Source organism: Schistocerca piceifrons, chromosome 6, assembly GCF_021461385.2.
Source record: "Schistocerca piceifrons isolate TAMUIC-IGC-003096 chromosome 6, iqSchPice1.1, whole genome shotgun sequence".
Classification (NCBI taxonomy): domain Eukaryota; kingdom Metazoa; phylum Arthropoda; class Insecta; order Orthoptera; family Acrididae; genus Schistocerca; species Schistocerca piceifrons.
In genome coordinates, this window is record NC_060143.1 from 205,159,505 (window position 1) to 205,231,593 (window position 72,089).

A 72,089-nucleotide genomic window follows, 5' to 3' on the forward strand; every position below is an offset into this window, starting at 1 on the left:
CCAACGAGGAAATTACACTCTGGAGGACGCCGAGAGGACGGGATCGTCAGTTACGGAGGAAAACATTGATGCCGTGAGGGAAACGCTAGACGGAGACGGGTGAGAGCGATAAGCACATAGAGGTTACCTATGCACCAGCAATTCGTTCGATTATCCATGATCTTTTGCAAGTAAAGAAACTTTGTCGTCTCTGGGTGCTGCATAGACTGACGAAGAACAGATGACACGACATGTAACTTGGTTCCGGGAGATGTTAAAGAAGTTTTTTAGGGGACAATCTCAGTATGTGGAAAACATCGTGACATGGACATGGCTGTACTATTATGATGTGCCGACTAAGACTCAAAACAAAGTTTGTACTTTTGAAGATGAAGACCCAACCGTAGCTGTCAAAAATTCCTTATCAGTAAAAAAGAAAATGATAGCTTTTTTTCAAATCGAGTGGAATTATGGAGCGTATTGTTTTGGACAAACAGAAGCCAGTCACAGGTAAGTGGTACACTGAGCAGTGCCTGCCCAAAGTCACTCAGTCTTTGAAGAACCTGCGACCGAAGTCTAGAACGGACGCTTGGTTCATCCATCACAACAACGCTCCAGCTCACGGCGCCAAAGCATGCACCGAATATTTGCGGGGTACAGGTCTGAAACTTTTTGAGCACCCTTCTTACACTCCAGACCTTGTTCCTTGTGACTTTGCACTGTTCCCGCATGGGAAAATGACGCTGAAAGGAGTACAGTTTTCAAGAGGTGAGGATCTCCTGAAGGCTCCCTACAGAAATTTGGGAGTACTGGTTTAGGATTTGTTTCGCAGGATGGAGAGATGTATTCAATGTGGCGTAAATTACTTCGAAAAAAATAAATAAATAAAGCTGTATTGCAAAACAAAGAGCGGAAATATGGCGGGTTCACCATCAAGTGGTCGGTCGAAAGTTGATCGACGAGCAAGGTGCAGTCTCTGCTACTCTCATCCATATAGCGAGTGTGGTCTCTCAGCTGGTAGACCGTACACGACACTGCGCACGTGTTTAAAGAAGCATCTGGACAGAATTCATGCTGTTGATAAGTTGTCATCTAGAGAATGGGAAATACGTGGCTTTCTATCGGTACTTCAAGCAATCGGTAATGCCAAGTGGGGAATGTCTATGATTGATTTTGGTCTGACGAGGATACATTCAGCATAGTTCAAGCATTTGGGGTTTTATCGATTACTACTTCAACCCCTTTAAAATTTTCATTTGATGGTTCTGCCCCATGTTCATTTTTAAATCAGAGGATAAATTAGGATAAAAGAATGCAAAGGCGACGTATTCAGGAGGCAGATAGCGTAAAAGATTTTTCAGTTTGTGCAAAGCCACATGGGACAAATCGTAATCGACAACTTGACATTAGCGTAGACAGAATGCTGAAATCTATATGTCTGTACAAGAGGCAGAGAACCACGCTTCGAAATACACACTACCTTAAAGTTACAAATATCACAAATTGTATTCTCTTCTCATGTTGAGAATTAAAATTCATCACGGAACACAAACATTTTCAAGCAATAATGGCTTTTGCTGTCCAGCTGGTAGCGAAAAGATACTTGGGAATCATTGCTGTTTGATGTCCTCTTTTTTACTTAGCGACGCAAGTTTTGCGATAGCGCTATCAGTTTATGTTGCTAGAGCTTCCGCGAAATCAAATAACTCTGATTTACCTCTAATGGAATTTGACGTCACCAATTCGACAAGTCTGAGTGAGAAAAACTGATAATGAAGACCTGAACGATGGCGAGTGAAAAAGACCGAAATACGAGCACAGTGTACAATAAGTTATGGGTTTTTCTTTTTTTTTAATTTCAAAAGTACTTATCTAAATAATTTATATTACAAGTTCATAAATAATTGATTTACCAAGTTGCTGAATTTACTATTCGCTTCGTCCTCGACTCTACCCACCTGCCTTTACGAGTGGAGATGCTCTTACCTCCAGTAGCTAGTAATCGATTCCACAAATGAACCCTGGCTGTCCGTTCTGCCGTTAGGTGATCAAAAACTGTTAATCTCCTGTAATACTATTAACATTTAACGCATTAGCATGTGCTATGTCAAAATGTCATCAAGTTCTAGACCAAAACCTTCTTTCTTTTCGTTTATCATTATTCGACGACGTTTTTATAGTTGCCTCCAATGTTGATGTGGAATTCCAAATTTCTTGCTTCAAGTCAGGTGGGAGCTTAAATTCCTTTGCACCAGAGTACATACTTCGCTCTCCTCTTAGACTGGGGGCAAAAACGTATATGAAAGTTTTTTCGTATTTTGTATTGTGACTGTGTGGATCAAATTTCAGCGGAAACGGATTTTTATTGTCAGCAACAAGAACCACTGTGCCTATTTTCTACCGTACACAATGTTCTGAAGCTCCTCGCTTTATCTGAAAAAGCTCCTTACTTCGGGTGCGCGGCCCAAGAATATAATACCGTAACACAACAGTGTGGAAACATGCAAAATAGACAACACTCTTGTACTTAGGCCAACAAAATGATATTTATGTGGACAAAATATGGCAAACTGAGCATCACGATTAGTTTTTCTCTGTGTTTTAACTTCTTTCCAGTTGGACGCCATGGAATTTTGCAGTGTTTAATTTAGTATATGATTGTTTCTGTCTTCTATAGTACATTTGGTTTGTCTGTAATCACATAATATGAGCCGTTATGAGATTGTCTTATTTTTATGTCATCAGCTAACTTTAGTTTTTTCACCACCCTTTAATTAAAAGCTGCTGTTAGTAAACGTTGAAATTATCAATGGTTGTTAAAGGTCTTAAGTAACACATATTTTAATACGTAATATGTGGTTTATGTAAGTACAAAGAAAAAAAAACTGTAAACACATACAAAGGAAAAAAGAAAAAAAACGACGTGCGACGAAGAGGTTATGCGAACTGGTCACAAACTGATATTCATACAGGTATAGCAAACGGGGGCCATGTCGATATCTGGGCACAGCCTTTGAGAATTTCATTCCGTGGACTAAGTTAGACAGCAACTAAGTCTCGCAACAGGCGTTTGAACAATATACGCAGATGTCAGTCAACCTTTGAGTGAGGACGTGTACTCGGGCTCAAATTAAGCTGGATGGAGTGATCGGCAAATCGCTCGGCATTTAAAGAGGAACGATGCCACTATTCGACGATATTGGCAGGAATGGGTGAACCACGATCGAGCATAACGAAAAGAAGGAAGCAACCTGACGGTCGGCCGTCATACATCCCGACAACCAGGAAGGAGTGATGGTCATAGAAGTGCCACTTTGTCATCAGAGGCACCCTTACAGCGTCGATATTATCCGACCCATTTTGTTTCCCTTCATGGCGACCCAACCTGGGCTTACATTTCAGCATGATAACGCCCGCTCGCACACGGCGGGAATTTCTAATGCTTGTCTTCATGCTTGCCAGCAAGGTCGCCGGACCTCTACCGAATTGGGAACGTTTGGAGCATTAGGGGCAGGGATCTCAAACGAGCTCCTGGGGATCTAACGCGCCAATTGGGTTGAATCTGGCACAATATTCCTTGGGTGGACATTCAACAGCTCTAAGAATCAATGCCAAGCCGAATAAACGCTTTCACAAGAGCGAGCGGTGGACTAGTGCGCTACTGATTCGCTCAATTCGTGGCGCTCTTTTCCTTTAATGAATCATACATTTTTTCCGAAACTGTAGTCATATCCTTGCCGACAGCCTACATCCTTTTCGTGAATCAAATGTCACATTCGTCAAGAACAAATGGCTGCATGAAAAGAAGGAACTTGCAGATACTTCTGTTTGCGCCTTAAAAATATACATTCGTCGCAAGAATCCACTTGAAGCTGCATTGGGAACTTCACTGTACCGTCTGCGACTCTGTCTTTCCCACACTTGTCAGACTCCACGTAGCAGATCTCGAACCACTATCACAACATCGAACAGAGCCTTCTAATGACTTCTACTGCCTGTTAACCACGCAAAAGGCAAGTTAAAACTAGTGGCAAAAATTGAACAGACAGAACTGCAGAAATTCTCTCCTACTCGTTCTGCGGAGGCTGACACGTTCTCCGAAGATCGAAATAAAAGTCTTGGGCAACCAATAGCCAAGGTTTCGTAAATCTTTGGCTGAATTTGGTAATCCACACACTACAATTTCTTTGTCTTATCGTAACGATACAAAACGGCAACTAAGAAAATACGCAGTTTTAATGTTTCCTAAATTGCGTGCGCGGGAGGAAAATGGGCAGCAAACAGAAATTGAATAAGGTCAAGAAATAAACCAAGTTCCCCGTAATAGGAGTCTAGCGTCTGACCACCATGCCCGTCGACGAAAAGACACGAAACTCTAATCGTCTGTGAAATAGTGCAACAAATTCGCAAATAAACTTCAAGCTTTTTAGACTATTTCCAGAACAATTATAGGACTGCAGCAACGGCGGCAACGAACATACGGTGTGTAACATTAATAATAATTAGGTAAAAAGTGGCATGTATATTGATTGACCGTTAGTCGCGGAACCGCCCTCTCATGAACCTACAACCGTCCTGTTTCCCTCACATTTGGCACGACGTGATTATTCAAATAACACATCATTGAAACACTCTTTAAAACTTGTCGACAAATACCTATTCATTAAGCGGTTCTATGAAATGTACAGTAACACTAATGTACAAGTTCGTAAGCACCTGAAGGGCATACATAAATTTCAATAAACAAAATTGAACTTCCATTTGCTTGATAGGGGGGGGGGGGGGGGGGAAATCGACTAATATTCAGATGGCCATTGGCCAAATATTCATGTCAGCGAGTCGAACTGCAATACAGTCTAACACGAGACTTTTAACTAGTCACGGAACAGTTGGAAGGAATCTCGCCTACCTCAGTCACTAGTGAGGACGAATTAGCTTACGTTGACCTCACAATGGAACGAACTATTGCACATAACACGAAACCAGATTTCTATAGGCAACCTGTTCCAACTTTGGCACATGGTGATAATAAATGGTATGGCAAGCAATGAACATACTGATGCCGCAGTACTGACCTTTTCATTATGTCACAAGTTCCAATACCTTCTACGTCAAACAACTCGTATGGTTAAGATGATCTAAATCAAAGATCTCGGTGCGTTAATGACGTTCATGAGCTTCAACGAATGCAGCAAAACATATCGGAAGAGGAAACTGGTGGCTTACATTTCATGCCACAGTGACGCCGATTCCCACACGCCCTTGCTACGCACTCACAGAAGCCACCCACATGTTACTGAACAAATTTTTCCAAAGTGTATGTTCCCGACATGTTACACATTTTCTTTGCTTCGTTAACACTAATTGATTATCTTATGTTAAGAATAATTAGAAAAGCAAAGAATTCTCGTAGTCCACAAAACATTCTACCCTGAAGTCAAAAGCGTTACCGAGAAAACCATAATACACAGAACCGACATTACAGTTACACACTTAACAAAATACGTCGTATACATTAGCGACATTTTACAGCTGTGGTACAGATAGTCTAGATCTGCGCAAAATAAATGCTTTAGTATTCCGAACGTTCAAGAAACATTTTTTTTTTAAAAAAAAGGGCAGTTATGAATTAGTTCCTCGTATTTTATAAATTAATTACATGATTGTAAGAATTAAATAAACATAATTACCGTGCACCAACGCAGTCGAAGTCCCCTGTTGCCGGTTTTGGAGGGAAAATGTCCAAAAATCCTTTTCAAATTTCCCACAAACGACGCGAAATGCCGGCAAAACAATGTAAACGGCTGTCACAACACTAGCATGCATACAATAGTGCGTAAGCTTCTCGACACACGCGCGGTAGTTTATGCCCGAAGAACACAGAACTACTGTTCAGTACCTCTCCTTTTTTTTCGCCGGTACCAAACTGTAAGCGACTACGACGCTTATGCTTCGTGAAGCCGTTCTCTCGCGTTCCCTCCTCTCCAGAGCTGGTCACGTGGTTACATTAACCACTCAGACAGCAGATCGTAGCACCCTGGAAGGGAACATTGGCTTTTTCATTTTCAACTGTGGCAGGGCAGCCAACTCAACAGGAAAGTCCTATTTAACTTGATATGTCCGTTATAATCATTATACAGATTAGTGTTAGTCATCTAGTTTACTTACTAGCGTAAAAATTAATAGTAATTATCGCCATTTACATGAAGGATCCCAGGTTTTAATTCAAAACAGATGTAGTTACATATTTCTCTTCTGGACATTATTTTTGTTTTGCTCAGAAATCGAGTTTTCAGAGAGTTCGCAGCAGATTTTCCGGTATGCTAATCGCCTGCAAAGAAGAAATTACGATGAATTCCTTAAATTTTACGTCGAAATCGACTTAGACAGAACATCAAACAACTGGGAAGAACGGAAGCCTGTTCAATAACGCGCCCGGTAAATTTGAAAGCATTATGGGAATATTTAGCATACGTATGTCCTTTTTCATGAGTACAGACTTAACGATGTCACTCAAGAATAAACTGATGAGATGGTTACCGTACAGTTGTCCTTGCTACAATAAATTTAGATTTTGCCCTTGTCAGAATACAATTAGTTTCGAATTGGATAGAAACATATTAAGATATAATCACAGAACAGAAAGCGTGGAGAGAGAGAGAGAGAAACAGTAAATCGAAACGTTTCATAGGGCAAACTTTTTTTTAAGTTCTTGTCTCATGTACGACATTTACAAGTCGGAACCCAGGATTTAATGGGCTAAAGCGTGGTAGTTAGCAACTCTTGAGCTGGAGAGAACAGAGCCTTCATCACGCAGGCATGTGGATTATACCACTAAAAGTAAGTAAGAGGTCAAGAAGAGCAAAACTGAGTGGACGACTTGCGCATTAAAATAAAATGACCCACTCAAATTGTGTGATATCAGTACGCAATGCAATAAAAATGTAACGCTCCTTTTGGAAATGTGTTAAGAACGCTGGACGTTTCCTTCATAGAACCTTACCTCGTAAAAAAATAATAGAAAAAAAGTGAGTACTCAATTTCATGTAATTTATAATATGAAGTGACAATCCAAGAGAAAAAGCAGAGAAATTAATGTAGCAGCGTTGACCTCATGAGGGCCAAAAGGTGATCTGGGATGAAATCAACTATAGAAAAAATAATTTAGAATGTGAATATGGGTCAACAGCTTGATGCGTTGATAAAACAAGCATCTGTCTTCCCTATTCAGAAGTTTAGACAGTTAATAAAACCATATTTTTATTTAACAAGAAAAATGTTTCTCACGTTATTAAAATTGTATGTCTTCTAATTACTGTCCCAGTATATTGATAACTCCTTTGTTCATATAGTAAACAGCAGTGTGAAAACAATACGCATTCTGGTGTGGTTTACTGTTCCAAGAGTGTACATCCCTAGATGAGTCAACCAATATATTGCATCCTGCTACATATGTCTCACGAAAAGACAATGAGTTTGAGTCACATGAAGGTTTACCAGCAACCATTTTTCCTGCAAACCATTCGTGACTGGAGCAGGAAAATTGGAAACTGACAGTGGTACACAAAGTGCCCTCAGCCACATACTGCAAAGTGTCTTGTGAAGTATAGATGTAGATGTATATAAAAATTTTTCAGTCACAATACTTGTTTGTTACTCAGCTCATACTGTTCTGCGGCCCCTCCATCTGGTTATGGCAACATCACTCCTAACCAAGCCAATTTCTCCCTGTTGAACTGGTGTTGTCTTGATCCAATCCCACACAGTTTCCTCATGTCAGATACTTCTTCAAGACTCTTGTTGAATCTGTTTTTCTTGGGCTCGCTGCCCTTCCCTGACATTTAATGAGGTGATTCTTCTTCCCATAACAATAATCTGTGTAGTGCCAATTTTATAAATAAGAGACTGGCTGTGACTAAGGTGTCACAATCAGTCAATGTAGAGAGTTGATATTGTCATACTTATACTTGGAGAGTCTCCAGGAGGAGAAATACAGTGGCAGGTTGCACACAGTTGGTAGCTAGCCCTTGTATACCATAAACAGTGGGGTAGTGATTGCTGATCAGTGTCAGTGACCAGAGAGGAGCAAACAGAGGGCTCTGTAAACACCACCAACAAATGCTAAAAGGGAGCAGAGTCCCATACTAAGAAATTATAATAAATGTCCATATTAGTCCCTTTGTTATGAATGTAGTTTTGCAGTTGTTCATATCTTGTCTTGCGTAGCACATCCATGTATATCACGTTCAATGGATAAACTGAGCATCTTGTTGTAAACGTAGGCTTCTGCGGCCGTTGTCACAGTCAATAAAATTCTTCTGGGTTTGAGGCCGCATTGTAATCTATAAAATTCCGATGTTTTGGCGACTGTTGCAAGACGCCTTCCTCAAGGTGTATTGCTAACTGTCGCCAAAACATTGGAATTTTATATATGACAATGCGGCCTGAAACCCAGAGGAATTTTATTGACTGAGCATCTTGTTATTTCCTCAAACATACAAAAATTATTTTTGTTGTGTGAGAATTATCTTATTAAAGCATAATCTTGAAATTGAATATTAATGAATCTGATTTTTCTACAGTGCTGGCACTAACAGTGACTCTGACACAGATAAATTTGTTGCAGTCTGTACAGTTAAATTCTAAACATAAACCTACAAGAAAGTAATTAAGCAGAATTGGTCTAAAACAGGAACTGGTTCAATAAGGAACTTCATACCCTTACATAGTGCCTTAAACAAGATTTACTAACCTCAACAAGTAATATATAAAGAACGATCAAAAGCTTTCTGTTCAAAGGCTGTACAGTCCAGAATTGGTATGCCAATCCAGCAAAATCACTGATGCACCAGACTGAAGAAAGCCATTTGGTAAAACACCATGTCCATCTGTGTGAAGAAGTTGGTAATTGCCTGTTACACATCCTTGTCTGACAGGAATCATCGACCCTTTAAGGCCTTTTTCAAGGGTCCGAAGGTACGATAATCACGTGGTAGAGATCAAGACTATAGGGCGGTTACTTGGATGTCTCCTGCTTTAGTTGACAAAACTATTGCGTTACAACATTTTTGATATGGGGACATGCGTTATCATGATGCAGCAGCACCTCTTGTCACATGATTCCCCAATGGTGGTTTTCAACAAGCATGCTGCCCGATACACATTCTTCATTCTCTGATATATGTTACCGGTGTTTGTCCTTTGGCAGCCAAGAAAAAAATAACAGACCGTTGGTACTGTTTGGACACATTTGATAATAATGTTGCCATAGTTCAAGTTTCCGCATTTACTGCAGTGACATTGGAAAGACACGAATGCAACACTAATCCGTTGCGTACAGGTCGGTGCTTATGTACCCACATCAAAGACACAGTGCCTCGCAAAAAAGTTGCAACAATGCCCTCAACACAAACTTTTTGATAGTTCTTTATACAAGCAGGGTTATTGAAGAAATGCAATGTAAGACTGGATACTTGTGCTCAACCAACCAGCAGTACTCAACTAATCACCAGCAAAGTCTTGTATATGATGTGTGAAAAAATGCTCACTGAATTTGTCTATTAAAGAACATGTAACAAGTTTATTATCTAAGGTGCACATTCAATCCATGTACAAATCAGCTCGTAAGTGTCCTGTCAGAAGTTTAGATGGAAATTGAATCACAAAATTCAGTTTGCAGAGGGAGGAGTAGGAGAGCGGCATAATTAATTTCAGTGTTACAGCTGACTTAGTAATGAATGAATATTACAGTCACACAAAGAAGTAATAAAAAGTGAATAAGATAATACTTAAACAACTACAAATGAACTGCACACACAGGATTTTTTTTCTGAGAAGGTGGTTTTCTTTGTATCTTACATAATAAGTGAAAGGAACATTTATTTAGGTAAGCAAACATAATATGTATTACTCTTTCTATGGAATTATGAACGTAATTTGTTTAGTTATCTTTCAGTAAGTTAAAGCAATGGGTTATAGTTGTTTAAACAGAACATTATTTTTTCTATCTTGTAGATGATGTATTTAAACAAATAGTTTATAAATCAAATTCCAATCAATTTTAGTTGGGGAGCTACAAGCAATCAAAGTTGTAGGGATCAGTGCAACATGCTCTACATAATCAGCTGTGTTCACATTGGTGTTCTGGTGTTGAATGTTCACTGTAGGGAGGTGATCTAAAGAGCACCAATTTTCCTAAATGCACTATTCAGCAAAACTTCTAAATGACCTGCAGACAAGATGTTAAGCTGCTAGCATCATGGAGTGAAAATCTTATTAGACTGGTGGTTCGTGGTTTCACTTTGGAATAGGAACTACTACATTCTTCTTTAAGTCAGAAGGTATTGTGCCTGCCTTGTATATCTTACACAACAGGTGGTTCGTGGTTTCACTTTGGAATAGGAACTACTACATTCTTCTTTAAGTCAGAAGGTATTGTGCCTGCCTTGTATATCTTACACAACAGGTGGAACAGTTTTGTCACAGTTGGCTCTCCCAAATATGTAAATAATTATGAGGGAATATTGTCTTCTACAGGAGACTCATTTCAACTACACATTCAGAGATCTGTCAAATTCTTCTCACTGTATCATATATCTCCTCTCATCTTCATTTACTTATTGTTTTCAAATTTTTCTCCCTTATAGAGACCCTCTATATATTCCTTCCATCTTTCTGCCTTCCCTTCTTTGCTTAGCACAGGTTTGCCGTACATGCTCTTAATATTCATACAGGTGCTTGCCTTTTTTCCAAATATCTCTTTAATTATCCTAAATACTTTCCCTTAGCCAGCACATTTCTACAGCGTTGCATTTCCGCTTTGGCAGTTTGATCTTCCTGTCAGTCTCATTTTTTTTGTCATCCAGATCCCCCCCACCATGGACCTTGCCGTTCGTGGGGAGGCTTGCGCGCCTCAGCGATACAGATAGCCGTACCATAGGTGCAACCACAACGGAGGGGTATCTGTTGAGAGGCCAGACAAACGTGTGGTTCCTGAAAAGGGGCAGCAGCCTTTTCAGTAGTTGCAGGGGCAACAGTCTGGATGATTGACTGATCTGGCCTTGTAACCCTAACCAAAACAGCCTTGCTGTGCTGGTACTGTGAATGGTTGAAAGCAAGGGGAAACTACAGCCGTAATTTTTCCTGAGGGCATGCAGCTTTACTGTATGGTTAATGATGATGGCGTCCTCTTGGGTAAAATATTCCGGAGGTAAAATAGTCCCCCATTCGGATCTCCGGGCGGGGACTACTCAAAAGGATGTCGTTATCAGGAGAAAGAAAACCGGTGTTCTATGGATCGGAGCGTGGAATGTCAGATCCCTTTATCGGGCAGGTAGGTTAGAAAATTTAAAAAGGGAAATGGATAGGTTAAAGTTAGATATAGTGGGAATTAATGAAGTTCAGTGGCAGGAGGAACAAGACTTTTGGTCCGGCGAATACAGGGTTGTAAATACAAAGTCAAATAGGGGTAATGCAGGAGTAGGTTTAATAATGAATAAAAAAATAGGAATGCGGGTAAGCTACTACAAACAGCATAGTGAACGCATTATTGTGGCCAAGATAGACACGAAGCCCACGCCTACTACAGTAGTACAAGTTTATATGCCAACTAGCTCTGCAGATGACGAAGAAATTGAAGAAATGTATGATGAAATAAAACAAATTATTCAGATAGTGAAGGGAGATGAAAATTTAATAGTCATGGGTGACTGGAATTCGGTAGTAGGAAAAGGGAGAGAAGGAAACATAGTAGGTGAATATGGATTGGGGGGAAGAAATGAAAGAGGAAGCCGCCTGGTAGAATTTTGTGCAGAGCATAACTTAATCATAGCTAACACTTGGTTCAAGAATCATGAAAGAAGGTTGTATACATGGAAGAACCCTGGAGATACTAAAAGGTATCAGATAGATTATATAATGGTAAGACAGAGATTTAGGAACCAGGTTTTACATTGTAAGACATTTCCAGGGCCAGATGTGGAATCTGACCACAATCTATTGGTTATGAACTGTAGATTAAAACTGAAGAAACTACAAAAAGGTGGGAATTTAAGGAGATGGGACCTGGATAAACTGACTAAACCAGAGGTTGTACAGAGCTTCAGGGAGGGCATAAGGGAACAAATGGCAGGAATGGGGGAAAGAAATACAGTAGAAGAAGAATGGGTAGCTTTGAGGGATGAAGTAGTGAAGGCAGCAGAGGATCATGTAGGTAAAATGATGTGGGCTAGTAGAAATCCTTGGGTAACACAAGAAATATTGAATTTAATTGATGAAAGGAGAAAATATAAAAATGCACTATATGAAGCAGGCAAAAAGGAATACAAACGTCTCAAAAATGAGATCGACAGGAAGTGCAAAATGGCTAAGCAGGGATGGTTAGAGGATAAATGCAAGGATGTAGAGGCTTATCTCACTAGTGGTAAGATAGATACTGCCTACAGGAAAATTAAAGAGACCTTTGGAGAAAAGAGAACTACTTGTATGAATATCAAGAGCTCAGATGGAAACTCAGTTCTATGCAAAGAAGGGAAAGCAGAAATGTGGAAGGAGTATATAGAGGGTCTATACAAGGGCGATGTACTTGAGGACAATATTATGGAAATGGAAGAGGATGTAGATGAAGATGAAATGGGAGATATGATACTGCGTGAAGAGTTCGACAGAGCACTGAAAGACTCGAGTCGAAACAAGACCCCGGGAGTAGACAACATTCCATTAGAACTACTGATGACCTTGGGAGAGCCAGTCCTGACAAAACTCTACCATCTGGTGAGCAAGATGTATGAGACTGGCGAAATACCCTCAGACTTCAAGAAGAATATAATAACCCCAATCCCAAAGAAAGCAGGTGTTGACAGATGTGAAAATTACCGAACTATCAGTTTAATAAGTCACGGCTGCAAAATACTAATGCGAATTCTTTACAGACGAATGGAAAAACTAGTAGAATCCGACCTTGGGGAAGATCAGTTTGGACTCCGTAGAAATATTGGAACACGTGAGGCAATACTGACCCTACGGCTTATCTAAGAAGCTAGATTAAGGAAAAGCAAACTTACATTTCTAGCATTTGTAGACTTAGAGAAAGCTTTTGACAATGTTGAATGGAATACTCTCTTTCAAATTCTGAAGGTGGCAGGGGTAAAATATAGGGAGCGAAAGGCTATTTACAATTTGTATAGAAACCAAATGGCAGTTATAAGAGTTGTGGGGCATGAAAGGGACGCAGTGGTTGGGATGGGAGTGAGACAGGATTGTAGCCTCTCCCCGATGTTATTCAATCTGTATATTGAGCAAGCAGTGAAGGAAACAAAAGAAAAATTTGGAGTAGGTATTAAAGTTCATGGAGAAGAAATAAAAACTTTGAGGTTGCCGATAACATTGTAAATCTGTCACAGACAGCAATGGACTTGGAAGAGCAGCTGAACGGAATGGATAGTGTCTTGAAGGGAGGATATAAGATGAACATCAACAAAAGCAAAACGAGGATAATGGAATGTAGTCGAATTAAGTCGGGTGATGTTGGGGGTATTAGATTAGGAAATGAGACACTTAAAGTAGTGAAGGAGTTTTGCTATTTGGGGAGCAAAATAACTGATGATGGTCGAAGTAGAGAGGATATAAAATGTAGACTGGCAATGGCAAGGAAAGCGTTTCTGAAGAAGAGAAATTTGTTAACATCGAGTATTGATTTATGAGTTAGGAAGTCGTTTCTGAAAGTATTTGTATGGAGTGTGGCCATGTATGGTAGTGAAACATGGATGATAAATAGTTTGGACAAGAAGAGAATAGAAGCTTTCGAAATGTGGTGCTACAGAAGAAATCTGAAGATTAGATGGGTAGATCACGTAACTAATGAGGAGGTGTTGAATAGGATTGGGGAGAAGAGAAGTTTGTGGCACAACTTGACTAGAAGAAGGGATCGGTTGGTAGGACATGTTCTGAGGCATCAAGGGATCACCAATTTAGTATTGGAGGGCAGCGTGGTTAGTATTGGAGGGCAGCGTGGAGGGAAAAAATCGTAGAGGGAGACCAAGAGATGAATACACCAAGCAGATTCAGAAGGATGTAGGTTGCAGTAGGTACTGGGAGATAAAGAAGCTTGCACAGGATAGAGTAGCATGGAGAGCAGCATCAGACCAGTCTCAGGACTCAAGACCACAACAACAACAACATCCCCATTTGCCTGCTTCACTGCTGCATTTTTATATTTTCTTCTTTCCTCTATTAGATCTAATATCTCATGCATTATTCAAGAATTTCTGCTGGGCCTTGTCCTTTTGCCAACCATCTTCTGTTGTGTTCCTTACTCCTGTTTTGTTAATTATTTTCTAATCCTCCCTTTGAAATTGTCTAGAACCTCTGGTTGTTTCATTTTAACTATGCCCCATCTCCTTAATTTCCTGATTTTCTGCAATTTCTTCAGCTTTAATCTGCAGTTCATAAACAATAAATTGTGGTCAGAATCCACACCAGCACTCGGAAATGGTTTGTAGTTTAAAATCTAGTTTTGAAATCTCAGTTTTAAATTATGAAATCTATTTGAAACCTTCCAGTGTCCCCAGGTGTTTTCAATGTATTCAGTCTTCTTCCATGATATTCAAACAAAGTATTAGCAATGATTAAATAGTGCTCAGTGTAAAATTCTATCTAGTGGCTTCCCCTTGCATTCATCCATGTTCTCTTACTATTTTGCCACCTCATTCCTTTCCTGCTATTGAATTCCAGTCCTATCATAGCTAAATTTCCTTCTCCTTTAACAACATGAGTCATTTCTTTTATCACATCCTATGTTATTTCAATATCTTTATCGTCTGCAAAGCTAGTATTACTGTCGTGTTGTTACCTTTGTATCTATATTGCCAACTATAATGTGCTCACTGTAGCTTCCCTGCATTACCATTTTCTTACTCATTATTATGCCTACTCCTGCATTAACCATTTTTGAGTTTGTGCTGGTATTGCTGTACAGGGGTAAAATACAGGATGTGAAAGGTTATATATATATAAATAAATTCTACAGAAACCAGACACCACTTATAAGAGCCAAAGGACATGAAGGGGAGGCAGTGGTTGAGAAGGGAGTGAGACAGGGTTGTAACCCATCCCCCACATTACTCAGTCTGTACATTGATCAAGCTTTGAAGGAAACAAAGGAGAAATTTTGTAAGGGAATTAAAGTTCAGGGAGAACAAATACACGCATCAAAAAAAGTTTTGCATCATCCCAGTTCCAAGAACTCCTGAAGATAGACATTGACTGTGGATATTGTATCACAGACACAGTCTCTTTGACTGTTCAGAAATGTCACTAAACCCGCCCAAAGATGTAAACAACCACACATGAGCAGCACCTATTAGATGGAGAGGATCTGACAGCTAATCAATTCCAGTCATTCCACCAGGAAGGAGATACACGGCTCATGTTGTCTGTACATCAATGATGCCTAGACTGTTAATACCACAGTTTGATCATGTCTGCATTGTTACTTTGTGCCAGGAAGGGCTCTCAACAAGAGAAGTGTTCAGGCGCCTCATAGTGAACCAAAGTGATGTTGTTCGGACAAAGACGAGATATAGAGAGACAGGAACTGTCAATGACATGCCTCGCTCAGGCCACCCAAGGGCTACTACTGCAGTGGATGATGCTACCTACGGATTATGATTCAGAGGAACCCTGACAGCAACACCACCATGCTGAATAACGCTTTTCGTACAGCCACAGGACGTCGTGTTATGACTCAAACTGTGCAATAGGCTGCATGATGTGCAACTTCACTCCCGACATCCATGGCAAGATCCATCTTTGCAACCATGGCACCATGCAGTGCGGTACAGATGAGTGTCGCATGTGCCTTCAAACAGACAATCATCAGAGATGTGACGAGGCAACCCGGTCAGGCAGAATGCCTTACACACACTGTCCAGCAAGTGCGGCAAGGTGAAGGTTACCTGCTGTTTTGCGGGTGGCATTATATGGGGCCAATGTATGCCACTGGTGGTCATGGAAGGCACTGTAATGGCTGTACGATACGAGAATGCCATCCTCCGACCGAAAGTACGACCATATCGGCAGCATATTGGCGAGGCATTCGTCTTCATGGATGACAATTCAGGTCCCCATCATGCACATCTTGTGAATGACTTCCTTCAGGATAATGACATCGCCCAACTAGAGTGGCCAGCACGTTCTCCAGACATGAACCCCATCAAACATGCCTGGGATAGATTGAAAAGGGCTGCTTATGGAAGATGTGACCCACCAACCACTCTGAGGGATCTACGCCAAATCGCCATTTATGAGTGGGACAATCTGGACCAACAGTGCATTGATGAACTTGTGGATAATATGCCACGATGAATACAGTCATGCGTCAATCCAAGAGGACGTGCTAGTGGGTATTAGCGGTACTGGTTTGTACAGCAATCTGGACCACCACCTCTGAAGGTCTTGCTGTATGGTGGTACAACATGCAAATGTGTGGTTTTCATGAGCAATAAAAAGGGCAGAAATGATGTTTATGTCGATCTCTATTCCAATTTTCTGTACAGGTTCTGGAGCTCTTGGAACCGAGGTGATGCAAAACTTTTTTTGATGTGTGTAGAAACTTTGAGGTTTGCTGATGACACTGTAATTTGTCGGAGATGGCAAAGGACTTGGAAGAACAATTGGACAGAATGGACAATGCGATAAAAGGAGGATATATGGTGAACATCAACAAAAACAAAACTAAAGATAACAGAACATAGTCAAATTAAATCAACTGAAGCTGAGGGGATTAGATTAGGAAATGAATCAATAAAGGTAGTACATGAGTTTTGCTATTTGGGCTGTAAAATAACTGTTGGTGACCAAAGTAGGAAGACATATGAGAGGCATTCAATAAGTAATGGAACATACTTTTTTTCTTCACCAGTTTTGGTTTAAAAAAATGCTAAATTTGTTGTGGGAGATTATGGAATATTCCTGCTTCAGTCTCAATAGTTTCAAGAAGTTCGGATTGGTTGCGGTGCTTTACGTAGCCTTTGAAATGGCGTGTAACTGAGGTGCGTTCCAAGCAGAGAGCTGTCATTGAGTTTCTTTTGGCAGAGAACCAGAGCATCACAGGTATTCATAGGCACTTGCAGAATGTTTGCGGAGACCAGGCAGTGAACAAAAGCATGGTGAGTCAGTAGGCAGGCATCTGTCATCATTGCAGCAAGATCATGCAAACCTGTCCGATCTCCTGTGTGCTGGCTGTCCGCACATAGCTGTGGCTCTTGCAATGTTGGAATGTGTGGATGCTCTCATTCGAGGTAATCGATGGGTCACAATCAAACACTTTGCTGCTCAACTGGATGTCACTGTTGGCAGTGCTGATACGGTCATCCACCAGCAGAGTGGTACCATATGGGCATACAGGCACTCTCAATAAGGTGGTGTAAGGTGATCGCATTGAACAGAGATTATGTCCACAAATAGGATTTAATGGGATATGTTTGGAGAATAATATGGTGTACTGGAATCATGAAAAAAACTATTTTCAGAAAAAATGTGTTGCATTCCTTATTGAACAGCAATCATAAAATGTAGACTGATAATGGCAAGAAAAGGGTATGTGAAGAAGAGAAATTTGTTAACATCAAATATTAATTTAAGAATCAGGAAGTATTTTCTGAAGGTACTTGTCTGCAGTGTTGCCTTGGCCAGATTAGTCAATCATCCACACAGATGCCCCTGCAACTGCTGATAGGGCTGCTGCCACTTTTTAGAAACCATGTCTGGCCTTGTAACAGATATCCCTCTGTTGTGTTTGAACCTATGGTACAGCTAATCTGTCCTGTAGTGGCACGCAAGCCACACCAGCTCAGCAAGGTCCATGGTTTGTTGGGGGCAATGGAAATTAAAGTGCATAAAAAATAAAAATGCTTCTACTAAGTTTTGCTTGAGGGGGAGGGGGTCATAACCCTCTTCCCCCTCCCCTGCCACCACCCTTGAATCTGCAACTGATTATATTTGGAAAATGTATAGGTGAAGACGTGTTCACAAGGATTTGATATCAAGCATCTCTTCCTGCACATGTGTTTCTTATCTATCACGAAACATAGGCAAGGCCACACACTGAGATATCTGTGTGAGCTTTCAGAAATGTCAACCTGGTCTATACTATTTTCCTTTTTCTGGTTACTAACTATCATGATTTATTGACCACAAGTTATCTGTTAGCCATATATTGTTGTTGTTGTTGTTGTTGTTGTTGTTGTTGTGGTCTTCAGTCTGGAGACTGGTTCGATGCAGCTCTCCATGCTACTCTATCCTGTGCAAGCTGCTTCATCTCCGAGTAACTACTCCAACCTACATCCTTCTGAATCTGCTTAGTGTATTGATCACTTGATCTCCCTCTACGATTTTTACCCTCCTTGCTTCCCTCCAATGCTAGTTTGGTGATCCCTTGATGCCTGAGAACATGTCCTACAAATGAATCCATTCTTCTAGTCAAGTTGTGCACACAAATTCCTCTTCTCCCCAATTGTATTCAGTACCTCCTCATTAGTTACATGGTCTACCCATTTAATCTTCAGCATTCTTCTGTAGTAGCACATTTCGAAAGATTCTATTCTCTTCTTGTCTAAACTATTTATCATCCATTTTTCACTTCCATACATGGCTACACTGCATACAAATACTTTCAGAAAAGACTTTCTGACATTTAAATCTATCCTTGATGTTAACAAATTTCTCTTCTTCAAAAATGCTTTCCTTGCCTTAGCCAGTCTACATTTCATTTCCTCCCTACCTCAACCATCATCATTTATTTTGCTCCCCAAATAGCAAAACACATCTACTACTTTAAGTGCCGCATTTCCTAACCTGATTCCCTCAGCGTCACCTGATTTAATTCGACTACATTCCATTATCCACATTTTGCTTTGTTGATGTTCATCTTATACCCTCCTGTCAAGACACTGTCCATTCCATTCAACTGTTGTTCCAGGTCCTTTGCTGTCTCTGACAGAATTGCAATGTCATCAGCAAATCTCAAAGTTTTTATTTCTTCTCGATGAATTTTAATTCCTACTCCAAATTTTTCTTTTGTTTCCTTTACTGCTTGCTTAATATACAGATTGAATAGCATCAGAGATAGGCTACAATTCTGTCTCACCCCCTTCTCAATCACTGCTTCCCTTTTGTGCCCCTCAACTCCTATAACTGCCATCTGGTTTCTGTATAAGTTGTAAATAGAATTTTGCTCCCCTGTATTTTACCCCTGCCACCCTTCAGAATTTGAAAGAGAGCATTCCAGCCAACATTGTCTAAAGCTTTCTCTAAGTCTACAAATGCCAGATATGTAGGTTTGCCTTTCCTTAATCTGTCTTCTAAGATACATCATAAGAACAGTATTGCCTCACTCATTCCAACATTTCTATGGAATCCAGACTGATTTTCCCTGAGGTTGGCTTCTACCAGTATTTGTCTGTAAGGAATTCGTGTTAGTATTTTGCAGCCATGACTTATTAAACTGATAGTTCAGTAATTTTCACACCTGTCAATATCTTCTTTCTTTGAGATTAGAATTATTATATTATTCTCAAATTCTGAAGGTATTTTGCCTGTCTCATACATCTTGCTCACCAGATGGTACAGTTTTGCCATGGCTGGGTCTCCCAAGGCTATCAGTAGTTCCAATGGAATGTTGTCTACTACCGGGGCCTTTTTTTGACTTAGGTCTTTCAGTGTTCTGTCAGATTAATCACACAGTATAGTATCTCTCCCATTTCATCTTCATGATAAAGAGATTGAAGAAAAGTATGATGTGATAAAAGAAATTATTCAGATAGTTAAGGGAGACGAAAATTTAATAGTCGTGGGGGAGTGGAATTCGATAGTAGGAAAAGGGAGAGAAGGAAAAGGTAGTAGGTGAATATGTACCAGGGGTATGTCATCTATGTCCTCTTCCATTTCTATTGCCCTCAAGTACATCTCCCTTGTAATAGACCTTCTGTATACTCCTTCCACCTTTCTGCTTTCCCTACTTTGCTTAGGACTGGTTTTCCATCTGAGCTCCTGATATTCATACAGGTGGTCCTCTTTTCTCCAAATGTCTCTTTAATTTTCCTGTAGGCAGTATCTATCTTACTCCAGTGATATATGCTTCTACATCCTTACATTAGTCCTCTAGGCATCCCTGCTTAGCCATTTTGCATTCCCTGTCGATCTCATTTTTGAGACATTTGTATTACTTTTTGACTGCTTCATTTACTGCATTTTTAATTTTCTCATTTCATCAATTAAATTCAATATCTCTTCTGCCACCCAAGGATTTCCAGTAGCACTCATCTTTTTACCTACTTGATCCTCTGCTGCTTTCACTATTTCATCTCGCAAAGCTACCCATTCTTCTTCTACTGTATTTCTTTCCTGTTCTTGTCAATCATTCCCTAATGCTCTCTCTGTAACTCTCTACAACCTCTGGTTCTTTCAGTTTATCCAGGTCCCATCTCCTGAAATTTTTACTTTTCTGCAGTTTCTTCAGTTTTAATCTACAGTTCATAACCAATAAATTGTGGTCAGAATCCACACCTGCACCTGGAAATCTCTTACAATTTAAAACCTGGCTCCTAAATCTCTGTCTCACCATTATATAATCTATCTGGAACCTTCCAGTGTCTCCAGGCCTGTTCCACATATACAACCTTCTTTCTCGATTATTAAACCAAATGTTAGATATGATTAACTTACGCTCTGTGCACAATTCTACCAGGCGGCTTTGTCTTTCATTCCTTACTTCTGGTCCATATTCACCTACTACTTTTTCCTTCTCTCCCTTTTCCTACTATTGAATTCCAGTCCAGTCCCCCATGACTATTAAATTTTCATATCCCTTAACTATCTGAATAATTTCTTTTATGGTGTCATACATTTCTTCAATCACCTTATCATCTGTGGATTTAGTTGGTGTATAAACTTGTACTACCATGGTAGGCATGGGCTTCCTGTCTATCTTAGCTGCAATAATACACTCATTATGTTGTTCGTAGCAGCTTATCTGCACTCCTATTTTTTATTCATTATTAGACCTACTCCTGCATTAACCTTATTTGATTTTGTATTTATAACCCTGTATTCACCTGACCAGAAGTCTTGTTCCTTCTGCCACTGAACTTCACTAATTCCCACTATAACTTCAACCTATCCATTTCCCTTTTAAAATTTTCTAACCTACCTGCCCGATTAAGAGACCTGACATTCCACGCTCCGAACCATAGAACACCAGTTTTCTTTCTCCTGATAATAATGTCCTCCTGACCTTGAGATTCGAATGGGAGACTATTTTACCCCTGGAATATTTTATTTGAGAGGACACCATCATCATTTAACCATAAAGTAAAGCTGTATTCCCTTGGGAAAAATTACGGCTATAGTTTCTCCTTGCTTCCAGCTGTTTACAGTACCAGCACAGCAGGTCCATTTTGGGTAATGTTACAAGGCCAGATCATTCAGTCATCCAGACTGTTGCCCCTGGAACTACTGAAAAGGCTGCTGCCTCTTTCCAGGAACCACACGTCTGTCTGGCCTCTCAATGGATACCCCTCCGTTTGGTTGCACCTACAGTAATATATAACAAATTTGGAGCCAGATGCTAGCCAGTGCTTACCTTCAGAACGTGAGACGTTATTACTGCTGATAGACACATGTAAAAACATGCACACCATCCAAGCTTTTAGAAGTATTAACTCCACTTTTGGGGAGGTGAGTGCAAGGTCTAACTAATTGTAAGTGCAATACCAGAGAGTTACGCAAACCCTTCTTACTTTATATGAACAACTATATTCATTCAACATCTTTCAGCTTCTCACTGCAGAATGGAACATCACCTGGTACTAAAGAACATGAACTGGCAGACACTGGAAGAAAAAAGCATTCATACCATGAAAGCATACTTGTTGTTGTTGTTGTGGTCTTCAGTCCTGAGACTGGTTTGATGCAGCTCTCCATGCTACTATATCCTGTGCAAGCTTCTTCATCTCCCGGTACCTACTGCAACCTGCATCCTTCTGAATCTGCTTAGTGTATTCATCTCTTGGTCTCCCTCTACAATTTTTACCCTCCAAGCTGCCCTCCAATACTAAATTGGCGATCCCTTGATGTCTCAGAACATGTCCTACCAACCGATCCCTTCTTCTAGTCAAGTTGTGCCACAAACTTCCCTTATCTCCAATCCTATTCAATACTTCCTCATTAGTTATGTGATCTACCCATCTAATCTTCAGCATTCTTCTGTAGCACCACATTTCGAAAGCTTCTACTCTCTTCTTGTCCAAACTATTTATCATCCATGTTTCACTTCCATACATGGCTACACTCCACACAAATACTTTCAGAAACGACTTCCTAACACTTAAATCTATACTCGATGTTAACAAATTTCTCTTCTTCAGAAACACTTTCCTTGCCATTGCCGGTCTACATTTTATATCCTCTCTACTTCGACCATCATCAGTTATTTTGCTCCCCAAATAGCAAAACTCCTTCACTACTTTAAGTGTCTCATTTCCTAATCTAATTCCCTCAGCATCACCCGACTTAAGTCGACTACATTCCATTATCCTCATTTTGCTTTTGTTGATGTTCATCTTATATCCTCCTTTCAAGACACTGTCCATTCCGTTCAACTGCTCTTCCAAGTCCTTTGCTGTCTCTGAGAGAATTACAATGTCATCGGTGAACCTCAAAGTTTTTATTTATTCTCCATGGATTTTAATACCTACTCCGAATTTTTCTTTTGTTTCCTTTACTGCTTGCTCAATATACAGATTGAATAACATCGGGGAGAGGCTACAACCCTGTCTCACTCCCTTCCCAACCACTGCTTCCCTTTCATGTACCTCGCTCCCTGTATTTTACCCCTGCCACCTTCAGAATTTGAAAGAGAGTATTCCAGTCAACATTGTCAAAAGCTTTCTCTAAGTCTACAAATGCTAGAAACAGAGGTTTGCCTTTCCTTAATCTAGCTTCTAAGATAAGTCGAAGGGTCAGTATTGCATCACGTGTTCCGATATTTCAACGGAATCCAAATTGATCTTCCCCAAGGTCGGCTTCTACTAGTTTTTCCATTCGTCTGTAAAGAATTCACGTTAGTATTTTAGTATTTTGCAGCTGTGACTTATTAAACTGATAGTTCGGTAATTTTCACATCTGTCAACACCTGCTTTCTTTGGGATTGGAATTATTATATTCTTCTTGAAGTCTGAGGGTATTTCGCCTGTCTCAGATGTCTTGCTCACCAGATGGTAGAGTTTTGTCAGTAGTTCTAATGGAATGTTGGCTACTCCCAGGGCCTTGTTTCAACTTAGGTCTTTCAGTGCTCTGTCAAACTCTTCACGCAGTATCATATCTCCCATTTCATCTACATCCTCTTCCATTTCCATAATACTGTCCTCAAGTACATCACCCTTGTATAGACCCTCTACATACTCCTTCCACCTTTCTGCTTTCCCTTCTTTGCTTAGAACTGGGTTTCCATTATTTGAGCTCTTGATATTCATACATGTGGTTCTCTTTTCTCCAAAGGTCTCTTTAATTTTCCTGTTGGCAGTATCTATCTTACCCCTAGTGATATGTGCCTCTACATCCTTACATTTGTCCTCTAGCCATCCCTGCTTAGCCATTTTGCACTTCCTGTCGATCTCAGTTTTGAGATGTTTGTATTCCTTTTTGCCTGCTTCATTTACTGCATTTTTATATTTTCTCGTTTCATCAATTAAATTCAATATTTCTTGTGTTACCCAAGGATTTCTACTAGCCCTCATCTTTTTGCCTACTTGATCCTCTGCTGCCTTCACTACTTCATCCCTCAAAGCTACCCATTCTTCTTCTATTGTACTTATTTCCCCCATTCCTGTCAATTGTTCCCTTATGCTCTCCCTGAAACTCTGTATAACCTCTGGTTTAGTCAGTTTATCCAGGTCCCATCTCCTTAAATTCCCACATTTTTGTAGTTTCTTCAGTTTTAATCTACAGTTCATAACCAATAGATTGTGGTCAGAGTCCACATCTGGCCCTGGAAATGTCTTACAATTTATAACCTGGTTCCTAAATCTCTGTCTTACCATTATATAACCTGTCTGAAACCTGTCAGTATCTCCAGGCTTCTTCCATGTATACAACCTTCTTTTATGATTCTTGAACCAAGTGTTAGCTATGATTAAGTTGTGCTCTGTGCAAAATTCTACCAGGCGGCTTCCTCTTTCATTTCTTACCCCCAATCCATATTCACCTACTATGTTTCCTTCTCTCCCTTTTCCTACTACCGAATTCCAGTCACCCATGACTATTAAATTTTCATCTCCCTTCACTATCTGAATAATTTGTTTTATTTCATCATACATTTCTTCAATTTCTTCATCATCTGCAGAGCTAGTTGGCATATAAACTTGTACTACTGTGGTAGGCATGGGCTTCGTGTCTATCTTGGCCACAATAATGCATTCACCATGCTGTTTGTAGTAGCTTACCCGCATTCCTATTTTGCTATTCATTATTAAACCTACTCCTGCATTACTCCCTATTTGATTTTGTATTTATAACCATGTAGTCACATGACCAGAAGTCTTGTTTCTCCTGCCACCAAACTTCACTATTTCCCACTATATCTAACTTTAACCTATCCATTTCCCTTTTTAAATTTTCCTTACAAAGTTTCAAAAACCATCTTTAAGTGAGAAATCTAGTAATATACTAAGACCTCTAATGTAGCATACCAGTAGGGATAGCCAAGATAAGATTATACAACTTACAGCTTCCCTTGCTCCACCATAAATAGAATGGAAAGAAGACATAATAAGCAGAACAATGGAAAGTACCCTCTGCATGCACTTCACAGTGGTTTGCGGAGTATAGATGTAGATGTAAATCTAGCACATTTGTCATTATTCTATGGTGCACACAATGTAAATTTGAACTGCAAGTTGTTTTTTACCTAAATGAAATTTTAAGCACTATGTTAACTTAGCAAATTTCTGTGCCAAGAAATAAGAAATGCTAATAATAATATGAGACGAATTAAGTCATATGAAATTGGATGCATACATTGATCAAGTGTGATTTAGAGTAAAAGACATTTCTCATAAGAATGGAGGACTACATTGTGATCTGTGATTCTTCATACATCAACTAACAACTGCATCTGTATGTCTTGAAAAGTAATTCCCTAACAACTGAAACATATCAGTTTAACACTTATTGACATTTAGAAAAGAGCAGCTTTAATTCACTCCTAATTTGCTTATGATGCAATAAGACATACAAAAATGCATCACACATTAATTTTGCAATAATAGCTTTTTTAAAAGTAACCACATTCCTGTTAATGTAATATGTTAAATTCAGTTTTGGTTCGTGCAAACAGTTTTATAGCAGTGATTCTTCAGTTTCTCCCAGCGTATTTGTTGCTCAAACAGTCCACGGGTATACTGTCGGTTCATAGTGTCCAACGCGCACAATATTTCGGCGATCAGACATGTCGCCATCATCAGGTGCGCTGACGAACTGAGCTCCTGAGGGCGGGCGGCCGATTTAAATCCCCTCCCCCTGCGGGCCGCTCTCTTCACTGACGCGCCCGCGCGCCAGCGGTTGCAAAGACGTGGGCATCGGAATCTGTCGTAGCGACGATGTGCTTGCTACGTCTGCCCTGGTTGCCAGTTCGTACTTCTTGCTGAGAGTCTTCTTAATTACATTCAATGCCGGGTCCCAAGCCTTGCTGAGGTTGTAGCCGCAATCTCGGTTGATAAGATCTTCCCTGGTGCGAATTTCAATAGCCTCCCTTATAACGCTGTCCCAATATTTAGAGGTCTGAGCCAGGATCTTGGTACGCTCATAATCCATCTCGTGTTTCTTTGACAAATAGTGCTCTGCTACCGCCGACTTATTTGGATATTTCAGTTGAGTGTGCCTTTGATGTTCTCAGCAACGATTTTCGATGGTGCGTACTGTTTGTCCGATATAAGTCTTCCCACACTCACAGGGAATTTGGTATATGCTGGCCTTCCTCAGACCCAGGTCATCTTTCACACTTCCCCGTAATGCCTGTGTTTTATTGGGCGGGCAAAAGATGGTTTTAACTCGGTGTTTCTTCTTCCGTGACTTCATCCGTCTCCACAGGTTGTGCTGTAGTGTTGGGATGGAGAGCGCATCTAATCTGCCATTCTGAGTACCCATTTTTTTGGAACACGGTTTTGAGGTGCTCCAATTCCTGGGGCAGATTCTCTGCGTCAGAGATGCTGCACGTCCTGTGTACTAGTGTTTTTAGTACTCCATTCCTCTGAGAAGGGTGGTGGCAGCTGTCTGCATGCAGGCACATGTCAGTGTGCTTTTTCTTCATGTACACACCGTGGCTCAGGGTGCCATCAGCTCTTCTCTTGACCATGACGTCCAGGAATGGTAATCTTCCTTCTGCTTCGATCTCCATAGTGAATTTGATGTTTGGATGTATGGAGTTTAGGTGTGTAAGGAAATCCAGGAGCTCGTCCCTACCATGGGGCCAGATGATGAACGTGTCATTGACATAATGGAAGAAACAAGTGGGTTTCTAATTGGATGACACCAAGTCTTCTTGTTTAAACTTTAAACTATTAATTTTAATAAAAAAATCAAAACAATTTGAGAGATGATAAATAGCAAGTTTGATCCCAGTTGTTTCAGTGGGTAATTCCAAGTTAAATGATTTAGGGGTTTCTGCATTACTACCTCGAATTCTGTACAAATTTTGTGTGTAGATGCCTATTCCACAAATGCTTAACTCTCTATATGCTCTAACTGGCCTTTAGGAGCCCCTGAAGCCAAGACCGTTGAAGTTTCACAATAGGAACACAGAAGTTATCATTTTTAAGGTGCTGTCTTTCATTGAATAGTTAAGCTATGCATTACTACGAAATTTCTTTATGACTGATTGCCCTTGGTATGATGAATACTATACCAAAACTTGTATAAGTTATATGCCTTATGCTATTCACACCATTGAACTTCTGTGCCAGCTCTCAGAAACTTTTAGCTTGTCCTCCAATTCCATGACGGCTTCTAAAAGTCTACCTCTGGATGTTTTTATTTCATTTATTTCTGTTCACTTATGGGTTATAAAATTATTTTCAAGAGTGATTAACCAGTATTGAAAAATCTTTATTATTTAGGAAACATTGCCAGAGCTACATGCAGAATGCCATCAAGAACCATCTGTCAGTCTTTCTAAGCATGAATTTTTACTCGGTGCTACCTCACAATTTATTTATTCAAATCATGATTTGAATACTGACAATTACTCTCCATTTGAAAGGAACTAAACAGCATAGATACAACAAACAAGTAAATATAACAAACATTATGACCTGTAGACTCTCTCTTGCACAAAAGATGTGATATACACTAGTACCAAAAATTTGAACTCATTTCAAGGAGATATTAAGTCCCTGTGAAAATATAATAAATTATTTAAAAGCAAGCTAAAGGAGTTTTTGCTGTGGATAGCTTTTATTCTTTAGACAAAGTTATTTACGAGAGACATGTACACTAGACTTAAATTTTGGATTTAAACTATGTTGAAGCCTTATTAACAAACAAGAAATAACAAATTACAATGGGCATAAGTGAAGCAATAGAAAAACATTCAGTTAATTCCTAAGCGGTATTTTGTCTACTGATGTGAAGACAGATCCTAAAAGTTTCTACTCTTATGTACTGTCCGTAACTGGAACAAAGTTACATATACTGTTGCTCTACGATGATACTGGCATCAAAACAGAGAACAAATTCATAGAAGGCTACAGTACTGGATTTGATATTATTTAGTTATTATATCTCGAAGACCATAATACTGTTCATTCCTCCTTCCAGTCTCCACAACAATCAACAATACCAGATTTAGATAACTGATCAAGTAAAAGAAAATTAAATTAAAATCATGCACAAAGGATAGCCTACTAGACCCTACAGTATATTCACATAAATCTAGGTATAGGCTATTAGAACCTATAGGATACGTAACAATATTGTCAAAAGGATAGTTGCTACTCACCACATAGCAGAGGTGCTGAGTCATAGATAGGCAAAACAAAAAGACTCTCACAATTAAAGATTTTGGCCATTAAAGCCTTCGTCAACAATAGACGACACACACACACACACACACACACACACACACACACACACACACACACACACACACTCAAATGCAAATGCAAGCTTCTTGTAGGTTACTGGAACAACAAAGATTTCCAAGCAAATGAAAAAAGTCTCAGCTCATTCTCATCTTCAGGAAGGGTTGTCAGGTAACCACACACATCTGTAGTCCAATATTTTAGTACAATTATGGAACATGGATGAGATGCTAGGACCGGCACCCGTGGCTCTCCCCCCCACCACGCACCACCGCGCCGATTCCGCTCTCCGCTCTCACCTGATTGGCGCGACTGGCAAAGAGGATGCAGAGAAGCCCGTGGTCCAGCGGCTATAAAGATCCAGACAAGAAAGATGGTAAGTAAGAAACTTGCTGAAACATTCCTGGAGAACAACACAATGACTTGGCTGTCAACCCGAGAAGATTTTATCATCGAGATTCGGCAAGAAAGCCTGCATTCTCATAGAGCATGAAGATGTCTCACACTGCTGGTGCTAAAGCTGCCGATGTCTTCCTGGAGTACATTATGCAACAACCAGATACATACAGTACTAATGTAATGCTTGTAAAGCGGTTGTGTGATAAAGCATGCCACCGTTGCATGTCATTATTGCAATAGTTAAAAATCAGGGACATATTTCATAGGGAGTGATACGTTTTATAATTGTGTACAGTATACTCTCAAGGACTAAGTTTTCTTTGAAAATTAAATGTATTTTTGGATTTAATAAAGTATATCCTCTATGTTTTAAAATTGTATCCTTTGGTTTAATAAAGTACAGTACACTATATCCCTTATGTTTTCAAAATAAATAAAAAACAAAATAAATGAATAAAATAAATTTCAGACACTCAATAATCCAGCCCTTCCACTAGTCCGGCAAACATATGTGCCAGGAATGGCCGGATTAGCGAGAGTCTAGTGTATGTTTTTTGATTTGCATCATGCTTTTGGACTGGGAGTAACAACAATCAAACAGTGTGGTTTCAGTTGCCTGAGACTGCAGTTGTGTGTGTGTTTTCTCTGTCACCTGTTGTTGATGAAGGCTTTAACGGCCGAAAGCTTTAATTGTGAGAGTCTTTTTGTTGTGTCTATCTGCGACTCTGCATCTCCTCTACATGGCGAGTAGCAACTTTCCTTCTCATATATGGTTACAAACTGTAAGAAAGGTTGTATAGTAAAAAAATACATAAATGTTTGTCAGAACTAATAAAAGATGATTGGCTGCAAGTAGTATGAAAAGATTTTGAAACTAAGGCCAATTTCTCAAACTGTCCGACTGCATTTGATGGAAGCAGTGTGTGACTAGTGAAACTAGCAAACAATGCATGAATGTTCTTTAACATGTTTACTATTATGAGGCTGCCACCAGCCACAGCAGAGCTGTTTGCTGGGGTCACTGGCCACCTCATGACAGTCAATATGTTTATTATATGAATACTACTCTATCATATTAGTGACTGTCTGTGATGCAAACTATAAAATGGTCACTGTAGATATAAGAGTCTTAAACTGTCACTACAGACATAGAGTCATATAGTAAAATGTGCTATTCATTTGCAGAACCGCGTTCTATTAGGAAATACTGTCTAATAACATGAATATTCCTGAAGACAAACATATTTCACATATGAACAAAGGGCAATGTATTGTATAATGAGTTTGTTACTGACGATGCATTTCCACAGTCACACAGATTTCTGTGTCCTTACATCAGTCTGCTACCTGATATGCAAAACAAAGTATTCAATTATCATCACTGTCAAGCAAGACATTCAGTATGATGTATGTTTAGGACTGTGGAAATTAGGTGGAAAATTTTTCACAGGACTCTAAACGTAGACACTGATTTTGTTACAGACACCATTTAGGGGTGCCGTATTCCACATGACTATGTACAAATCAATGAAGGTAGACCAGTTTCTAGATACATTGTATGGATATCCTCCAGTTCATGAAGATGTTCCACAATGAATATGCAGAGGCTTGTTAGAACTCACAGAACAAAAACATATTGCCATGAAGTATGCTGAATGCAGTGTTATATATTTGTTAGTGTCACTGGCTGGTTTGCTTCCGGTCAGCAAACAAACCACCAATAATTATTATTTGTTGTTTAGTATTTATCATCTCCAAAATGTTCTTGAAGTTTATAATGTTTGTATATTCTGGATTATTTGATTTTGTAAAAATAGTAGCACTCTCCATCCAGGAGTCAGTTCTGTTCTACCTGTATGTTGGTGTTCTGTTCTGTCCATTCATTGGTGTTCACAATAAATGTTCTTTCAGTGCTAAGGGCTGTACTTCACCGGCAACCCTGTTTCAGATTTGACATTGTTTGGGGGAGACACTGGGTATGTTTTCATTGTGGATGCTCTGGACATATTGTTCACTATGACAGAGAAAGAAGACAAGTGTTCAGCGACTACTATACTGCAAGACGTTCTATTCACGTCAGTCAACTGCAGATGATTAAACTTAACCTGTGGGACAAAGCCCTGCTCCCTAGAATTTGATACCTGTTTCCTGTCACCATTCACAGGTACGAGCTACTCACCTAGCTGCTAAATTCAGGAAAAATAAGTAAGGTGACCAACCATGGAGGTGAGGCCATCACAGATGAAAACCTTCAATGGCAACAGTTATAGGATGTCAGGAAATCTTATCAACAGCCAACCTGTCCAGATGCTAGTCAACTCTGGGGATTCTTTTTCTATAATGTCGAATGCTTATAACCAATAGCTAAAGAAGACTGCAGTCTGTAAACAATTGTGCTGAATGTTACTAATGGGAAATATGTTCAGCTGACAGGAATATGTGGAGCAAGAATAGCTATCAATGACAGAAAGCAGCCCACTGAATTTGTCATTTTAGCAGAATTGTACTGCTGTTCTCAGATAGAATTTCTTGCAAGCATCACAAGCAGTCACAGACTGAAAAGTCAGAGCTTCAGGCTGACAAAGCTATTCCAACAAGCACATAACAAAAATTGTTCTGGCTGGTTACTTGCTGCTGAAGGTGTTGTTGTCATGCCATCATCAACAAGGCCAGTTTTAGTCATCAGTCTAGATACTTAGTTAAACTGTAAAACTTTTGTTGATTAACTCATACCTATTGGTACATGCGTAAGGACAGCTGAACTACCAATACAGACAGTGCCACAGAGGATGCTACTGTCAAAGTGCCGATAGGATCTGGTCTCAGCAAGGAACTGGGAGTGGAGAAAAGACAAACCAAGCAGCCCGTGGTAAAACATGGTATCAACACTGGGGACCAATTGACAATTATCCAGCACTTGTATTGTGTGTCACTAGATGAATGACACTTTATTAGGGAGGAAGTTGAGAGGTCGCTGCAAGGTGATGTCATTGAACCTTCAGAGAGTCTTCGGTCTGCTCCTGCAGCCCTTGAGAAGAATGACAGCATATAACATTTCTACATAGACTACCAATGACAAAACAAAATCATGAAGAAAGCTGTCTATCCATTGTCGTGCATTGATGACACCCTAGACTACTTGAAAGGAGCAAAGTATTTCTCAACTATGGACCTGCAGAGAGGCTACTGACAAACTGAAGTTGAGGAGGCTGCATTCATAAGATCTTACGGTCTCTACAAGTTCAAAGTTGTGCCGTTGGGACTACATAATGTTCCAGCCATCATTGAGTGTATTACAGACAACATTCATTGACATCCTCAATGTTTTGCTATCTGGAGGACATCATCATTTTTTCAAAGATGTTTGAAGAACATCTGAGCCAACTGACAACCACACTGAAATGTGTTCCAACTGCAGGCCTCTGACTGAATCCAAAAAAGTGCCTTTTCAGCATCAAAGAAATAAAAATCTTGGGGCACCAATTGAAGCGTGATGGAGTCCATCCTGCTCCAGAGAAAACTAGAGCAGTCATTAATTTTCTGATAACTCACACATTCATGATGTGAGAATATTTCTTGGAATGCACTTGTACTACTAGCAATTCATAAAGGTTTCTGTGCCAAGGCATGTCCCTTTCAAGAACTACTGGAATGAGGTGCAGGAAAGAATTTTACTTGTCCTTAAGGAGGAGCTAATATGTTCTCCAGTACCAGAATTTTATGACAAGAATGTCAAGACAGAACGCAGCTGACCCTAGACATTATTGGATGGGTGAGGTCTAGTACAAGCCCGAAATGGCAATAGACATACTAGTCCCATTTTAACTGGACAGTACTCAAGATGCCTATGTAACACCTTATCATCAGGACTGAAGAAGCTAGACATTTGGCTTGCTACAAACCCTGGATGCCCAGCAGAAGGACCATCAACACTATAACACCAAGCACTGGCCAGTGAGATACAGCCCAGGAGACTTGTTATGGACATTTATGACTTTTCAGAAAGTGGGACCATCAGAAGAATCACTAAAGTGCTACTGTAACCCATAATGTTTCCTTTGTCACTAGTCAGAAGTCACAGTCAAATTTCAGTACTATGACTCTTCATCAAAAAGACAAAAGTGCAAAGACACTGTCCATATCCCCAATATGAAGTTCTATTATAGTCCTGCGGTGCATATTAATGATGGGGGTTTCTCGTTCAAGGAAACTGAAGACATGGTCCAAGAACACACAGTTTCAATGGGAGAGACTACTTCCACAGTGGAGGGGATGTGACTAGAATGTGAGGAACTGCCAGTGTTGTCATATAGAAGATCACTGACAAGATCTAGATTCAGAGTGCTGTAGTCAGCCCCAATGACAACTTCTGAAACAACCGGTTGCTGTTTCTCCAAACGAGAGAACAATGTCGTGGGCTGCACTTCATGCAGTGGGCACAGCCATTACAATCACTGACTGACGTGGTGCTTGTTTTCAGACAAACCTGATCACCAGCAATTATTTGTTATTTAGTATTTATAATTTCTGTAAGGTTCTTGAACTGTCTTATGTTTGTAATGTATGTGTATACTGGAATATTCAGTGCATGTATAAATAACAGCAGTTTCCTTCAAGATGTCAGTTCTGTTCACTCTATACATGTGCATTTGTAATAAATGTGCTTTTCTTTCCAAATGTGCTTCACTGATGACACTAGTTTCATATTTGGACTTGATTGTTGTAAGGATGCGACAATATTTACAGATTACTTTGTAGATGAAGATGTTCTGTCATGAAATTTGGATTATAAACAGTACATCATATATAATGGTTGCATTAATTAAACTGAAATAAAGCTAAAATAGTTTAAGTGTTAGGTTCTTGTAGCATTGTTTGTTCCCTGCCACCAAACAGCTTAGTCATTTTCTCTCACATTCTGTCTTTTGTGCAACTGTTCTTTATTCATCTCATGGCATGCAATCCACTTGGTTTGCATACAAGGGCAAGTCAAAGATTTACAATACAGGTACAATAATTATTATACTAATAAATAACAATGTAACATTGAAAAGGTATTTACTGAGATATATCACACACTGTATCCAACTTAAATTTCCAGTTTAACCTGCAAGGATTCATTCCCTGAGTAATACCATTTCATTTCAGTCCCTCTTGTAGCTTTCTTTAAAAGTGAATCTGAATTAATCTTCATTAACTTGTTCCCTTTTAATTTATTACAAATTTTTGTTCCCTGCGCATACAGTTTGAGGTAATGGGTGGATGATTTACAGTGCACATATTTTTAACAATTTTTTCTGTATTTTTAGTATTTGCACTATGCTTGTTGAATTACTCCAAAAAACAATACCATACCTAATAATGGATTCAAAGTACTTTACTCCTAAGAATTTGACTGAGTCAACTTCTTCTGTATCTTGGTTGTTGTGAATAATTTTATTCTGCTCAAATTTTTAATGTTTAGTTTTGAACTGCATCATGTGAGTCTTAAAAATGTTTGGATTCAACCTGTTTAGCTGAAACAAAATTTTTAAGAGCTGATCAGAGATTCAGGAATTTTTTCTGAATCCTGAGTTTCAAATAACACAGAAGTATGAGCTGCAAACAAAACTGATGGAGAGCTGATATTTAATGGTATGTCATTAACACAGAAGAAGAACAAGACTTGGCCTAGTAGGGAACCTTGTGGATCATCCTGAGCTATTGTTCTCCAGTCAGAACAATAATTTGCTCCATTTACAGAAATGCTAACTCTTTCTGTCTGATAAGTAGGATTTAAGCCATTGTAAGGTAATGCCCCTAATGTCGTACTTCTCAATTTTGCTCAATTTTGTAAATAAGCAATGCATGTTTTATGGAATCAAACACCTTTCCTGTTGTCTAATGATGTACCTATTTTCTCAATGAAACTGTTTTCTGCATCTGAGGAGTTTTACCTCTTGTTGAAAACCAAATTGATTGTTTAGGACAACAGAATACTTTGCAGTAAAGTTTTGGATTTGGTTAACAGCAACTTTTTCAGATCTTTTAGCTATGACTGGGAGAATTGTGATAAGGCGATAATTTCCCAAGACTTCTTTTGTTTCTGTTTTGAAAAGTGGTTTAACTTCAGCATATTTAAATACTTCTGGGAAGCAGCCCTCTTCAAAACATTGATTCATTATTTGTGGTAGCGGGTTTGCAGTTATGTTGTGTACTGCTTTAATAACAGTAGTGGATATTCCATCCCAACCTACAGAGCTATTGTTTATTAATGCTAGACTGCATTTTCTATATCCTTCACAGACACTTTAAAAAAATTTGAACGTGTTCAGAGTTTTCATTGAGCCCACAAGGATTTAATCTGTTGTGATAACATTTATATTGATATTAGACTTTGCCAATTTATAAAGAATTCTGTAAAAATGTTTCCAAATTATCTAATTACAAAAATATGAACTACTATTGTATGTCTAATTGTGTTGTTAAAAGAGTAGTTCACTTGATAAGTAAGCCAGTGAGTTTTATTGTTAATAAATTTTTAGAATATGGAGTTTTTCTGAATTAACTCAAAATCTTGACAGTTATTCCCATTTTCAAAAAGAGTGATAAATAACTCCTGCAAAAACTACTGACCAGTTTCTACTGTGCTGATATTCTCACAAATATTTGAATCACTAATGTACATTCAATTAAGCAATTATTTTGGAAACCACGACCTTAGGAACACTCAGTATAGATTTCAACTGGGTAAAATACCACTGCAGGTGTTTTGGAAATTGCTGATCAGACTTTAACAGCTTTTGAGAATAAGATAACAGTGTCACTTGCATTATGTTATCTAAGTCCAGCATTCAATTGCATTTCTTTTAACATACTGCTAACAAAATATGGTATACAAAAATCTACATTAGTAATAATTTCTTCCCACCTGAACAATAGAAGAAAGTTTGCCTCAATAAGAAATAGATACTCCCCCTTAGTAGAAATTGGTACAGGTGTTCCACAGGGCTCTGTCCTTGGCCGCTTCTTTTTCATTGTGGCTGTCAATGACGTGCACCATTGTGTATCACAGACAGTTATCTGCTATGCTCATGATACAACTTTACTTACTTCACATCACGACATCCAATCTCTTTATAAGATTATACAGGAAACTCGTGACTCTTCATTAAATTCGTTTGCAACCAATAAACTTGTTTGTAATTCAGACAAAAACCAAAAGCATATGCTAGAACTGTCTAAGAATGTAGATAATAAACATGTCAAACTCTTAGGAATACACACTGATGCCAAAATCACTTGAGAAGAACATATCAGCCTAGCTTATAAACAGGTTTGACAAGTGCCATACCTCATGTTGAAACTGAAAGACACGGCGAGCAATAATTATCTCCATTTGACATATTTCACACTGTTTCATTCAGATATGTCATATGGCCTACTCATATGATAACATTCTCCTCATTTCAGTAACATTTAAAAAAAGGAAAGAAAGAAAGGAATTGTCTATGTAATATGCAAGGCTGGTCCTGAAGAGTACCACCATCCTCTTTTTACCAGGCTTAGGATACTAACAGTGGTGAACCCATACATCTATGAGTCGGCCTCTTTCTCAAGAACAAAAATAGAGAATGTGTTATCAGGGAAACGATTCATGAACACGGCATTAGAAATAGTGCCCTCAAAAATTTTAACAAGTTTCCTCTCGCTGCTCAATCCTTGCCACTTAAAAAGTTCAAATTTAAATTATGTAATTGGCCAACAAAAAATCAATGTTACAACATAAAGGAGTTTTATGATATGGTCAACACTCATATTAATATTTAAGATTATACCTGTAAACAAGATACTTGATTTTTACACATAATATGATTATTAGTATTAATACTTCGATTGCAACTGCAACTTGCTATCACTGGAAAACCCTGTTCTATTGTATGTGGTCAACGGCAATAAGAATCTGAAGCTTTCAGGTTTTTACCTGCATATTCCTCAAATAGCAGTTCCCACAAAGCAGGCTTCTCTATAAAACAAATTTATCTGTATTGGAGTCTATGATAATAGAAAGATCCTATGTGAAAACAACAGCAACAAATAAGGAAATGTAAAAATAAAATACATGGCTGGAACTACATAAATGGATTGTTGCACACTGCCTGTCAAGCATTGCACTGTCCTATGTAATTGCATACAACTTGGACTGCAACTGTTCACTGACTGTAGGCTGGTCACATACAAAATACTGAGCAGACAGCTGGTTGGCTGGCTACAATTTGGTTGCATGCACACTGCATGATTGTGTTCCATGTAAATGTGGCTGCATTAGGCCAGCCACAAGCCTGACTGTAGCCACAGCTGCACTACAGTGACATTGTCCTAAAGTGGAATGACAACAGAACAGTAGTTGTAGGTAAGGCAGATGCCAGAATATGAATACCATATGGATTCATGAAAGAGGAAGCTGCCTGGTAGAATTTTGCACAGAACATAACTTAATCATAGCTAACACTTGGTTCAAGAATCACGAAAGAAGGTTTTATACATGGAAGAAGCCTGGAGATACTGGAAGGTATCAGATAGACTCTATAAAGGTAAGACAGAAATTCAGGAACCAGGTTTCAAACTGTAAGACATTTCCAGGGGCACATGTGGACTCTGACCACAATCTATTGGTTATGAACTGTAGATTAAGACTGAAGAAACTGCAAAGAGGTGGGAATTTTAGGAGATAAGACCTGGATAAACTGAAAGAACCAGAGGTTGTAGTGGGCTTCAGGAAGAGCATTAGGGAACGATTGACAAGAATGGGGGAAAGAAATACAGTAGAAGAAGAATGGATAGCTTTGAGAGATGAAATAGTGAAGGTAGCAGAGGATCAAGTAGGCAAAAAGACGAGGGCTAGAAGAAATCCTTGGGTAAGAGAAGAGATATTGAATTCAATTGATGAAGGAGAAAATATAAAAATACAGTTAATGAACCAGGCAAAAAGGAATACAAACGTCTCAAAAATGAGATCGATAGGAAGTGCAAAATGGCTGAGCAGGGATGGCTAGAGGACAAATGTAAGGATGTAGAGGCACATATCACTAGGGGTAAGATAGATACTGCCTACAGGAAAATAAGAGACCTTTCGAGAAAAGAGAACCACATGTATGAATATCAAGAGCTCAAATGGAAACCCAGTTCTAAGCAAAGAAGGGAAAGCAGAAAGGTGGAAGGAGTATATAGAGGGTCTATACAAGGGCGATGTTCTTGAGGACAATATTATAGAAATGGAAGAGACTGTAGATGAAGATGAAATGGGAGATACGATACTGCGTGAAGAGTTTGACAGAGCACTGAAAGACCTAAGTCGAAACAAGGACCCGGGAGTAGACAACATTCCATTAGAACTACTGGCAGCCTTGGGAGAGCCAGGCCTAACAAAACTCTACTGTCTAGTGAGCAAGATGTATGAGACAGGTGAAATACCCTCAGAATTCCAATCCCAAAGAAAGCAGGTGTTGACAGATGTGACAATTACTGAACTATCAGTTTAATAAGCCACAGCTGCAAAATACTAACACGAATTCTTTTCAGATGAGTGGAAAAACTGCTAGAAGATCAGTTTGGATTCCATAGATATGTTGGAACACGTGAGGAAATACTGACCCTACGACTTATTTTAGGAAATAGATTAAGGAAAGGCAAACTTACATTTCTAGCATTTGTAGACTTAGAGAAAGCTTTTGACAATGTTGACTGGAATACTCTCTTTCAAATTCTGAAGGTGGCAGGGGTAAAAATACAGGGAGCGAAAGACTATTTACAATTTGTACAGAAACCAGATGGCAGTTATAAGAGTCGAGGGACATGAAAGGGAAGCATGTACAAGTTTTATATCAGCATTAATTATCACTAATGCAGCTTTATTAGCACTTCTTGGCCCATAATCATTGTTGGAGTAGAAGAAAATGATCATATAGCACATATGAATATTTTTTGAAAGAAAAGACTATGTATACCAGGTTCAACCAAGGCGTGCCATACTGCATGCGAGCATGATGTGCTACATTCATACAGCCAAGGCTTAGCCTGTCTCGGCTTTGCTCAGTTCTTCTCGGAATTACATGGTACAGTGTGACATTTCATTTAGCATTGTGGTGTGGGATTTTTCAGTCGGCATGACATTTTTCAGTTCGGCAGAATTGTATGGCAACAGTGGTTACCTTTCACTATTTGTTCTTGGTATAAGGGAAGATTACAGGCAGAGCTAGTTAAAAAACATTTTTCCTCACAAGCTAATTATACACTGCTGGCCATCGTAAATGCAACACCCTGAAGGAAGCATCCGAATCAAGTGAAATTTACACCATGGGTTTGCAGCGGTGAGATATGCAACTGATTAGAATTTCAGCGCAGACGCACATCATGCGCGCCTGTGGCACCACCTCATAGCGCCATTTAAGGCTTGGTGATTTCGACGAGTGTACGTTCGGCACGTGTGTTTACCTTGTAGTTGTTTCACAAGACGATCAGTTATGCCTCGTAGACAACAGCGAACATCTTTTGATCAAGTATCCGAGTTCGACAGAGGAAGGATAGTGGCTTACCGAGATTGTGGATTATCATACAGAGAAATCGCTAGTCGTGTTGGACGAAACCAAACAACTGTAATGCGGATATGTGACCGTTGGATGCAGGAGGGTATGACGGACCGACATGGTCGATCGCATTCACCTCGGTGCACCACTGCATGTGCTGATAGGCAAATTGTGTGCATGGCCTTGACGGATCGCTCAGTGACATCCCGAACCATAGCACAGCACATTGCGTCTGTAACGCATCATCCAGTGTCTGCGCGTACCATTCGACGCCGTTTACAGCAGAGTGGTCTGTCCGCAAGACGTCCATTGCTTCGTCTACCATTGACGCAGAACCACAGACGTCTCTGTCGCCAATGGTGTGATGACAGACGGATGTGGACAGCAGAATGGAATGACGTTGTCTTTACTGACGAGGCACGCTTCTGTCTGCAGCACCACGATGGTCGGATTCGAATATGGAGACACCGTGGAGAGAGGATGCTGGACAGCTGCATTATGCACCGCCACACTGGTCTTGCACCGGGTATTATGGCATGAGGTGGTATTGGATATTACTCTTGCACACCTCTGGTATGCATTGCCGGTACTTTAAATAGCCAGCGCTACATATCCGAGGTGCTGGAGCCAGTTGTCCTTCCTTACCTTCAGGGCTCGGCCACAGCCATATTTCAACAGGATAATGCGCGACCCCACGTGGCACGCATTGTCCAAAGGTTCTTCGTCAATAACCAGATTGAATTGCTTCCCTGGCCGGCTCGCTCTCCGGATCTTTCGCCGACAGAAAACATGTGGTCCATGGTTGCTCAACGAGTGACCCAGATTACATCCCCAGCTGCCACACCTTTGGCAACGTGTGGAAGCTGCTTGGGCTGCTGTACCCCAGGAACACATCCAACGTCTCTTTGACTCAATGCCGAGACGTGTGGCAGCGGTGATCTCCAACAATGGCGGCTACTCTGGCTACTGATTCTGGCAGCAACCACATGTCACAGACGTCTGTAAACGTAATCATTTGATACTTGGTCAGCATGTTATCTACAAAATAAATCTTGTTGTGCTACCTCTTGTCTTTCTTGGTATTACATTTATAGTGGCCAGCAGTGTATTTGCTGAACCCCTCCCCTCTCCTCCATTTTACTGTGTACTATTTCACGCTTGTCTGTTTTTTATGCTGTGATACGCAGTACATACAAATTGTGCACTTGGGAACCCCAGGCACCCTCCTCTATTCAGTGCCCCAAGCGGTTGCTACCGCTTGTAATATGTCCTGTCCAGAAATCTTACAGTTGTGACACCACTTCTCAGCTTGGTGACCTAAGCGTTGGTTTGTGTTGCTTGTGCCTTAAACCAGCCTTGATCTCATGTCCGGTTGCTGTAGGCACAAAAAGAGGCAGTTTAGAAATCTGTTGTCATAAGCCTTTAAAAATGAATGGGAATGACTGAAGAGAAGGATGAGAATTCTTGACTGCTCTTATGCAATTGCATAATTGACGAGTAGCACAAAGTTGATATGAATCAACATTACAACGCCATGTAGAAAGAATTTAAAGATTTAGTTTGATAATGAAAGAGCCAAAAATTATAACAGTTGACAGATGGGATTATGCTTCCTCATCATAAGAAATGAAAATGATTCTAATAGACTCTGATTTGAAGACTATAATTGGGCCAGGTGAGATGGGACCTAGCAAAACTGCATCAGTTGCTGATAGAAAAGTATATATATAAAGTCAATGCAAGGCACTAGCAAAAATTGTATTTTTGATATGTAATGAGCACCAAATGCATATATGAAATTTGACAAATCCAAAAACAGTATGGGAAGAGCTTCAGAAATTATATGCTCCAAAGGATAGCAAATTTCACACTGTGAAACTGATAATAATTGAAAATGAAGAATTGTGAATCTATGCAAAATTATCTACACCTAATAAACAAAATGGCAGCAGATCTGATGAACACTGGTGAGGAAACTGGAGATGGAGATCTAGCAATGACTATCATAAGAGGGCTTGCATATGCATGGGATGCAGTAGTTACAGCTTTGTATTACATGCCAGGCACTACAGTTAAAAGGTGTCTGCTTTCTGAAGATGTTATGAGTCATGAGTATAAATGTTTGCATTATCTTTGAAAGCTGGTATCCGTAACCAGAAGTACCAAAATACAACACTTCCGGAACAATGTGACAAAGGTCAGGAACAAACAATGAAAGAAGTGACACAAAAAGCTACTTTTGTTTGTTAAAACTGCAGCAAAGTCAATCATATATCCAGGAATTTCCCTGAAGAGGGCAAATTTTAAAGAGAGTGAAAGAAATGAGATGCTCTTAGTACAATTGCTACCTGTGGAACACTTGCATTGAACAACTATAACTGGATAGTGGATTCTGGGGCTACTCACAATATGGTTCCAAATAATTTATTTTTCATCTGTTGATAAAAATATTTTAGTTGAAATCCTAACTTAAGCTGAGGGAAAAAATACGGAAGCTGTGGGGAAAGGTACAGTGAGGGTGAACACGATTAACAATGAAGGTCTGGCTAAAGAATTTGTAGCTACAAATACACTACTTGAGCCTGTGATCAACCAAGCAATCTTAACACCAAATCACACTTGACAGAATGTCCCATCACATCAAGTCAAAACATTTCACAATGTATTTCAGATAGAGGCATCCACACAGGCCATCAATGGCAAAGAATACCATGTCACATAGCACTGTCAAGATTTCCCAGGAAGTAAGTTTTGATGGTGACGATTTTGGGAGAGCTGTGTCATCATCGTCTTACTTCAGAAAATAGACTATATTTCTGGCACATAGGTGATTTTTGTCATTTTGTGTCTTCTTAATCTTTATTTTAATATTTTGCTTTGTTTTCATGACAAATTGCAAATGATCCATGATGACTTGGATATTTTTTTCCATTGGGTGTTTTTCCACAAGTGAGGCCAGAAATCTGAAAGTGAAGAATGATTTAGGTTTCACAATAACAGAACACAGCTGCTGCCAGCAGTGTGTGTGTAAATGAAAACATAAATTAACAAAGAAATTTTCATAAAATATTCTTTCATTAAGTGAAAAGATCAGTTTTATTGAAGGAAAAAATGCTGTTGTTTATGACATTACTTTATATATGGGGGAAAAAAAGCATAACATAAGCGATGATCACAAGTTTCATGTTTTTCTGATGTGTAGGTGGTAAATGTGGAAACATGAACTATGGTGGTGATATTACTAAATGTGTCCGAACAGCATCAATGTGCTGTTATTCTTTTCTTGGCTGCCAAAAGACAAAACACTTGTAGACATCTGTCAGAGAATGAAGAATGTATGTGGGGCAGCAGATCTGTCGAAAACTGGCATTGTGGAATGGTTTGAAAACTAGCATTGTGGAATGGTGTGCCATGTTCCATGTTGGTTGCGATTTGACACCAGATGCCGGTTGATATGGGAGGCTGGTGCCACTGCTGGAAACTAGAGTTGAAAGTGTTGACTGGTGTAATCCATTGTCCCCTCTTCCCAAGAAGTTCAAGATCCAGCCATCTGCTGGAAAGATGATGCTCAGCCTGTTATTTGATTTCAAGAAACCTGTAGTCTCCATCAGTGGGGAGTGGTACTGCACAACGCTGGAGAAATTGTGGCATGCAATTAAGGTGAGACGCTGCCAAAACTGTGACAAGGCTTGGTGCTCCTTCATGGTAATGCATGTCCCCATATCACAAATGCTGTAAATCAGAGGTTACACCAGTTCAAGTGGGAGACACGCAAACACGTGCCCTATGATCCTGATCTTTCCCAATGCAATGATCACACCTTTGGTCCCTTAAAAAAGGCCTTGCAGGGTGAACGATTTCTTTCAGATGAGGATGTGCAGCCGGCAGTTAAGAACTTCTTCACATAGCTGAACACAATGTTTTGCAAACAGGTATCTTCAACCTGGTGAGTCAGTGGGATTATTGCCTCAATGTCACAGAGATTTTGCCTGAATGGCAAATTGATTCTGGACTGTATGGCCTTTGAACATAAGCTTTTTGATTGCTCCTTGTAGATAAAGTATTCTCTTACAAATATTATTTGATGTGCTTGTATGTATATAATTCTGCTAGGAAATAAATGTCAATGTTTTGAAAATTTATTATGAAAAGGAAAAAAAAACACAACTCACACACTCATGACTGCAGTCTCAGGCAACTGAAGCTTGTGTGTTTGTGTTGGTGTGTGTGTGTTTGTGTCGTCTGTTTTTGATGAAGGCCTTACTGGCTGAAAGCTTTATTTGTGACAGCCTTTTTGTTGCACCTATCTGCAACTCAGCATCTCCACTATAGGTGAGTGGCAACTTTCCTTTTCATAATATTGTTATCCTTCTTGGATTTTCCATTGTTTCATTGTTTTGAAATTTTGTTTCACTTCTCAGCAAAATACAAAATTCATCAGGAATATCCATTTTGAGTTTGCCATGGCCATTAGTAAACTTTATATATAGACATTTTATATCATGGATAGTACCTCACTTTCCTTGTTTGGTACTGGGCTACATAAATTGATGCAACATGAGATGACATGGCATCCATTGTGAATATTTCCTGACACTGATGTAATGTGACATACAATTCCGTTGATGTCTAGTGTGAATTGATCTTTATCTGTGAGACAGCTTCATTGAAAATGGTAGAAAAGTCATTTTCCATAAAGAAGATTGCAAGATCTACGATGAATCTGGAATGTAGCTCATTGAAACTCAACAGAAAGATCATTTATATTACATAAATATGAAGCCATGTACAAATGACAGATCAATAAACATATTCGGAAATAATATGTTTAACAAAATCACCAGACTTTAGGAGACATCAAATGATGTGCTCTAGTAAGAGTACAATCAACAACATGATAAAAAGGATGCAGTCCTGGGATTAGACTGTATATTCAAAGAATTTTTGAGTGGCAAGTACTCAACTGAAAGTAGAGAATAAAACATTTATTGACATGTACAATTAAGGAACATTACCCTTTCCAAGTATTGAAGTTGAAATATGAAGAGAAAGAGGAAATTCAAGCAATGAAGGGGACTTTTATGATTTCTCAGATCAGGAGGAAAATTTGGCTCAAATGCCTTAGTTAAGTGGAGGCCATCAGGAACATATGGGACATTCTGAAACTCCACAAAATCAGTGCATTCCAAGAAAGGATACAACAAAAAAAATGGATTTGAGCAAATGTCATCCAATGACACTTCATTCAAAAGGGAAGGCTTATAGCAAAGAAGCACAAATAAAAATTGTGTGAGGAATGAACAATGACAACCCATTATCACATCATGAAGCAGTTAATAATTCTAATGATGGAGTAGAATGGATGGATGCAGTGAATGAAGAAATTAACTCCATAAAGAATCATGATGTCTGGAAATTGATTGAGATATGATCTGATGTAATTCCAGGAAAGAACAGGTGGGTATTTAAAAATAAGATAACTGATGAGAAGCAAACTTTTAAAGTTGAAAAGGACTTTAATCAAATAAAAGGCATAGGCTATAATGAGATTTATGTTGTTGTTTCAATTTTTGGAACAGTTTGTCTTTGGATAGCAGCCAGAGTTGAGCAAAGTTGGCACGTTGATCAGTATGATGTGAGTAGTACATACAGACATACCAAATTAATGGAAAATGTTTATATGTTCCAGCCTGAAGGTTTCACCAAGAAGGATCAAGAAAGTTTGATCTGGAAGTTAAACAAGTTAACATATGGAGTGAAACAAAGTGAAAAATGCTGGAAATGATCATTTAAATAACTCACTAGAAAAACTGGGATTTATTCAAAATGATATAGATCCATGTGAATACAAATTAAGTGCAAAGGAAGGTAAAACTAGTCTTTCAATATATGTGGATGAAATGCTTACATTTGCACAGAATGAAGAGCTGAGGCAGAGGGTGAAAACTTTTCTAGAAAGTTTCTTTGAAATCACGAACATGGGCATGGTGTCCCACATGTTAGGAGTGAAATTTGAAAACAGTGAAGGTAGAATGGTTAATCTTTCTCAGAGGAAGTATATTTATTAATTATTTGAAAGATTTAGACTTAAAAACGCTAAGAGAGCCAAGACCCTGATGGAAATGAAACCAAATTTCCTTGGTGAAAAGTGTGATGATGAAATTAAAAGTTTTACGTATCATAAGCTTATTGCTGGACTCCTTTACTTTGTACAGAAGACTTGATCAGACATAGCTTTCTCAGTAGTAAAGCTGCCACAATGTCATTCAAAATTTAACGAGAACCATTTGAAAGCAGCATACTGTCATAAAATGACATTGCATCAGGGAGAAAGTAATGGAGGGAATGATTGACATTCAATGGATAAAAATCAAGCAGACTTGTTAACAAAATCACTGAGCATAATATTCATGAATATCATTGTAGGAAAACAGATATCAATTTGAAGGGGTCGAAGGAGGGGAGGGGAGGGGCGGGGAAGTGTTAAGTATTAAACAAGTGGACAAGAGCACTTTTATTTATTCCTTTATTGTGACATGACTGGATTATCTTTGATCTTGTTTGAAAAGATAATGAAGAGGTAAGAAGCCTTTGTTCTTTTAAAAAGAGTTCACAGATTTTTCTTTCATATTAATGTTTGTGATATGGCCATTTCCTTCTACTCCAACAGAGGCTTATGAAGTCAACCAAAATTTGGAAAGGCACTGAGAAATGTTAGTGTTTCAACAATGATTAAGGCTACAGAAGATAATACAAAACAAATTTGTAAAATTATTTACATATATCTCAGAACAAATGTTGGAAAAAAATTCCTCCTCAATGTAACACACAAGACATTCATTAAAAAGATCAAGAGCTGCATTGAAAGAGAATTGGAATTTAATGGAAGCAACAAGCTGGTCTAGGAAATGGACATGGCAAAGTAGACAATTTATGAGAAGTGAATAAATTTATATAGTGAAGTAAATATTATCACTATGCCACGTGGGATTTACAGATTATGAGAAATTTGTTTAATAAATTTTAACAAAATTTGTACAGATAACCTTTGAAATGCAAGACATCTATTCTATGTATACTAGTTTATTAAGAATATGTATACTAGTGCTCTAGTTTCCATTAGACATCATCAGTGAAATGGGAATTCAAAACTGAATGTCATTGGGTTGAAAGGTTGCAAAGCCAATGAGTGCGAGTTTTGGTGTTCTCGTAAAGATAAGTTATTTTAGATTATAAAACATATAGATTAGTACTGATTACGTGGTAAATAAGTGTATTAGTGTGCCGTTTAAGTGTACCATTAAAGGTTTCACTTTTCTTTACGTAATATAGCAGAAAACGCGAAAAGACCGTCCAGTCGTATTTTTTGTTTACGTTCTGCTGCAGCAAATCTATAGAATTTCGCTTAGTTGTTCCTTGCTCTCTCCAGCAATTTAACTTAGCTTACCTCTTCATTATTTAACTAGCATTTCCGGAAAGTAGCGTAAAGTTTAACTTGTTGTTTCAGAAACTTTGCACTTTTGTTTTTGTTTACACACAATTGCATATAGGCCAAATTTGTGTAACCATATTTTCGTGTTTATCTGTAATTTAACTGACTTATTCTTAATCAACTATTACGTTTATCATGAGTGAAAAGTGCTTGACTTGCCGTAGAATTGTTAGGTCGGGGCTTTGGTGTGATGGGTGCTGTAGTTTTTTCCATGTGGGTGACTGTAGTGGCGTGGGAATAGGGGAAGTAAATGAGACTCATCAGTGGTTTTGTAGGATTTGTAGTAGAGATAGGAAGATACTGGAACAGGAGGGGAAAATTGCTGCCCTTCAGGCTGAATTAGACAAGGCCAGGGGAGATCTTGACAGGTTAAGGAGGGAGAAGGGTAAAGAGAGGTGGGAAGTGGCAACAGGCAACAGGAGGAACAGGCTTAGAACTTTGTCTGACAGCTTTATGGTGAATGTGGAAAATAGATTTGACCTGTTGCTTCAGTTAGAAGCTGGTGAGCCTCAAGCAGTTGCAGGTGTAGACAGGGCACAACAAACTTTCAGCAGCAGATTGAAAAGTAAGAATGTAGGGAAATCAGAAAAGAGAAAGAAAGTGTTGTTGTTAGGTAGTTCCCATGGAAGAGGTGTTGGCCAACTCTTGCAGGATGAACTAGGATCAGAATACCAGGTCACCAATTTTTTTAAACCTAGTGCTGGTCTGGAGCAGGTGACAGAGGATTTAGGATCACTTTGCAAAGATTTCACTAAGGAAGACACCGTGGTTATAGTGGGTGGGGCAGGTAACAGTATTGACAGAAATCCTGGGTACAGTATAGAGTGTGACCTGGCGAAGATTGCATCAGCATCGAAGCATACTAGTGTTGAGTTTGTATCTGTTCTTGGGCGCCATGACCGACCTCATTTGAACTCTTCTGTCAAGAGAGTTAATTTGGAGCTGGAACGGCTGCTCATGTCGGGTGCGGGGTCACACATTGGTGAGGTTCATGTTGATTCTCTCAGTACGTGGGATTATACTAGGCATGGCCTTCACCTCAACAGGAAGGGGAAGGGTAAATTGGCTGGGGAAATAGCAGGAAAGTTAAAGGGGGGAGGCACTGTCATGAGTGGTAAAATACCAGTGGTTATAGGATTCAGAAAAGACCCTTTTTTAGGGTAGGGAGGACAGAAAGAAAGCAAATTTTAAGAGAGGTTAGAACTGAGACAAACCTTCAGTTTGAAAAAGAAATCAAAAAACATAATTCCAGCTTATTACATCAGCATAAACAGCCATTGGTTAAGAATTTTCAACTGTCAGCAGATATTTTAACTCCACCCAATTTTAACTCAGACAATGTGAAATGTCAGCTATCTTTATTGCATCAAAATATTCGAGGACTGAGAAATAAAATTAATGAATTAACTATATGCATAGATGAATTAGAGTCTTCAAACCCAGCTGACATAATCTGCCTCTCTGAACATCATGTGACCACTGGTATAGAACTTTTAAGTGTTACAGGGTTTAGGTTAGCATCTCACTTTTGTAGATCAGAAATGGAGAAAGGAGGAGTTGCCACATTCATCAGGAACTGTCATAAATTTAAGAACATAGACATTCATAAATTTTGCCTAGAACAGCATATGGAAGCATGTGCAACAGAATTAGATTTTCACAAAAAATCTTTCATAATATTAAGTGTATATCGAGCACCTGCAGGTAACTTTAATCTGTTTGTAAACCACCTTGAAGCTGTACTGGCCCATTTAATAACCAAAAACAAAGAAATAGTGGTTGCTGGTGATTTCAATGTAGATTTCCTTAAAGACTCTCCGAATAAGAACTTATTTGAGTTAGTAACACTATCATTCAACTTAATTCCCACAGTAAAGTTCCCCACTAGGATAGCCACTTGCTCACAAACAGCCATTGATAATATCTTTATAGAAAAGTCCAATGAACAAAATTATATTACAAAACCAATAGCCAATGGCCTCTCAGACCATGACATGCAGTTCCTTCTGTTAAATGTTAATACTGAACAGGATATAAAATCTGTTAAATCTGAGCTCAAGAGGGTAATCAGTAAGCCAAAAATTGATTATTTTAGGACACTCCTCAGAGACATTCACTGGACTGATGTTTACAGTGCTCATGGCAGGAATGAAAAATATAACATTTTTGCTAATAAAGTGCTTACCTTATTTGAACACTGCTTTCCCCCAAAACTTACCAAGGTTAGAGGAAAATCTACAAAGAAGCCATGGATTACTCGAGGAATAAGGGTATCTTGTAAAACAAAAAGAAAACTGTATCTGTCAATCCGAAACATTTCCAATGTTGATGCTATAGCACATTATAAGAAATACTGCAAAATATTAAAGACTGTAATATGGATGTCAAAGCAAATATATTACAAGGAAAAGATAGTCATATCAGATAACAAAATAAAGACAATATGGGATATAGTGAAGGAGGAGACCGGTAGGACCAGACATGAAGAGGAACAAATAGCATTAAGAGTAAATGATACATTGGTGACAGATGTGTATAGTGTGGCAGAACTTTTTAACAAACATTTTATAACTGTTACTGAAAAGATGGGGTTGTCAGGTTCGGTAGATGCTGCTATGGATTACCTTAGACCAGACATTTCAAGTAATTTCCATAATATGAATTTGACCCTCACTACCCCAACAGAAATAATGTCCATCATAAAATCTTTAAAATCAAAAACATCTAGTGGGTATGATGAAATATCAACAAAGTTAATTAAAGAATGTGATTCTGAGCTAAGTAACATATTAAGCTATCTGTGTAACCAGTCGTTTATCAGTGGAATATTTCCTGAATGGCTGAAATATGCTGAAGTTAAGCCACTGTTTAAGAAGGGAGATAAAGAAATAGCATCAAATTTCCGTCCAATTTCACTGTTACCAGCATTCTCAAAAATTTTCGAAAAAGTAATGTACCGTCGTCTTTATAACCATCTTATCTCAAATAACATACTGTCAAAGTCACAGTTTGGATTTCTAAAAGGTTCTGATATTGAGAAGGCTATCTTCACTTACAGTGAAAATGTGCTTAATTCATTAGGCAAAAAATTGCAGGCAACTGGTATATTTTGTGATCTATCAAAGGCATTTGACTGTGTAAATCACAATATCCTTTTAAGTAAACTAGAATATTATAGTGTAACAGGAAATGCTGCAAAATGGTTCAAATCTTATATCTCTGGCAGGAAACAAAGGGTGTTATTAGGAAAGAGCCTGATACATGTCTATCAGGCATCATCCAACTGGGAACTAATTACATGTGGGGTCCCACAAGGTTCCATTTTGGGGCCCTTACTTTTTCTTGTGTATATCAATGACCTTTCATCAGTAACATTACCAGATGCCAAGTTTGTTTTGTTTGCCGATGATACAAACATTGCAATAAATAGCAAATCAAGTGTAGTCTTAGAAAGATCAGCCAATAAAATATTTGTGGACATTAATCACTGGTTCCTAGCCAATTCTTTGTCACTAAACTTTGAAAAAACACACTACATGCAGTTCAGAACTTGTAAGGGGTGTCCCAAGAGTATATGTCTAACATATGATGACAAGAAGATAGAAGAAGTGGACAGTGTTAAATTCTTGGGATTACAGCTTGATAATAAATTCAATTGGGAGGAGCACACCACAGAACTGCTGAAGCGTCTTAACAAATCTCTGTTTGCAATGCGAATTTTGTCAGACGTAGGGGATATAAAAATGAAAAAGCTGGCATACTATGCTTACTTTCATTCCATAATGTCATATGGGATTATTTTTTGGGGTAATTCATCAAGCCAAGCTAAAGTTTTCCGGGCACAAAAACGTGCAGTAAGAATTATATGTGGTGTGAACTCAAGAACATCCTGCAGAAGCCTGTTTAGGGAACTAGGGATACTAACTACAGCTTCCCAGTATATTTATTCCTTAATGAAATTTGTCATTAAAAATATATCACTTTTTCAAACCAACAGCTCAATTCATGGAATCAATACTAGAAATAAGAATAATCTTCACAAGAATTTAAAGTCACTTAGTCTTGTACAAAAAGGTGTGCATTATTCAGGAACACACATTTTCAATAACTTGCCAGCAGCCATAAAAAGCTTAACAACCTATGAAATTCAGTTTAAGAGAAGCCTAAAGGATTTATTGGTAGCCAACTCCTTCTACTCCATTGATGAATTTCTTAGTAAAACCAACTGATTTGTATATAAGTACAACATAACTTCTGCACAATTTCAGTGCAGTAATGTGTTCACTGAAAATTTGTGTGTGTGTGTGTGTGTGTGTGTGTGTGTGTGTGTGTGTGTAAGTATAATCTAACTTCTGCACCATTTCAGTGCAGTAATGTGTTCATTGTAAATAAGTATTACAGTAGTTGTATTACATGTTTATTACCTTATAAATAAATAAAAAACGTTTTTTATTTTAAATTCAGTGCATTAGTATTTGTAAAATGACTCTTAGTGTTCATTAAAAATGACGATCATTCCACTTGGGACCTGTGGAATGGTACATTAGCTTATTTGTTTTAGTTGTAAATATTTGTCATGTATTGTTGTTTTTCTGACATGTTCCACATCCAGGAGGACCTCCTCACTACGGATCAATTGGAATGAAAGTAAATCTAATCTAATCTAATCTAAGACAATGAGATTCCTATCATAAAAACTAACTACAGCAATCCTATACAAAGTTTTCAAATTCATGATCTGAGAATACAAAGAAGCAATATGTGTTAATGGAACCATCTTTGTTTGATAATGACATGCTGTGTGTCTAATGCAAAGAGACAGCAAATGACAACTACTAAAAGAACTTAACAGAGCGAGTTTCAAAATAAGACTTGAAAATGATTGAAATAAGACTAAAATTATGTGCTGTGACCACAGAGAAAAGAACATTGAACAAATTTAAAATGAAATATAAGAACTAATTATGAGTTTTTGTATGTGTAGCAGCTGGATACAGTGACCGAAGGGTTAGCAAAACGGATGAACATAAGTGGAAAAATGGCCAGGAAAGCTTTTGGTAAACAAAATAGAGTTTCCAACATGCATCTACAATGTAAATTAAATGAAAGTTAACAAACAATGTGTATGAACAATTTTGGGTTATACATGAACTTATTGTGCAAAAATAATTTACTAATTGAGGGTTGCTCAGTGAAAACAGTGAGATGCCTGATAGAAATTACTAGAAAAAGACAGGAAAACAAACAAATGGAATGGGGAAAAATTGAAGGGACAGTAACAAAAATGATGTCACTATGGTACAGAAAGTTCTGATAGTTTAGGAGTAAAGGAAACGATTCACTAAAAAGTGGAAGTGTTGAGTTGCCGACAGGTGCACATAAATAAATGAAACACTGCTAGCCATCAGACAAATCATTTTTCTAGCTAGAGACTTTTCAGTTCAGATTATACTGTTTTTTGCTTATTGATAATTTGTTAACTGTCAGTTCAATCCTATCAAGTTATTTTATAAATATGTAACTGTGAGAATGTTTTTGTGATAAAATTGGTGCTTTCTAAATTCTGCGCACAGTGTTATGCCTTCAACATAAACAATTTCATTAGCCAGGGGACAGGTGGGGAAGGGGACAAGGGGAGGGGAGAGGGAGAGAGAGAGAGAGAGAGAGAGAGAGAGAGAGAGAGAGAGAGAGAGAGAGAGAGAGAGATTTGTGTCGTCTTTAGCACTAAAGCCTCATGTGTCACTTATAGGTCTTTATTAAATTTTAACAGAATGACATATTCTGCAGTTTTGTGTTGGTTAATGGGGCAGCTGTATGATGCTTATCAAATAATTCTTTCATCAGTTATTCCATTCAAAGTAAAAGTAATGTATTTAAAATCTGACTCTCATTGTGATGAAAACTGTTACACTCTCATAAGCATACACCTGGTGAATGAAGTTGTAAATATGTACAGGTCACCAATAAAATTTTGAAAAAATAATTGGAGACTTTATTGTCAAACTCAAATCCAGCATGATTGACTGTGCAGATTTGAAGATCTTGTTGTTCACTTTGGGCACACTACCCACAGTAATGTACTCAACAAGGAGAGGACTACATAATGCATGTGTACATACTTCCAGTAAATTTGACAGGAAGTCTATAAGAGTGGACTGAGCAAAGTAGTTGAGTAGTAGTAGTAGTAGTAGTAGTAGTAGTGAAATGTCCTCTTTTATTTTATTTATTTATCTACAAATTCCATAGATCCTATTATGCGTATGACGCTAGGATGTAGAACGACTTGAGTAATATATGTTCACAGACCATGGTAAGAATTAGTTTACAAGAGCAGAACTAGACATAAATTACATAAGACTTGCAAAAATAATAATGAACTAAAATAAAGTCGTAGGAATAATACATTATGCAAAGTTTATCACATTGTCACAGTAAGTATATGGTTACAAATAGGAACAAAAAGAACATAAACAAACAACAGTAAATATAAATACATACAAAGACTACTTTTCTCTGCTGAAGTATTCATCAAGTGAGTAAAACATTTTATCGATTAAATATGTCTTTAGATTGTTTTTGAATGATGCACTGTTACTACGTAGACTTTTTATATAGCTCAGTAATAAGTTAAATATTTTGACACTGGTGTAATGCACTCCTTTCTGTACCCGAGTTAAACGTTTTAGTTCAAAGTGGAGGTCAGCCTTCTTTCTTGTATTGTGATAATGGAAGCTTTCATTGGTTTCATAGTGGGCAGGATTGTCAACCAAGAAACTCATTAGGGAAAAAATATACTGGCAGGTTGTGGAAAGTATTCCAAGTTTTTTAAAGAGCATACGGCAGGAGGTTCTTGGGGGTACTCTGCACATTATACAGACTACTTTTTTCTGCATGAGGAAGATTTTTTTAGATGAGGGTGAATTGCCCCAGAATATGATGCCATAACACATAATGGAGTGGAAGTAAGCAAAGTATGTGGACTTCGTGACATTTATGTCTCCAAATTGTGAGATTGTCCTAATGGCAAAAATTGCTGAGGACAGCCTTTTTACAGTCTCAAGGACATGGTGGTCCCAGTTGAGCCTACTGTCTATGTGGAGGCCTAAGAATTTGGTGCAGTGTACCCTTCCTATCTGATTATTGTTATTTAAAACAGTAATCTTCAGGGGGGAGTTTGTGGCAGGGCTGAAATGGATATAATTTGTTTTGCTCAGGTTTACTGTGAGCAAGTTCACTTGGAACCAGGTTAATAGTACTGTAAGTAATTTGTTGGCATCAACCTCTATATCAGTGAGCTGTTTGTTACTAGTCAAAATGCTGGTGTCGTCAGCAAACATGGTGAACTTGCATGTATTGCATGAAACAGGTAGGTCATTTACGTATATCAGAAACAGCAACGGACCAAGGACGGATCCCTGGGGTACTCCATGGAGTACAGTGCTCCAGTCTGACTCCACTACTTCTCCCTCTTTATTGCTCCCATTGAGAATTACCTTCTGCTTCCTGTTTTGGAGGTGCCCCAGTGATCCCATAGTGGCGTGCTTTGTTGAGGAGTATTTTGTGGTCCACACAGTCGAAGGCTTTGGACAGATCACAAAATATTCCAACTGCCTTCATTTTATTATTTAGGGATTCCAGTATATCATTTGTGAAAGAAAATATGGCCTCAGTTGTGGACAAACTTTTCCGGAAACCGAACTGTCTATCACTTATGATGTCAAAGTTTTCTAGGTGCCTTACAATTCTAGAGTGCAGTAGTTTCTCAAGGACTTTAGCGAAAGTGGACAGGAGGGAGATTGGATGATAGTTTGAGACTTGCGCTGTGTCTCCCTTTTTGTGGAGAGGCTTCACTATAGTAAGTTTCATGCCCTCTGGGAAAACACCCTGGTACATAGAGGCATTAAATATATGGGCTAATACTTTGCTTAATTGGTCAGAGCAGGTTTTTAACAGCTTACTGGAGATATTATCTACACCAGATGATTCCTTACATTTTAATGAGGCAATGGTTTTTTTAATCTCATATCTGGTTATGGGGGATGTTCTTATCTTGCTCACTGGAATGTGAAAACTGTGCTTCAGTAGATCCATGGCACTTTCTAAGGATCCATTGCAACCTATTTGCTCTGCAGCACTTATGAAGTAGTCATTGAGTGCATTCGCAATAGTCTCTTGGTTGCTTACATTATAGTCATCAATGTTTAGTACAATGTCTACTGGTTTACTGGCACTGTTTGTACCAGTCTCACTCCTTATTATGTCCCAGATTGCTTTAATTTTATTACTGGATTGGTTGATTTTGGCTCTAAAATATATGCTTTTTGAAAGTTTGATTACCTTACTCAAAGTTTTACAATACCTTTTATAATGATTTATTTGACTGGGGTTTCCTGATTCTTTTGCTGTTATGTACAAAATTCTTTTTTGCTTGCAAGATGTCCTAATCCCATTTGTTATCCATGGTTTTTTTGTGTTTTCTTTTGGTACATTCCTATAAACTTTGTTTTGGGAAGGAGGTTTCAAATATTGATGCAATTTCCTTACTAAACAGGTTATACTTGGAATTTACATCTGTTTCGGAATATATGTGACTCCAATTTACATTACGGAGGCATGATTTGAATGTTTTGATTGTTAGTTTGAGATAGTGAAACATAAGTACTGTTCTCAAGTTATAATGGCTGATTCAGTTACAATATTTTGAGATAATATATAGGAAGAGAGGTCATCCACAGGCACTGTAGAAGAGAAATTTCCTATCTTCTTAAGTATATTCTTACAACACTCCAAGTTTAATTTTCATGACACATAACAACTCTGTTGGGATTTCAGAATTATTTCATTGCACAAATTACAATTAATATTCAAAATATAAGAAAGAAAAGCACTAACACTTTCATTTGTCATCAGTCAAATTCAGTACTTAACAAACTGCATGTAAACCAATGACTGTTAGCAAAGAAATATGCAAAAGTGCAGAGAAAGGGTGTTTAACATATTAATTGAAATGTCACAAAGAAATAATTTAATTTGCAAGACTAATCGCCCCCCCCCCCCCCCCTGCCCTCCCCATGAACCATGGATCTTGCCGTTGGTGGGCAGGCTTGCATGCTTCAGTGATACAGGTAGCGGTACCATAGGTGCAACCACAATGGAGGGGTATCTGTTGAGAGGCCAGACAAATGTGCGGTTCCTGAAGAATGGCAACAGCCTTTTCAGTAGTTGCAGGAGCAACAGTCTGGATGATAGACTGATCTGACCCTGTAATGTCAACCAAAGTGGCCTTGCTGTGCTGGTACTGTGAACGACTAAAAGCAAGGGGAAACTACAGCCATACTTTTTCACAAGGGTATGCAGCTCTACTGTATGGCTAAATGATGACAACATCCTCTTGGATAAAATATTCCAGAAGTAAAATAGCTCCCATTCGGATCTCCAGGAAGGAACTTCTCAGGAGGATGTCATCATTAGGAGAACCAAAACTGACGTTCTGTGGATCAAAGCATGAACTGTCAGATCCCTTAATTGTGCAGGTAAATTAGAAAATTTAAAAAGGGAAATGGATAGTTTACAGTTAGATATAGAGGGAATTAGTCCATGAATACAGGGTTGTTGTTGCTGTTGTTGTGGTCTTCAGTCCTGAGACTAGTTTGATGCAGCTCTCCATGCTGCTATATCCTGCGCAAGCTTCTTTATCTCCCAGTACCTACTGCAGCCTACTTCCTTCTGAATCTGCTTAGTGTATTCATCTCTTGGTCTCCCTCTATGATTTGTACCCTCCACGCTGCCCTCCCAATACTAAATTGGTGATCCCTCGATGTCTCAGAACACGTCCTACCAACTGATCCCTTCTTCTAGTTAAGTTGTGCCACAAGCTCCTCTTCTCCCCAATTGTATTCAATACCTCCTCATTAGTTATGTGATCTACCTATCTAATCTTCAGTATTCTTCTGTAGCACCACATTTTGAAAGCTTCTATTATCTTCTTGTCCAAACTATTTATCGTCCATGTTTCACTTCCATACATGGCTACACTCCATACAAATACTTTCAGAAACAATTTCCTGACATTTAAATCTATACTCTACATTAACAAATTTTTCTTCTTCAGAAACACTTTCCTTGCCATTGCCAGTCTACATTTTATATCCTCTCTACTTCGACCATCATCAGTTACTTTGCTCCCCAAAGAGCAAAACTCCTTTACTACTTTAAGTGTATCATTTCCTAATCTGATTCCCTCAGCATCACCCGACTTAATTCGACTATTTCCATTATCCTCGTTTTGCTTTTTTTGATGTTCATCTTATACCCTCCTTTCAAGACACTATCCATTCCGTTCAACTGCTCTTCCAAGCCCTTTGCTGTCTCTGACAGAATTACAATGTCATCGGCGAACCTCAAAGTTTTTATTTCTTCTCCATGGATTTTAATACCTACTCCGAATTTTTCTTTTGTTTCCTTTACTGCTTGCTCAATAACATTGGGGAGAGGCTACAACCCTGTCTCACTCCCTTCCCAACCACTGCTTCACTTTCATACCCCTCGACTCTTATAACTGCCATCTGGTTTCTGTACAAATTGTAAATAGCCTTTCACTCCCTGTATTTTACCCCTGCCGCCCTGAGAATTTGAAAGAGAGTATTCCAATCAACATTGTCAAAAGCTTTCTCTAAGTCTACAAATGCTAGAAAAGTAGGTTTGCCTTTCCTTAATCTTTCTTATAAGATAAGTCGTAGGGTCAATATTGCCTCACGTGTTCCAACATTTCTACAAAATCCAAACTGATCTTCCCCGAGGTTGGCTTCTATCAGCTTTTCCATTCATCTGTAAAGAATTCGCGTTAGTATTTTGCAACTGTGACTTATTAAACTGATAGTTCGGTAATTTTCACATCTGTCAACACCTGCTTTCTTCTTGAAGTCTGAGGGTATTTCGCCTGTCTCATACATCTTGCTCACCAGATGGTAGAGTTTTGTCAGGACTGGTTCCCCCAAGGCTGTCAGTAGTTCTAATCGAATGTTATCTACTCCGGGGGCCTTGTTTCAACTCAGGTTTTTCAGTGCTCTGTCAAACTCTTCACGCAGTATCATATGTCCCATTTCATCTTCATCCACATCCTCTTCCATTTCCATAATATTGTCATCAAGTACATCTCCCTTGTATAGACCCTGTATATACTCCTTCCACATTTCTGCTTTCCCTTCTTTGCTTAGAACTGGGTTTCCATCAAAGCTCTTGATATTCATGCAAGTGGTTATCCTGTCTCCAAAGGTCTCTTTAATTTTCCTGTAGGCAGTATCTATCTTACCCCTAGTGATATGTGCCTCTACATCCTTACATTTATCCTATAGCTATCCCTGCTTAGCCATTTTGCACTTACTGTCGATCTCATTTTTGAGACGTTTGTATTCCTTTTTGCCTGCTTCTTTACTGCATTTTTATATTTTCTCCTTTCATCAATTAAATTCAATATTTCTTCTGTTACCCAAGGGTTTCTACTAGCCCTTGTCTTTTTACCTATTTGATCCTCTGCTGGCTTCACTATTTCATCTCGCAAAGCTACCCATTCTTCTTCTACTGTATTTCTTTCCCCCATTCTTGTCAATTGTTCCTTTATGCTCTTCCTGGAACTCTGTACAACCTCTGGTTCTTTCAGTTTATCCAGGTTCCATCTCCTCAAATTCCCACCTTTTTGCAGTTTCTTCAGTTTCAATCTGCAGTTCATAACCAATAGATTGTGGTCAGAGTCCACATCTGCCCCAGGAAATGTCTTACAATTTAAAACCTGGTTCCTAAATCTCTGTCTTACCATTATATAATCTATCTGATACCTTTTAGTATCTCCAGGGGTCTTCCATGTATACAACCTTCTTTTATGATTCTTAAACCAAGTGTTAGCTATCATTAAGTTATGCTCTGTGCAAAATTCTACCAGGCAGCTTTCTCTTTCATTTCTTAGCCCCAATCCATATTCACCTACTATGTTTCCTTCTCTCCCTTTTCCTACTGCCGAATTCCAGGCACCCATGACTATTAAATTTTCGTCCCCCTTATAAATACAAAGTGAATGAAAAAATAGGAAAGTGGATAAGCTACTATGAACAGCACAGTGAATGAATTATTGTAGCCGAGATAGACATGAAGCCCACAGCCACCACAATAGTACAAGTTAATATGCCAACTAGCTCCACAGATGAGGAGGAGATTGAGGAAATTTATGATAAGGTAAAAGAAATTATTCAGATTATTAAGGTAGACAAAAATTTAATAGGCATGGGGGACTGGAATTCAATAGTAGGAAAAAGAAGAGAAGGAAAAATAGTAGGCGAATATGCACTGGGAGGAAGAAATGAAAGAGGAAACGTCAGAAGAATTTTGCACAGAGCATAACTTAATAATTGCTAACATTTGGTTTAAGAATCATGAAAGAAGGTTGTATACTTGGAAGAGACCTGGGGACACCCAAAGGTTTCAGAATGATTATATTATGGTAAGACAGAGATTTTGGAAGCAGATTTTAAATTTGAAAGACATTTCCAGGGGCAGATGTGGACCCTGACCCCAATTTATTGGCTATGAACTGCATATTAAAACTGAGGAAACTGCAAAAAGGCAGGAATTTAAGGAGGTGGGACTTGGATAAACTGAAAGAACCAGAAGTTGTAGAGAGTTTCAGATGGAGCAATAGGGAATGACTGACAAAAACAGGGGAAAGCAATACAGTAGAAGAAGATTGGGAAGCTTTGAGAGATGACATAGTGAAGGCAACAGAGGATCAAAGAGATAAAAAGACAAGGGCTAGTAGAAATCCTTGGGTAACACATGAGATGTTGAATTTAATCAATGAAAGGGGAAAACATAAAAATGCAATAGATGAAGCAGGCAACAGGGATTACAAATGTCTAAAAAATGAGACTGACAGGAAGTCCAAAATGGCTAAGCAGGAATGGCTAGAAGACAAATGTAGGGATGTAGAAGCATATATCGCTAGGGGTAATATAGATGCTGTCTACAGGAAAATTAAAGAGACCTTTGGAGAAAAGAGAACCATCTGTATGAATATCAAGAGCTCAGATGGAAATCCAGTCCTAAACAAAGAACGGAAAGCAGAAATGTGGAAGGAGTATATAAAGGGTCTATAAAATGGAAATGTACTTCAGGGCAATATTATGGAAATGGGAGAGGATGTAGATGAAGATGAGAAGAGGATACTAGCTCTGAGAAGAATTTTATAAAGTACTTAAAGACTTAGGTCAAAACAATGCCCCAGGAGTAGACAGCACACCGTTGGAACTACTGATAGGCTTGGGAGAGCCAGCGATGACAAAACTGTACCATCTGCTGAGAAAGATGTATAAGACAGGCAAAATACCCTCAGACTTTGAAAAGAATATAATAATTCCAATTCCAAAGAAAGCAGATGTTGACAGGTGTAAAAATTACTGAACTATCAGTTTAATAAGTCAGGGTTGCAAAACACTAATATGAATCCTTTACAGAAGAATGGAAAAACTGGCAGAAGCCAACCTTGGGGAAGATCAGTTTGGATTCCAGAGAAATGTAGGAACACGTGAGGCAATACTGACCCTACGACTTCTCATAGAAGATAGGTTAAGGAAAGGCAAACCTATATTTATAGCATTTGTAGATTTAGAGAAAGCTTTTGACGATGTTGATGTGAATACTCTCTTTCAAATTTTAAAGGTGGCAGTGGTAAAATACAGGGAACAAAAGGCTATTTACAACTTGTACAGAAACCAGACAGCAGTAATAAGAGTCGAGGGGCACAAAAGGGAGGCAGTGGTTTAGAATGGAGTGAGACAGGGTTGTAGCCTATCCCTGATGTTATTCACTTCGTATTTTGAACAAGCCGTAAAGGAAACAAAAGAAAAATTTGAAGTAGGAGTTAAAAAAACTTTGAGTTTTGCCAGTGACATTGTAATTCTGTCGGAGACAGCAAAGGACTTGGAAGAGCAATTGAACTGAATGGACAGTGTCCTGAATGGAAGATGTAAAATGAACATAAACAAAAGCATAATGAGGATAATGGAATGTAGTCTAATTAAACCAGGTGATGCTGTGGGAATTAGGCATTTAAAGTAGTAGATGAGTTTTGCTGTTTCGGAAGCAAAATAAATGATGATGATTGAAGTATGGAGGATATAAAATGTAGACTGGAAATGACAAGAAAAGCATTTCTGAAGAAGATAAATTTTTTTAACACCAAGTATAGATTTAAGTGTCAGAAACTGCTTTCTGAAAGTATTTGTATGGAGTGTAGCCATGTATGGAAGTGAAACATGAACAATAAATGGTTTAGACAAGAAGAGAATAGAAGCATTTAAAATGTGGTGCCACAGACTAATTCTGAAGATCAGACAGGTAAATCATGTAACTAATGAGAAGGCAGTGCACAGAATTGGGGAGAAGAGAAATTAGTGGTACAACCAGACTAGAAGAAGGGATCAGTTGGTAGGACACATTCTGGGGCATCAAGGAATCACCAATTTAATACTAGAGGGAAGTGTGGGGGTTAAAAATTGCAGAGGGAGACCAAGCGATGAATACAGTGAGCAGATTCAGAAGGATGTAGGTTGCAATAGTTACTTGGAGATGAAGAGGCTTGGAGAGGACAGAGTAGCATGGAGAGCTGCATCAAATCAGTCTTTGGACTGAGGACCACAACAACAACAACAACAACAATAAGACTAATTGCAATCAGAAAGTGAAGCTGTGTTATGATCGTAACTGTCAAGTCTATGAATGTTTCATCAAGATAAATAAAAAGAACAAACAATGCAAAAAGTGAAATAAATAGCCTGTATACAATTAATTCGATTAACTCAAATACCAGTACAAGAACGTTCTGACAAATTATTATGAAAGAAAACAAACAGTGTCATAAAGATGTGATTTACTTCACAGATAGAGACAGCAGAATGAAGTCTGCTCATCAAATTCAGTAATTCCTAATAGTTGCAGAAAGTTTGATTACAAACACACATACACCAGACTATTTAGCAAAGACATATGACCATAAGTCACTGACTTCAGTTTCAACAGTACAACAGAGAGATCAGAAAAACCTTGTAGTGTAAAACAGTAATTCTTCTGGTTACAAATAAGTATCCAGCAAAGTAATGAAATACAATGCCGACTTGATAAATACCGGGTGGTTATAATTAAAGTGCAGCATCTTATGGAGTTCCATTATCATATGGCAGTGAAACTTGGTAGATATGCTAATATGTTAATGTGGGACTGATTTATGCTGGAAAAAACAGTTCCATTTGTGCCCACTAGGAGCAAGTCTGGTGCTGTACACTGTTTGTATGATGGTATGACATCCACACTGTCATTTGACAAGCCATAACGTCAGTGGAAAATATGGCTATTGAGAAGAGAGACTGTGCACTGCTAGTGAAACTATTTTATGTGAATGGCAACAATTACAGCACTTCATTGAAAGAGTATAGCTGAATGAAAGGACTGAGGAGAGGTCTGATGTCATTAAATCGTTTAAAGATGATGCTAACGAAATTCAGAAATATGAGTGAGCTTGATGTGGCACCTTGAAGAGGAAGACGTCCTGTCCCAGTGGAAGTTAGTAATGAGGTTGCTGTTGCTGTAACTGACCCTGTAGCACTTGCTCTGGATAGTGCTAGTATTGATGCAGTGTCACAAGAATTGTCCATCCCATGGTAAACAGTACGGAAAATTTTGTGGTTTTTAAAGATGATGATAACGAAATTCAGAAATATGAGTGAGCTTGATGTGGCACCTTGAAGAGGAAGACGTCCTGTCCCAGTGGAAGTTAGTAATGAGGTTGCTGTTGCTGTAACTGACCCTGTAGCACTTGCTCTGGATAGTGCTAGTATTGATGCAGTGTCACAAGCATTGTCCATCCCATGGTAAACAGTAGGGAAAATTTTGTGGTTTGTTTTACAATGGTGCCGGTATAAGACTCAGATGATGCAGCAAGTGAAACCTCATGATCTGCAGCAACATTCTGAATCTGCTCTTCAGTTTCTGGCATGGATTGAAGTTGATGACACATGGCCAGGTAATATTCTGTTGAGTGATGACACACATTTTGCACAATATGGTGCAGTGAATATACAGAACTGGTGAATTTGCGGTACTGTTAAACCAAGTGTTGTGCACGAAGAGCCATTGCACTCTCCACATGTGGCTGTGTGGTCTGGATTCACAAGCACCTTTATTTTCAGTCCATTCTTTTTTGAAGAGAATATACCCAAAGGGCCAGTCAGGTGTACCGTGACATCTGCACGTTACTGGGACTTCCCTGTACAGCTTGTGATTCCAGATTTGGAATAGCATAGCTGTGGGGAAACCACTGTTTTCATTCAAGATGGAGCAACACCTAATGTTGCTGGCCCAGTGGAAAATCTAGAGGTTTTCCAGATGCATGTCCTGCAAGATCATCAGATTTGAATCCATGTGAAATTTGACTCTGGGGATTTACCAATGACATGTTCAGTCTCTACCTGATCTGAAGGCCAGTAACAGGAACACATTGTTCAGGTTCCACTGGAACCGCTGTGAACAACTGTCGATCATGTCATTTCACAGATGCAGCATCACATTGACATCTTCGGTGCTCATACAGAACAGACTGTGTAAGCATAGGTTAATAGTAAAATCAACATTATGCCTTTCTTGCTTGTTTGAGCTTTTCTGCTCATGTCCCATTCTTTACACATTACATATGGAAACATTTCTATTCATCTTTCTGGCACACAGCATTAGATCTGCACTTGGTGTCCAAAATTGGAACTAATTTTTTTTCTAGCATAAATTGGTTCCGCATTAACACATTAGCATATCTACCAATGCATATCTGCCATACTGTAGTTAGGGCCCACACTGGACCTCTGTGTGGTTGCATTGTAATTATAATCACCTGGTACTTCTATACTGAGAGCCTATGTTCACACAGCAAATAAAATTTTGATAAAATTAAACAAGAACAATTACACCATTTCTCTGACATTCTTTTGAATGATATCAATTGCACTATTAGAGATGTTCCTTCATAATGGCTGTGTCCTCCAGAAGAAACAGCACACAGTCATACACAGACGAGCAATGAGCTGCCTAGTACTCAGTTGCAACCAAGTTAAGACTAACCTCAAATAGAATGTGCATGAGGCAAGTTCTACTTTTGTATCTGCCTGATGTCCCACACGTAGTTCTGAAGCCGACTCCTTCCGCCAAACACAGATATAAGCTGACAAACTGCTCCATTCAGTTAGTATTAACAGTACTCCAAGACAGCATCAGGACTCACTAAAAACACTGTCATGAAGAGCTAAACTGGATATTCTACAAGTGATCAAAGATAGCGTTTGGTGGGTTCAGAACTAGACCAGAGTTAAAGAGAAATTAGCACAAGTGAACATCAAGCTATTGCCATGCACTATCTTCATAAGTTAAGTATTTGTAAAGTATTTATTTGTATGCTATTCTGTAGCCTCAACAAGTTGTATCATATGCATATTGTTGTAATAATTATCTGCTACAGTTGAATCTTTTTAATATTTTATTTACCATTTCCAGTTTTCAGGGACGGCAATTTTTCAAAGGTCCTGTAATAAACTACTGTGAACTGTTGCTAATCTGTGTTGGCGTCATTTATTCCATAGATATGGCCCAGCCATATTAAGCTTTTATGAGGCCGCATAGTTGGTGTGTGTAAACAACTACTTTCAGTTGTAAGGGGTTTTTTTCCTGCCACCTTGTTACATTTGAGATTAAACATATTTTGTGTATACAACACAAAAACCTGGTGATCAGTAAAAAAAAGATTGATATAGATCCTGGCAATGAGGGAAAAAGAGTATGAACTTGGCAATTGGGATAAAAGGTTTAAAACAATGGAATGAGAAAAACAAGAGAAAGAGAAATTTTTGTGGCAACACATGCTTATACTGCTTTGGCTGCTAACCTCATTTTCTTTTAGGAAAGAACTCAGAATTTTGTATACTGTTCACAATTTTATTTTTCAAAAATATCTCAATTAGCCTTATTGTAACTCATGCTTGTGTTGTTACAACAACTCTTCACAGCAAAGAACTTTTGGTGCACAGCTATCAAAAACAGAAGCAGAGAAGAAAGATGTTCAAGAAATCTTCAAGACGCCATCACCACCATTTCGGCTGTCAATCCTGGCTAAATTATGTATCAAGATTGGAGCAACATTTCATCATGCACAAATTACCATGTGCTGTTGAGTGCAAAGCTTTTCTTCTTGTTAATGCTGGAGTGGAAATTTTTCCGTTGATTCAAAAGCTATCTGCTGAAGCAGATCTAGTGACATTTTCATACACAGAAATTAAAGATAAGCTACAATCTTGTTCTGAATCTCAAATACACATAGCAGCAGCTAGGCATACAGTTTTCTAGTGTTTTAAAATCCCAATCAAGGTTACAAAGGAGGGATAGCACAGTTACAGGGCTTACTAGATAGTACAAATTTTTTGTGAAATGCACGAAGTTTCACACCAATTCTCTCATTTGTGACATGCTCATTATGCACTCTCCTCACAAGTTGAAGAAAGACCTCCTTAGTTTGACTAATCCATCATTGTGAGAATGTTTGCCTTTAATCTGGGCACATGGTGAGATGCTTATGTCAGTTAGCTCACTTCAATTCGAAGACACTAGTTTGTCATGATGCATCAACAACAGCCCACTGGGCAGGCCACAGTGTGGCTGTGTAAGATAGTCATTTTGCAGTAACAGACAACTGCACTTCATAAACAGATCCTACAGCGCAAAATTATCTTCATGTACACACTATGGTATTAATTGCATGAGCAAAGACTGCTTCTTCACAAAAGCATGATGCACATACAGCAAAAAGAATGATCATAAATATGAAGTTTGCAGCACAAAGCAAATTAGACAACTTAACAAGACACTAAAGCACATGAAAGTAATTCATTATAAGAATACTTTAATCAAAATAATGTTCAAGCTGAACATATGCACAACAATAAATTTTCAAGGGTAAAAAATAAAGTGAATGTTATCTTCTTAGTAATGACAAGGCTTTACCCGTGATACTCCTAAGTAACAAAGTACCTCTGACATTTCAAATGTATACATGCTCTCCCATTGCTTTAATTAATCTGCAAGCATACAAAAAATTGGAATTGCTGAAATTAACTAAGTTTCACGGTTCACTATTTAGCTGTAGCTACTGACAAATACCAATCAACGGCCCATTCATAAAGGATGTTTCTTACAAACAATTTATGAAACAGGCTAGACTTATTGTAGTAAATTCTCAGAAAGGAACAAATTTATTGTATCTTTATTTAATCAATAACCTAGGCTTCACAATCCATGAAGAGGCCATGTCAGAATCTCAGTGATGTACCTAACACAGAGCTGCAAAAATTATACCATTTCTTTTCCGAAACAACATGCAGTGGTAAAAATTACAAGCACACTTCACAATGAAGCTTAATCCTGTGCCAAAGCTCTGCAATGCACGCAATATTCCAGTTGAATTAAAGGACAAAGTGAAACAGGAACTAGATTGCCTTGAACTGAACAGTATTATAGGATCAATTACCAGTGGCTAGTGGGCAACTCAAATCATTGTGGTACAAAAAATCTAATGGAACACTGATGATTTGTAGCAGTGTGGAATCAATAACTAATACATATCTATTTCGAAAACTGGAATAATTGATGCCTAAATTAGCTAGCAGTGTATACTCCACAAAACTAGATTTTAAGGACAGCTGCTTACAAATACTTCTTGATGAGAAAACACAGAAATTATTGGTCTTCAGTTCTCCATTTGAACTTTATCAGTAAAAGAGAGTGCCATTTTGGACTGCCAGTGCACCAAGTTTGTTCCAGTGATACTTAGAACAATTGATTAGGAAAGCACCTAATGCTATGAACTACCTGGATGGTACTGTCTCAGGGAACACTGCTGAAAAGCTATTGAATATTTTTGAATGTATATTAAAGATTTGACAAGAAACTAATTTAAAATTTACCATGGGGAATTCACATTTTTCTATCAAGGAGTCCAATAATTAGGACACATTCTGTCAATAAGACATTGTGCCAACATTGCAACACATTGAGGCAATTAAGAAACTTCTGGCTCCCAAAGATCTCAACCAATTATGTGCTGTTCTAGGCATGATCAATTACTACAGAAAATTCATTCCACATGCACCATTCATCAGTGAACCACTTTACAATCTGATATGAAAGGAAATAACATGGACTGTGACTATGAATGCCAATGTGTACTTAACAAATTAAAACGAAGGTTACTAGATGAAAAATTCCTCATGACATATGTTTCAAATAAAATGTTAACTATTTCAGCAGATGCTTCTGAATTTGGAATTGGAGCTTACTTTTCACATACACAAAATGGCTTGGAAAGGCCAATTGTGTTTACACCTAAAACAGTGAGAATTGCTCAGAAGATTTACAGCCAAATTGAAAAGAAGGTTCTTGCTGTTATCTTTGTTGACAACAAGTTCCATAAACACACTGATGGCAAATATTTATTCTACTTACAGATCAACAGCCATCAGTAGATTTTTTTGGACCACATAATACTGTCCCTTCTGGAATGGCACAGTGCTTTTATCAAATTACACAGGATTGATATCACAAATGCCATTAGAGAAAGATAAAAATTTTGATTCTTCTGATGATGTTGTTGTTGCATTATATGTGATCAGTCACAATACTGTTGAACATTTTCTACTAAATACCAGTCTGATAGTAAAACTTGTGCGAGAGGATTCAGTATTATCCAAATAATAAGTTTTTCAATAAAAAGTTTATCAATCAACTAAAAATTAAATCATAGTGACACATAAAAGATCTATAACTGTCTAAAAAGGTCTCATTCTCGTACATTCAGAATCAGGAAAGACATACACTATGTGTCCAAAAGTATCCAGACACCTGGCTGAAAATGACTTACAAAATCATGACTATCTCCATCGATAATGCTGGAATTCAATATGGTGTTGGCCCAACCATAGCCTTGGTGACAACTTCCACTCTCGCAGGCATATGTTCAAACAGGTGCTGGCAAGTTTCTTGGGGAATGACAGCCTATTCTTCATGGAGTGCTGCACTGAGGACAGGTATTGATCTCGGTCGATGAGGCTTGGCATGAAGTTGGTGTTCCAAAACATCCCAAAGGTATTCTATAGGAATCAGGACAGGAATCTGTGCAGGCCAGTCCATTACAGGGATGTTATTGTCATGTAAGCTCAGATGGAAACCCAGTTCTAAGCAAAGAAGGGAAAGCAGAAAGGTGGAAGGAGTATATAGAGGGTCTATACAAGGGCGATGTACTTGAGGACAATATTATGGAAATGGAAGAGGATGTAGATGAAGATGAAATGGGAGATATGATACTGCGTGAAGAGTTTGACAGAGCACTGAAAGACCTGAGTCAAAACAAGGCCCCCGGAGTAGACAACATTCCATTGGAACTACTGACGGCCTTGGGAGAGCCTGTCCTGACAAAACTCTACCATCTAGTGAGCAAGATGTATGAAACAGGCGAAATACTCTCAGACTTCAAGAAGAATATAATAATTCCAATCCCAAAGAAAGCAGATGTTGGCAGATGTGAAAATTACCGAACTATCAGTTTAATAAGTCACAGCTGCAAAATACTAACACGAATTCTTTACAGACGAATGGAAAAACTAGCAGAAGCCAACCTCGGGGAAGATCAGTTTGGATTCCGTAGATACACTGGAACATGTGAGGCAATACTGACCTTACGACTCATCTTAGAAGAAAGATTAAGGAAAGGCAAACCTACGTTTTTAGCATTTGTAGACTTAGAGAAAGCTATTGACAATGTTGACTGGAATACTCTCTTTCAAATTCTAAAGGTGGCAGGGGTAAAATACAGGGAGAGAAAGGCTATTTACAATTTGTACAGAAACCAGATGGCAGTTATAAGAGTCGAGGGGTATGAAAGGGAAGGGAGTGAGACAGGGTTGTAGCCTCTCCCCGATGTTGTTCAATCTGTATATTGAGCAAGCAGTAAAGGAAACAAAAGAAAAATTCGGAGTAGGTATTAAAATCCATGGAGAAGAAATAAAAACTTTGAGGTTCGCCGATGACATTGTAATTCTCTCAGAGACAGCAAAGGACTTGGAAGAGCAGTTGAATGGAATGGACAGTGTCTTGAAAGGAGGATATAAGATGAACATCAACAAAAGCAAAACGAGGATAATGGAATGTAGTCGAATTAAGTCGGGTGATGCTGAGGGAATTAGATTAGGAAATGAGACACTTAAAGTAGTAAAGGAGTTTTGCTATTTGGGGAGCAAAATAACTGATGATGGTCGAAGTAGAGAGGATATAAAATGTAGAGTGGCAATGGCAAGGAAAGCGTTTCTGAAGAAGAGAAATTTGTTAACATCGAGTATAGATTTAAGTGTCAGGAAGTCATTTCTGAAAGTATTTGTATGGAGTGTAGCCATGTATGGAAGTGAAACATGGACGATAAATAGTTTGGACAAGAAGAGAATAGAAGCTTTCAAAATGTGGTGCTACAGAAGAATGCTGAAGATTAGATGGATAGATCACATAACTAATGAGGAAGTATTGAATAGGATTGGGGAGAAGAGAAGTTTGTGGCACAACTTGACCAGAAGAAGGGATCGGTTGGTAGGACATGTTCTGAGGCATCAAGGGATCACCAATTTAGTATTGGAGGGCAGCATTGAGGGTAAAAATCGTAGAGGGAGACCAAGAGATGAATACAGTAAGCAGATTCAGAAGGATGTAGGTTGCAGTAGGTACTGGGAGATGAAGAAGCTTGCACAGGATAGAGTAGCATGGAGAACTGCATCAAACCAGTCTCAGGACTTAAGACCACAACAACAACAACATTGCCATGTAACCATTCCGTCACAGGCCGTGCAATATGAACAGGTGGTTGATCGTGTTGAAAGATGCAGTTGCCATCCCCAAAAAGCTCTTCAACTGTGGGAAGCCATGCACAACAACAAGGGCTGAAAACTGCTCCATGAAAAACACGACCAAACCATAACACCACTGCCTCTGAATTTTACTGTTGGCACTACACACGCTGGCAGCTGATGTTTACTGGGCATTCGCCATATCCACACCATGCCATCAGACTGTCACATTGTGTACTGTGATTCTTAACTCCACTCAACATTTTTCCACTGTTCAATCATCCAATGTTTATGCCCCTTACACCAAGCAAGGCGTCGTACGGCATTTACCAGCGTGATGTGTGGCTTATGAGCAGCTGCTCGTCCATGAAATCCGAGATTTCTCACCTCACACCTAACTGCCATAGTACTCACAGTGGATCCTGATGCAGTTTGGAATTCCTGTATTATGGCCTGGATAGATGTCTGCCTATTACACATTACGACCCTCTTCAACTGTCGATGGCCTCTGTCAGTCAAAAGACGAGGTTAGCCTGTAAGCTTTTGTGCTGTACGTGGCCCCTTCACATTTCCGCTCACTATCACATTGGAAACAGTGGATCTAGGGATGTATAGGAGTGTGGAAATCTCGCATACAGACATATGACACAAGTGGCACCCAATCACCTAACCAGTTTGAAGTCCGTGAGTTCTGCCGAGTGACCCATTCTGCTCTTTCAAAGACACTGATATGGAGTAGCTGGCAAAAGGTGGCAGCACAATGCACCTAATATGAAAAATGTATGTTTTTGAGGACGTCCAGATACTTTTGATCACATAGTGTAAGTGGTGATTCCAGAAGTGCTAAAACTAAAAAACACTTTGTGATGAAGAAAGCCAGGATATTTTTACTTCTCCTCTTGTTTTGGTATCTGCCTCCTTAAAACTCATTTTTTCGTTTTTGAATTAATTACCATTAACATAAGCGAGTTGAAATCGGTAATTGTTTCGTAACTAAAATGGTGGAGTCCGCTGACTGGAGTGGGTACTGCATCAGTGCAGAGACAGAAGTCGAAGTTGGGATTGAAGCTGAAGCACAGCACAGTGCTGGCAATGGTCACGTGAAATGCTCAATCTAATACCAGCACAGGACTTAACTAATGTGAGGTGACAAGAGGCAAACCCACAGTGCAAGTGATCTTCAGCTGGGCTGGAGGTCTAAATATACTGCGAGGTGGTAATGTGACAAAAAAACTCCACTTGTTGTAACTTACATCTGTCCAAGATGCTGAGATAGCAGTATTACATGCTTGCCACTAGATTTTAGTAAATGGTGGGCCATTTTCCGGCCTGTTGTGGCCAGCTCGAGCCGCTGTCACAACAATTACTCCCCTCTTGGGGTGAGTTTGCTACTCTGAATTCTATTCTGCTGCTGAATCGGTGAACTTACTATGACATGAGTCAATCATATTTACATTTCTACACCTCTGCCTTCCCACACCTATTATGTACAGTAGAGCCCCGGAGACAAGTAGGTCATCAGAGTGGTCTTCATGCAGCTGTGATGTGCAAGAGAGCGTGCCCGAATACACTACTTGTAGGCTTGCAGAAGTCACAGAAGATGACTGATGCTGCCTCGCTTAATGACAGCAAAGTGAGTGCATGTCCATAGCCATGCACATGGCCTGGTCTAGTGAGTGCTTGCCTATGGCCATACATCTGCCATGCACTCACACACACTTGTACACAGGTTGCAATTTTGCAGTGTACATGCGCTATGCTTACAACAAAAGTTGGGCAAAATTTAGTTGAATGAACAATAATGAATAAAATAGTTATTTGTTATTCATGACCAATAAAAATTTTTATTTGAAACATCCTGGCAGATTAAAACTGTGTGCCGGACCAAGACTCGAACTCCGGACCGTTGCCTTTCGCGGGCAAGTGCTCTACCAACTGAGCTACCCAAGCATGACTCACGACCCGTCCTCACAGCTTTACTTCTGCCAATACCTCATCTCCTACCTTCCAAACATAACAGAAGCTCTCCTGCGAACCTTGCAGAACTAGCACTCCTGAAAGAAAGGATATTGCAGAGACATGGCCTAGCCACAGCCTGGGGGTTGTTTCCAGAATGAGATTTTCACTCTGCAGCGGAGTGTGCGCTGATATGAAACTTCCTGGCAGATTAAAACTGTGTGCCGGACCGAGACTCGAACTCGGGACCTTTGCCTTTCACAGGCAAGTGCTCTACGAACTGAGCTACCCAAGCATGACTCATGACCCATCCTCACAGCTTTACTTCTGCCAGTACCTCATCTCCAGCTTCCAAACTTAACAGAAGCTCTCCTGCGAACCTTGCAGAACTAGCACTCCTGAAAGAAAGGATATTGCGGAGACATGGCTTAGCCATAGCCTGAGGATTGTTTCCAGAATGAGATTTTCACTCTGCAGCAGAGTGTGCGCTGATATGAAACTTCCTGGCAGATTGGTAGAGCACTTCCCTGCAAAAGGCAAAGGTCCCGAGTTCGAGTCTCGGTCCGGCACACAGTTTTAATCTGCGAGGAAGTTTCATATCAGC